This window comes from Diadema antillarum, unplaced genomic scaffold (assembly GCF_040938485.1).
Source record: "Diadema antillarum isolate AM-2024a unplaced genomic scaffold, OU_Dant_1.0 seq00000774_RagTag, whole genome shotgun sequence".
NCBI classification, from domain to species: domain Eukaryota; kingdom Metazoa; phylum Echinodermata; class Echinoidea; order Diadematoida; family Diadematidae; genus Diadema; species Diadema antillarum.
In genome coordinates this window covers 260,441-332,529 of record NW_027271663.1, presented here as the reverse complement: position 1 = coordinate 332,529, position 72,089 = coordinate 260,441, and the positions used below count along the sequence as shown (strand labels likewise).

Here is a 72,089-nt window from a genome sequence, read left to right as displayed (position 1 = left end):
AGTACGGGCAACATCCCAACCTCGTCTCTCAAACCCGCACGTGCTACTTTATCTAATAATACATGTGAATTTCAGTGTCATAGCGAACAGATATCCACGATAAATGTACAGTAGTTTTGTTATATACATGTCATGTGTAGCCTCAGTGCTCGTGCGCAGATGAACAGTGTACAATGTAGAAACACACAAGACTAATGCTAAATAACTTGATTTCGTGAAAGCAATTTCGTTGGCTTTTCCATGTACACAAAGGTACTTCTTCTTAACTCATGTGCACCTTTACTATTGTGAATGTACTTGTGTATAATGCGATGAGTCTTTGCAGTAGTTTGTGCATTGATGTTTACCTTAGCAATTTCTTGTCATTCATTGCATGTATACGTAAACATAACAGTTTGCAGTTGTGAAACTTCTACATGTACAGTACTTCCGCCTGTCAATGGCTAAAGTCTTGTAACATGCCGACAGAAATGTTCTGTATTTTGATGGACTAAACGTTGGGTACTCATGCAAACACAGCTACCCTGGTCAGCCTGATACTGAGTTTCCCGGGCATGAACGTACAGAAATGTAAACAATCCACACATTCATCAATCGCATGCGAAATAAATTGTATCAAAGTTTCATTATGTTTCACTGAAAATTACGTTCATAACAGATTCGAAAGTGCAAAAGCAGCATTGTAAAATTCAACAGACAATTATGCCAAATTTTCGAGGAGTGATGGAAGAATGCTACATAAATGATAACACGTTCATGTACACAGTATACTACATTTTACTCATCGTAAGCTGTATAAAGTCAACAATCCACAATGAACATCTTATTGTACACTATAGTACAGGCTTACACTGCACGTCATACGTCGTAGTTTAGTTTACAACTCAACAAAACGCTTTTCCTGGTCAGTCAACAGGTTCGAAAGCAGAAGTATATCGTAGGCCTACATGTACATTGTAAAGTACACTTGAAATTCATATTGCACTACACGTGTACATGAATTTCCTAATCAGGTTCAAGACATACAGCTACATGTGTATCTGTCTATACATTATGTCTTTCTATCTATCCATCTATGGAGCCACCTCCCTACAACAACAAATATGTTTCATTACACTGTATAACAATATACGTCTACAAACACTGTTGGACGCACCCTTCGTTGCTGGTATCGTACATGTAATGCATACTGCGAATGAAGTTTGAATCACGTCATAAAAGTATATTACAGTTCATTAAAAGTACAGGAGAACAGTAATGAAAACTCGTAAGATACACATCGTCTTTCAATGGCAATAATAAGAATAATAAAGATTAGAATCAAAATTACCATAAACGTGATAAGAATACTAATAATTTGATGATAAAAATTGCATAAAATCACAATGTCATAACTACTGACATCAATTTCAACAATAACAATTATAATAAAGAAAAAAACTAGAAGATTCCTTGCAACTCGACGGAGTTTTCTCACATCAGCCTTTTGACTGCGTACAAAGTTACAATGCGGTAACACGTCATGACAAAGTGTATGCAAAAAATCATACATTCCACAAGAAAAATTCACGAAAAGTATAAATGATTCACGTCAGTTAATGTGTGCAAAGTACAATTGTGTAGATGCGTTTAACTACGCGAATTGTCCCTTAGAATTGAAAATGAGGACACCCCCTCCCCCGTCAATATTCTCAAGGAACAATGAAGGAAAAAACACTCCTAGTAGTGGGTGGAATCCCCACCACATCGTATTACCTCGGGAATTACATGACGTAAATTCCCGATCTGCCGATCGATGAGTTCTTGGGTGAGTACCTGCTGCCAGTACCTCTCCAGGCCAACTTTCAGTTCCTCCTCTGTTGTCGCCTTGACGTGTCTCCGCACAAACCACTTCATGTGGGCCCAAACATGCTCAATTGGATTGAGGTCAGGAGATTCGGGTGGGGTAGGGAACCATGAAATGTGGTTTGTGCGGAGAAATTCGACGGACTTTTTGCTCCGATGTTTCGGATCGTTGTCCTGGACGAGACGGAAATTCCCGTCAGGGAATGTTGCCTCGGTGAATGGCAGCAGGTACTCACTATATAACTTCTCGATGAGAAATTCCTTCCTCATTATCCCTGTGAAGATTGCCAGTCGCGTCGCCCCATGGTACGATATTCCTGCCCATATGTTCACCTTGCCCATGTGCTTTGGACGATCAAATTTCCTTGGGGCCTCTGTACCCCTGCGCCAGTAAAATCCCGACCCGGGGCGATTCCTCTCAATGTACACAGTACATTCGTCTGTAAACACAACGTTGCTGAAAGTTTCCTGCGTCTCCACCATTCTCAGGCAGTATGACAATCTCGCAGCCTTGTTCTTCTGGCGGATCAATTGACCATAACATGGGCGGGTCCTCTTCCAGCCAAGTTTCTTTCTGGCCTCGTTAATTGTCTGTTCAGCGACACGAACCCCGAAATCAACTTCCAACTTACGCTGAATTTCCTTAGCGGAAGTTTCGTGATCTTTTCCCATCATTTCGTCGATGAGCATCCTGTGCACCTCCGTCAACTTTGAGGGTGCACCGGATTTTGGACGGTCACCAGTTGACCCGGTCGCGAGGTACCTCTTGATGGTTCTCCGCACTGTCATTGAGCTCACTTCGACCAGGGATTCTCTTAGTTTTTGAAAAATCTCTTTGGCCGTCAATCCTTCGTGCCACCAGTGTATGACCTTCTCACGGTCGGCATTGTTCAGACGTGGCATGGCGGTGCCACGTATAAAAGTAGAGTATGTTTATAACATAGAAACGACAGAGTACACGTCACTCGCCCTGCGTTTTTCGATGAGCAAGGAAAAATAATCCACGAGGCACGCTGACTTCCAGATAATAAAAAAGAGTCACGCCGGCTTTTTCTTTACAAGTTGAGAAAATTATACACGAGTCGCGTTAGCTTTTACAAGCTGAGAAAATGAAACACGTGTCACGCTGGCTGAAACAAGCTGAGAAAATGATACACGAGTCACGTTGGCTTAAACAAGCTGAGAAAATAATACACGAGTCACGCTGGCTTAAACAAGCTGAGCCAATAATAAAAGAGTCACGATGGTTTTTACAAGCTGAGCAAATGATACACGTGTTACGCTGGCTTAAACAAGATACACGAGTCACTTTGGGCGACAAGCTGAGAAAATGATACACGAGTCACTTTGGGCGACAAGCTGAGAAAATGATACACGAGTCACTCTGGCTTAAGCAAGCTGAGTAAATAATAAACGAGTCACGATGGCTTTTACAAGCTGAGCAAAATCCCGGTAATTATACACTTGTCACGCTGGCTTAAACAAGCTGAGAAAATGACACATATTATAGTCACACTGGCTTTTACAAGCTGGCCAATTAGCGCTGTCCCTCGAATACAGTAAAAGGGCAATTGACTTTGAAAACGCTGTTTATAAGGTGTGCGAGATCACGAGAAAAATCCATTGTTAAAAGGTGGATAAAGCAGAGATGAAGAATCAATAGCGTCTTACGTGTAAGACGGCCAACAATTAGCTGGACAATGAGCGCTTTGAAGCTCCACTTTTTATACTCCGTCATACTAATACACTGAATGGGCCATTGATTTTGAATACGCTCTTAGGTGTCCGACATCACTATAAAAGTTCATTGGTGAGTGGTTGGTGAAACAAAGCAAAAAAAAAAAAAAGTCAAAAGCGTCTTAGTTTAAGTCGGTCCCAAAGCTGGTCAATTAGCGCTGTACTTAAGATGCTGCACCTTTATTTCTCCCTTTAATACACTGAAATGGTAAGTGATTCGGAATACGTTCTTCGGTGTCCGACATCAGTATAAGAGCCTAAGCGAGTAAAACAAAAATAAATCAATTATCGCGTCTTACGTGTACTCGCGAGAAGGTAGCACGCTTTACCGTCCTCACAATGGAGGTGAACGTACACGTGTATCTACAGCGTCCGGCAATTCAACTGCTTATTTATATAATCGGTACTTATGTCCGGACGCCAAAAGCAAAAGAAAAACAAACAAACGAACAAACAAAATAGAACAAAACAAACAAACAAACATAGAGGACTGAATCTTGGGAACATGTACCATTTAATAATTGAATGATTCGAACTACAAATTTTGTTCGCTAATGTACGTTCATACTGCCTAATGAACACTTTTGATATACTATTATAAAGAGAAACAAAATGTTCGTTAACGTTTATCAAAGTCATGAATGGATAAGTGTTAAAGTTACACGTGATGAGAATTTCCACTCGAAATACTAATTCTATTCAGGGGCGGATCCAGGAATTTCATACAGGGGATCACGCCTTTGCAAAATTAAAGGGGCGCGGTCGCATCGGTCCTTCGTGTTTATTTCTTTTGTTTAAACCAAAAATAAGAGGAGTGTCCGCCCGGTGCACCCACAGCACTGAGTTCTGTGTGCGCACTTACTCTAGATCCACCACTGCTATGAGTAATGGAACAATAACACTGGACTACTCAGCCCGTCTGTCTTTTTCTTCTCATTTGTCCTTTTTTTATATTTGTGTATGCCTGTTCTTTGTTCTTCATTTTTTCTCCTTGATGTTCCCAATCTTCTTGTGGGTTGCTTATCCACTTATCCAACTTACCTGCCGGCGATGTATGCACTGCAGTCATGATTAGGGTGACTACAGGCTATCCGCAAAAATAAAATTCTTTCATGATTGAATGATATCAATAGCCACTATAACCCACTCGGCTGGGCTCGCTACACCATACAGCGAGAGGGCCTTGACAAAAGGCTACCGTGCGTGGTGCTGGCTAGCCTTTTGGCAAGGCCTCGTGGCTGTGAAAGAGACTAGTTGCGAGAGAACCGGTGAATGCGAGACTTTTTGGCAAGGCCTTGTGGCTGTGAATAACAGCGAGACAACGGATGAACGTGAGACCAGGGAGGTGGAACCCACCTCCCTGGTGAGACCGAGCGCTACTCTCTCTTGCGTTCATCCGTTTTCTCGCAGTTCTCGGTGTGCCGAATTAGACTCGATCTTCAGCCACGAGACCTTGTCAACACGCTAGGTGCTGGCCAAAGAGGTTCTAGCTGGCACGCTACTGTGCGGGTCGCGATTTTTGTTTTCCCCAGTATGGGAAAAGAATTTATTAGTCTTGGTGACTTGGATAGAGAATAACTATCAAGTCTTTGACTTTATTACTCTCTCTAAGCCTGACGGAATACAGCGTTACAAACTTAGCAAAAACGAAAACAAGATGTTGTGCAAAACCCAAACTGGGGTTCGAACCACCGTCCATCTTTTATTCAGTGGTAACTCCATGATCAGAGCCCTAACACAGGGCTCCACACTAACTTTTTTTTTATTTGGTGGCCCGATGGGGCCACCAAAATCATCAATGTCAAATTTTTGGTGGACAGAGAGAAAATTTGGTAGCCCCCAAAAAACAATGAAAAACATTAAAATTCCTGCCCCCCCCCCCCCTTTTTTTTTTTTTTTTTTGATGTGTAGAATATTGAGTTTTATCATAGTAAGAATTGGAAGCTGGACATATCTACTCATAAATAAACCTTAACAAACTCGCAACACTCACTCTCACCTCCCTGCTCTCAGGCACTCATTCAGTCCTTTTCATCCATCCTTCTGCTGAATGAATCTAGTATACGTAACTTTTTTTTTTTTCCTCGGGCAGGTCATCTTTTCAGGGAAGAATAACTGGAACCTGGTAAGGCAGGTTCCCGAGGGAGCAACTGATACCAGGTTCCCAAAATGAAGACAAGGGTGCCTGCTTTAGTGGCCTAAAGTCATGTTTCTTTGTGTTTTAATGCTCAGAAAAGTGGGTTTAATAAAAAAAATTAGAGTTAATTCTATTAGCATTTGTTCTCTTTCTGTTTGAAAATTGCGTGTTTCACAGTATTATGTGCCTTTTCCTGATTTAGTTTTTTGCTTGTTCTGATGTGAACTCGTACGAACATGCACATAGCGATCAAGGCTGAGATCAGTTAGATATGTGGGTTCGCTTTTAGTTCCCCAGTCACCTCTTTCAGGTACCTGGTTTTGTGTAGAACAAAAGATTCTGTGGGCTCATCAGCGCACGCTCTATTCATACCTCGCACCCGGTCGATATTTCCATCGTTCATTGGCACATGTTATAGTTGACCGTGGATAGGGGGATGCCATGTACCGCTTGACTACCTTCACAGCTGGATTACCAACCTGTCTGCCTCTTATCGACGGGCAAAAAGGTCTCGTTTCATGCAGGGAGGTGAGAGGAAATCGCCTCCCTGTTTCATGTAAGCACCCAGAGAATTGCGGAAGGAATGACGGCCCTCTGCATAACCGCTTCCTAGCTACATTGTTATTGTAATCACCGCTACATAGGATTGCATACTGTATAGTAAATCAAATCATTAATTTTCTTTTATTACCATTGTTTATGCAAGTCAAACGACTCTGTATTAAATTTACTTTGTATAATCATTTATTTCCAATATGTTACTGCTTATGTAAGTTAGGTATGCTGATTTGCAGAAAATAAATAGTATTATATCAAACAATCAAACAAAGATCACCTTACAAGCCTACATCCTTATCCTACAGACGTACGTATGTAGGTTATTAGCACTTTCATCATTATACAGATTGATTCAAACTTGAAGTTTTTAAAATGTCAGCAAAATACTTGCAAATGGGCCCATCAAGGAGCTTAGACACATGATCAACTATAACCTGCAAGGGTCGATGAATTCAATTAAAAATTAGCTTACGCAAGATTTAGATTTCAGTCGTTCTGGAAAATGTGCACTTTTATTCAAAATGTTTAATAGCTCAATGAATCAATAAACATTCATGCCTATTATCATGTTTACCGTGCATTGTATCTTATCTCTTTCTTGTTGGGAGCGGCTGCAGTGCAGTGGAGCGTGTAATAGTCTTGGCGCACACAGACTTTACTACACACAAGGGTTTCTGCCTAGTGCGCCTGTCGTGCCTGTAATACATTGGAAACTTGTACTAGGTGTTTCAGAAAACATCTTCCACTCGTGATTCTTAATAATTCATAAACTATATATCAGATAACACTAGGCGTTTTCACATCAGCCCGATGTTTCGAGATAGCGCGCTATTTTCTGACTTGGGAAATTTTCCCGCTAGCGGTATAGCGCACCAGTTGATACTGTTTAGCGTTCTAAAATCATTGAGAATGATTTTCAAGCTTTAAAAGTATGACGAATAATTGTGTAGGACCTGTATTTCCAGTCGAAAAAACACACATACACACACACACACATACACATACACACACACACACACACACACACACATACACACACACACACACACAAGCACATTCACAAATTTTAAAATGAAAGAGCAAGCTTTATGGCACACTACAAAACGATGTAATCCTGTACAGTGGAACGCGGAACGGCAAACCCAAAAGTGTCAAAATTGGTAAAACAAGAATAAGAAAACACCAACACAACAACAACGCAACACATGCATTTGCCATTATATGCGGAGATGACGCTGTTCACGTCTGTCAGTGTTCCACACTCTTTCATAAGCTCATTCAATAAGGTAATGGCATACAAATATTAACTGCAGTTTTAGTTTTTAGTTTTGGATACATGACACTTCAGCTAGGAACCGAGTTTTTCAGTTTCTTATGCATATCATAATCACACACAGAACAAGCGTTCTCATTTCGGAATTGCGCGTAGACATCCCTATCTGCCTATAGTCTATACGTCACCCACATTGTTCATTGTAATTTGTTAGGGTTTGTTTTGTTTTTGTTTTTCCAAGTATAGGCTCATCTGCTCAAGGATCACATTGATCTGTTCATTTATGTACATACATGATGTGAAATTGAAAAAATTGTCAGGATTGCCCCTCTAAAAAATGAGAGGAAACAAGAATCTCTCTTATACACTCCGTTCCGTCGAGAAGTTACATGTACAGTCCAATGTATACGTGCGCTTTGTCCAAGACAATACTTCCATTTGAACATGAATCCTTCTTGAAATACAATATGCCTAGCCAGCACAAGTATTCATCAATGATTTCGACAGATATGACAATGTTCAGTGTGCACAAATGAAAAAAAGGGGGGCATACATTATATACGCAAATTATTTTTCTTTGAAACCTTCTTTACTTTGTTCGCTTTTCGTGAGACTGGATCTCATCTTATTCTCTTGACTTGACTCTGCCACTAATCTTGATATTTTTATACCTTTTTTGCCAATTACATATACCCAAACTTAATCATGAATATGAATAAAGAAATGTTCTATCACGTGCTGCAAGTAACAATTATTCAATGAGTTACCCATTTGTATTCAAAAAGCCTCCTCATTGCAAACATTTATGAATCGTGTACGCCAACATCAATCTCTCAAGTCTCATTTGATATGAACCCTTTGCACTAGCAAAGTGTATGAACTTTGAATACATCTTTTTCCTCTGCTCGTTTTATGTTCTTTCCTATGTGTTTTATGTTCTTACAAACCGATTGCTATTTAGCCGTATCCCATTTACTATAGTGTGTTCGTTTTGTTAAATTTACCCACGTGTGTGCACATGTAATGTTGCGATGTACAGCGACACAGGACTCCCTTGTAAAGCAGGCCTTTGTGGCACTGAATGGGACTACTTGACCTGCTTTTAAAGAAGACTTAATAAATGAATAAATAAATAAATAAATGACACAATCTTAATGATATTACCTAACCCTCACTAAAAGAACGCCCTGTGCGATACATTGTATGAAGGCGGGTTTACGCCTCTGAAAGCCGTCATTCGCGTCCAGCCTTCTAGAAAGTTTTGTTATTGGAAACTTTTCTGGAACTACAAAATTAATGCCTTACTCGAGATTTCCTCTTCTTATAAAGCTATTCCAAGTCCAACACAATGGACGATGTACACATACATGTATAGTAATACATATGCATATACGAGTACATACACATACATTATTTCAAGTGCTTTATAGTAAGTGTGAGCCAAATCGGCTTTGGGTGAAAACCAGCGTTGATTTTTAATAGTGCATACACTTATTGCTGGTGCGAACACTGCCTATGGCCTTATTCTGATACTTAGCCTCTAGCGAAATAACTAGGCCTACAATCTTCAACTCTCTATACTAATGCCATAATATTATGTTACCCTGATCGATTACATGTCTAAATGACTTCAGTTATTCTTCGAACTTAGGAGACGAACACTGACGACAACAACACACGAACACACAGCTGGGGAATATACATTGTGCGTGTGGTACCACCTCACTGGCGGCATAGTTCAAGGGTCCTTTTCTGCTCTGTTCAATGTACGCGTGGCACGCATAGACAAGAACAAAACGTTTTCTTCTTTTGTGTTATAGCATCGGGGACGATTAGTGAAATTCATCAAGATGAAAAAGCATAAAAGACTTGACCACCAGAAGAAAGCTGACCCTCTCGCTTCGAGGAACAAAAGCAGCTCCCATTATAGCAGGTACAAAAGTTAAAGGACAAGTTCACCTTCATAGGCATGTGGATTGAGTGAACAATGCAGCAATAATAGTAGAACACATCAGTGAGAGTTTGAGCAAAATCAGATAATCCGTTCAAAAGTTATGCATTTTTTAAGTTTCTGCTCAGTCACGGCTGGATGAAAAGACAACTATAGCTTGTGATGTCACATGAGCACAACGATACAAAGATGATCCGTTCAAAAGTTATGAATTTTTGAAGTTTCTGCTCAGTCACAGCTGCATGAAAAGACAACTATAGCTTGTGATGTCACATGAGTACAACGATACAAAGATAATCCGTTCAAAAGTTATGAATTTTTGAAGTTTCTGCTCAGTCACGGCTGGATGAAAAGACAACTATAGCTTGCGATGTCACATGAGTGCAACAATATAAAGAAAGAATAAAGAAAATTCAACATATTTCCATTTTTCTCGCATAACAAAACAACACTCAACTTCTCTCTTTCAGAAGGCAGGGGGAATAAGCCATTTCGGAGTTAGCTTATGGGCACATTGGTCCGAATGACCTTTCTTTTTTCTCAGTCGGTTAAGGGGCTCTTCACTCGTTTTCAGAGCGACATAATGCATAAGCTTTGGCCAGAATGATCCGTCATTTAACACTTGGGAAAGCATCCGTTTCATTATCTTACATTGAATGTAAGAACAACCTCTTTCTATCGATATGTGTGTGATACATTGCCATGAAGATTGATGGATAGACTCTAGTACCGGGTACCTTGAAACTAAACTGCACTGTATTTCTGTCAACACCTACATGTATTAGATAATTGTTGTTATTAATGAAAAAAGAAGGTAACGGTATGGAAGTTACTAATTTATGAGAATATGGCATGTGTAGTAATGTATCTAGAGTTCTTGCCTGTAGTAGAAAAGAGAAAGTGTACAATGGCCTCCCATTGTAAAGGGGTGCTGTTCGTTATTCCGAAGTAGTCTTATAATGCGCAGACCTTTTTTTCGAACAATAAGATCTTGATCTTGTCGCTTCTAAGTGGACTGTAAAATTTCATGAACACCATAATTTGGAATCACATACTGCCTACGGGTGTTCCAGAGGGTCCAACCGACCACCCCATGCAGTCAAACCATTTCTGCGGGTACCGGGTTGGATCGAACGAAGGCATTTTTTCTGTGTCCCGCCTGCTTTTTTTTTTTTTTTTTTTTTCCCCTAGACGGCACAGATTGGGGCATGGCGCATATTAGACCTATGGGAAATACGTTGGGTTATGGTTAGCGTTTAGGGTTAAGGGTTAGGGCCTAAGAGTCTGAGTGTTAGGGTTAGGGTTATGGCCAGGGTTAGGATAAGGGTTAGGGTTAGGGTTTGATGGTTAGGGTTAGGTTTAGAGTTAGGGTCCCCAATCTGTACCGTCTAAAACAAAAGGCGGGTCGACTTTAGGACTGACCGCAAATGCACCGTTAGCAAACCATACGGGACTCTGGATCAGATCTGCCCTTTGCTATGATACATCAATGCCATCCACAGATAAATTCAAAGCCGCTTAAAATAAGTTGTAAGTCAAATCTCCACCTGACCACAGCGTAATGGAACTTTCGTTCTGTTGCTGTGTATTGTAGTTATCCGTGCTGCTGCTGATGATGACGATTTGTGCGGAGGTAGTCCCATACATTGAAATTAGCGTTGCTAATTCGTCAAATGAAACTCCGTGGCCGGCGATGGCCGTGGCCCGTGGTGCCATGCCCGTGATCATTTACCTACTAAACCTTTACCGAAGATACTGGAAGATTGCTGTATAGCAGCAGTCGAGCTTCCAGGTCTATCCTCATCTACACTGTATCGTCAGTTCAAAAAAAAAAAAAAAAAGGCAAGGCAGACAGGCTGGTACGCCTAATTACTGCTCATCCCACATCCAGACATCAGAATTGACTATTGCCAGTATTGGGAATAGGGGGAGAGGATGTGGGAATAGGGGGACAGGGGACATCATGTGTGATATTTGCATACATGTGTAATCTATGTGGCGATGGCATGACCGAACATCTAATTTACAATTACTTTAGCGCTGCTCATTAGCCGTACAGTGTGCAAAGATGTACTAGAATCTAGTACTAGTAGTAGTAGGTTAGATTTCATGCCAACTGCAACTCTCACTCACATTGAGAGTGAGACTCGCTCAACTCTGCTCATTTTGGTCCTTTCTCACAGCTCACTCACCTCATCATCCTCAGACTGACTGCTCAGTTTACACGTCTAAAGCTTCATTTCATTTGCATGCATTTCTATTGATCTCACTCATTTTGACACCCAAATTATAGCATGGGAGTCTAACACTGAACTACAACTAGATCTACTACTAGTTTCCAATGTTGGCGGCCCTGAGATTATGGATTGGATTTTACGGCTCATCGGGATCACCTATACTAAGAAAGAATGATCAGAATTACGCTGCCGCTGTATACTAGTATACAGCTAGGGTGCCAGTTTTCGTAACTGCAACCGGCAGCCCATTCTATCATGCACAGCGTAGATGCGTATGGGGCTGCTTGTCGTAGTTAGTTTTCGACACTTTAGCACATTTCCTTGTTTACCATCAAAACTGCACCGTTTTACCTGAGAATTTCGATATGAAATTGAGCTATTTAAAAGGCCAATAATGATATGCCTTAAACAAATTCCCATTTGAATGCGCTCCTGTTCAATTTTAAGCGATTTTTCGCACAATCATGCAGCACGCATCACACATAAAACACATGGTGCATACAGTACGCATACACTACATTGTAAACGCAAACCAGCAATCACACCAGCGCAAGAACTTGTTGTTTCATTGTCGAAATCTGGTGCCACATTCTCAAAGCCAACGCCTTCTACAAGTTTGCTCATTAATTACGAATTTCAGTCATGCAATTGCTTAAGGCGATTACAGAAATCAAACATCAGGATATGGCAAACAAATTGATACTAAAGTAAAATAATGGTCATGAGTGAATTTCATTTTACGGCGTTGTCATACAAAATGCATCATATTGTTTTGAACCCCTAAAAATGGCTGATATCAGCATTTCTGCTGACACTGTGTTGCTTTTCCCCTAAATATTCCACCATCAGATTAGGATGACAAGTGACAAACAGGGTTTATAAAAACTAGAAATGTGATTGATAACTTTGTTGATTGTTGAAGTCAGACGTTTGTATTGAGTATAAAATTTAATAAGAATTATCTGCTGGGCGTCGAAACCTGGGTCCTACCTGTAGATGTGGCAAGCTGGTGCCCTGACTAACGGTATAGATAATTTTCAGGAAATCATCGAGTGCTGTCCCTGTTGCAATGGACGTATAGTGACTGAGAACTGGGTGGGCTTTTTTAATTTTTCATATTTTAATTTTTAAGTACCCGGTATATTTGCAGTAAATCATAGAGATGTAGAGTCTTCCACACTTGTGACAATTAGGTTTAAGAGAGTGTAGTCTGAATTATTCTGGTAGAGGTTTCAATTACAAGGCGTGTGAGCTGAGTTATCAATTATTACTTTTGTTTGTTTGATTGTTTTTTTGCTGTCAATGACACTGAGATAAAAAAAAAAAAATATGTTATGATTGATAATTCTCAGATCACACTCCTTGTAGGTAAATGTGTGTATAGTACGTGTACATGTTTAGTACATGTACATTGTACAATGTCTGTCTGTAGTTGCCTCTGCTTGAATTGGGGTTTACTCCAACATAATGTTAGGGACATGTTATTATGAATAATGGTTTAGAATATCATCTAATTATGATTAATTTTGAGTAATGGTTGGAAAAATTGTTATGCATTTTCTAATCCTTTCTCTATTTGTGTCGCATTGTACACTTGCATGTAGGTATCCCCAGTACTAACCCCGGCGCGGGGCGTCGTAACCAGTAGCGTTGGGGTCGCTGCTGCGGTTACCACAGTACAGTACCGGTACCTGACCGTGCATATTTATGATGATTCTCCTCTTTATGGCCTCCAGGATAACCTGCAGGACATAAACGAGAAGATCTACTTATCATATTGCACACTGCTATATTTTGTTTCCCTGGATGAACACCATTCAATCTCTGACAGATTTTATCAAGTACCGTAGAGCACTGTTGTTGCAAGCGCTTAATGACTTTCTAACAAGAACAGAAACATTGATTAAGAGACTTTGTCAGTTCATTGAAAAACCTAGAACAGCATGGCCGGCACAGCATTTTCAAAAAAGTGTGGGGGCCCACTTCCGGGTTTCATGAGCTAGCAAGCAGGAAAAAAAAAAAAACAACCAACAACAAGATGACAAAAAAAACACACAATATCTTTTCTTACCATCCACTTCCGGTTTTTTCGGCTGACAAGCGAAAAAAAAAAAAAAGGTCCTCGGCTCACCTCTACCAGTCCATTTCCAGGTGTTTTCGCCTGACAAGCAAGAAAAAGCTATTCAGAGAAAGAACATAACCTTACCACCACCATACTTCAAGGTGTATCTATATTTTTCTTAGTGCCACTTACCGGTACCTATTTCCGGGTTGAAAAAAGTGTGGGGCCCAAAGTGCTGACACCTTCTGTATGGTGCACAAAAACTGAGCCCCCACGGCCCCCATGGCTGCACCGGCCATGAACAGTATGTGATCACGATAATCTACCTCACAAAGGTGCTAAATATGTGGTATGATACAACAAGAAGAATGAAATTGATAAAACATATATGTTCTATCAACTTAATTCTTCATTCATCTTTACAAGAACATTTATTTTACTTTTTTTTTCAAATTTTTAGTAAAGACGATGGTACATTTATGTCCTTTGAAAAGCAAAAGGGTGTTGTAGTAAATGTGAAGTTCGACCATTACAGATATTCAATGCATGGAACTATGATATCCTTGATAAACGTTATGAAAGCGAGTACATTACTGTATATGAAGTAGTAGCTGCACTTCCAGCCAATACTCAACAGGGGGCATGTCTTAATTGCCGCTGAAGGTATGTTTGTACATCACCAATGAAGCACTATAAGAGGTTTAGTGAGTATTCATCTTGTATTGTTGATATCTGGGTTCTGACCCATTTCAGAAGAGGTTTCAAAGATGTAAGAATTCTGTTTTTTAACAGGTAAATACACAAGGTCTGTCACCAAAAGGAATTGAACGGTCAAGAAGGGATAAGGAAAATGAAGATTCTGACACAGCAGTTAGACAGATGATAATACATTACATGTGCAAATGTGTACAAAAAGTTTCCACCAAATCTGCCTGTATGTTCGCATGAACGAACTTGTTCTTATCAGTTATGTAGGCCAATTAATACTCCACAAGTCGAGTGTTGTTACTGGTAACGGGGTCAAATATCATTCACTTATTCATAAGGTCCATGAAAAAATGACACACATTCATTGTGTACATGTATACATGTATTTTAAATGTGTCTGATACTGCTTGTCCACATGTACTGATACTGTAAAAGTGGATATATATTTTTTAGCGACATATTGTTCGCATTTGGCCGGATAAGAAGAGCTTCACGTGTTTTTAAATCTGTGGAATCAGGACATCAGGCACAGAAACATATGGCAAGCAAAAATATTTGCATGCTTTTATTTTCGCGCTAGTTTCTGGTTGCGCGGAAAGCGTGTACATTTCGAACCACAAAATTTTCACTTTAACAGTACATGTGTATTCAGTTAATACAGATGTTTGGACGATTAGATTGCCTATGGACATTTCAGATAAGATTGTGTACAGTATAATGGTAAAGTTGGGATGAAAGATCTCTTCACATAAATATTTTGCCAGGTGCTACACGTATAAGGGTCACTTGTACTGAAATTTTTCTCCTTTGATTTCTAGTAATTATCGATGTTTTGAAGTGTATTCAAAGTTATATCCGTTTTGTTTCCAATAAGCATGCTTCATATTACAGACAACACCTTCAAAAATTCTTTGCTGTTTGGACTGTTGATGAAGTTCATATTTTTTGAACATGTTTTATTTTTTTTACAGTAAATACACTTCATATGTAGTCATGCACATCTTCAAATTTCTTTTGCAGCTGTTGGTTTATGTGACCCTCTATTTGATGTATATGTGTAACCTTGGGGGTGTGAATACACTGTACTAGTAGATACACATACCTGCCTTCAGAGTACTCAAGGGCATTTTTACCCCCTCAAACCTTTATGCAGTTTGGACTGTTATTGAAGTTATCTCTGTCTCAATTAAGTAAAACCTTGCCAAAAGTGCAGATGGCATGTACAATGTTGTAATTTACATGGTATTGCCTCAAAAGCATTTGTGATATTCTAGCTTTATTTTTCACTTACAAATATTCAAGCAATATTCAGAATCCTGTTTGTGTAACATGATATAGTGTAGTTTATTGCCAGTGTGAAAACTTGATGGCAAATTATTTGCATAGATCTGCTTGACACAGTGTAGCTCTGCAATTGTTCAAACTAGCTGGTACATGCCTTTGCCTTTTACATGAGCTGCACCAGACGAATATATACACGGTGTATATATATATATATATATATATATATATATATTTTTTTTTTTTTTTTTTTTTTTTTTTATGTTCACTGTACATCACTGTCGTAGTCGAGACAGACTGTTCCTACTCGCATTCCTACTCACAAGATCGCCGACAGTTGTACCTTAATTGCATAAGGGTCTTACATGTGACTTAGCTGGAGACTGAGACCAAGGCCACCACCAAAAAATTAATCAACAAAAATAAATGAATGAATAAATACATAGATGAGTAAATCAATTAATGAATAAAATAGTATAAACCACATTTGACTATGCTGCTAAAGAGTAAGAAAAACTGCTTATACAGCTCTTACTTTTGGTAACATACTATACATATTTTTGTTATGTGTACTGGTATGATACATTGCCATGAAGATTGATGGATACCTTGAAACTTTACTACAATGTAGTTCTTTCAACACCTACATGTAATAAATATATGGATACACGTGTATGTATATACATTTATAAAGGAAAACAACTCGTCGATTGTGCTCCTTTCTCTGTTATTAATAATAATAATGAAAAAGAATGTACTGGTATTTTACTAAATAATGATAAAGGTATGTGTAATGATGTATCAAAGGTTCTTTGCCTAGTTTCATATGTAGGCCTACTAATGTAGTGAGAATAGATACAATGGCCTCCCATAGTACCAGTCCTTGGGATCAGCAGTTTTCTTTTGCTACGTCAAAATGTTGTTTTCACCGAGAAAAAACAAACAAAACAAAAAACAATAACAGAGTGGATAATGTAAGCGGAATTTCGATATACGGGTAATGTAACTGTGTTCACGGAAGTGAACGGTATAACTAGTAGTTATAGTATACTGGTAATTGAGTGTATGCCTAGGATGCTTTGAATTGAGAGAGGGTGGACTGAATGATTGGTGGCATTATTTTCAGTGGGAATTCAATTGGATTTTCACCGTGGAGAAAGAAACTGAGAATCAGACAGCACTTCCAGTCGAAGAAATCATCAGGATTGACAAAAACAAACCAAATAAACATACAATGTATTATGAATTACAAGATCAAGGGAAGACAAACAATCGAAGAAAGAGAGAGAGAGAGAAAGAGAGAGAGAGAGGCCAAGAAAGAGGCAGTAGGCTACTTGTACATAATGCCCAACCACAGACACAAGTACAGTATATCATAACCGCAGCAGCGACCCCATACGGACAAATACGTACCGTAAAGGGGTCGCACAGCAAGGCCTATCCTGTCACGGAAGCACCTGATATGGCTTAGCATTTACGTGACCAGAGACCAAAATACAGGGTTTTATACTGAAATTAGTAGCCTTACTCTTAGATAAGATACTTACAATCACAGCAGGCGAAGTCGATTTACAATATGATCTGTTTTGAGAGCCCTGTGAAAGAGTTTATCCGAGGGTTTTAAAGTCCTACCGCATTTCGTATTGTGGTACGACTTACACAGCGCATGCGCGAATATGGATAAAACGTAGCACATACTATAATACGCAATGTATGCGTGTGGAAAATAACCCGGACGGCTCGCTGAGATCTGAAATGAATATTCATGAGATGTAACAAAAAAGAACGCATGCTGGGCGCTGATTTACTATCGGGCCTACCGGCACTTATTAATTTCGTTTTTAAAGCACATTTTGAATGTGTGGTTCATTATTTATTTGCAATAAAGGAAGTGCACACATAATGAACATCTGGAGATATGACGGATTAAGAAAATAACAGGTGATTTTCATGATAGAGGGTATGTTTGTTTCTTTGTTTGTTTCTTTATTTGTTTGTTTTTTAACAGTCTGCAGGGGCAATGTCCCAGATGTCTCATCTATAAATCAAGTTTCCTTTCACACTGTAAAATGTTGTACATTCACAATGGGCTCCACTCACAAGCTCTGCTTCTTGGGGACTCATATTCATTTTTGCTTCATGTTTATTATCTGCTGTGATTTGATTTGAATACACTTCTGTTACATACATGTCTTGTCTATTTTCAATGTTTCAGGATTGTTTGATTATTTATTAAAGAGACCTTTCTTTTTTCAAAGAATTCCACCGTATGGGAATCCTTTCCTGTCTTTTTCTTTCGGGCATGTCACTTGCTGTTTGATTGTGTGTGTGTGTCTGCACGCATGTGTGTTTAATGATTATTTGTGTGTAACAAGTTGGATGAACTGGAAGCTAAATTTCTATGTACTGTGATATACAGATCAATAAAGTTGACTCTGAGTAGTCCTTCATTTTCTTCATTCATTCATTCATTCATTCATAGCAATGGGACAAGAAGTGTCTTCCGAAATTTTTATATCAGAATGTCATTATTTCCTTTTTTTTAAAATCTGATTTTATCATTTTTGCAGTGTTCTCCTGGATTTTTTTTTTCATTCTCATGAAATATAGATAAAGTTTTAGACTGGCTTTCATCTTAAAGGTATGATGGATTGGTTAATGAAAAACTAGAAAGTAACCCTTTCAGATCCATCCATATGGTCATGGGGATTGTATTCCACTGCTCCCTATGTCATTTTCAAAACATTTAGTGTCTTTTTTTTTGCACTATTATCGACACTATATCTAATAACACTATACACTCAATTATAGCTTCATATTGATATTGTTATTTATACATACGAGTGTGTGATACACCTTTTATGTATTGGTGATGGTAATGTACAAGCATATTCATACACTTATTCTCTTCCTTCTCATTCGCATTAGGAATAAAATAAGCACTAAATTATTATGTCATGTCCCTAGTACTCATTCTCATGATCGTGATACTATATACCTGGGGAGGGAAGGTGACAATAATGCAAGCCTTTCTATTCGTGTTCAATCAATAATCATTTTTCCTTATCTCATAACCATGCTTGCTTTAATTGATCGATATTTTAATATTATTAATATGTCATCAGAACCTGCCTTGCTTGATAAATTATATAAGATTATGATAGTGATATAATGATTATCATTATCATGATTTGAAATATCTAATCATAACTAGTACCCTGTATGGCTTCAGTTTGCTACTTTCACTGTACTTATTGATGCCATTGCATACTCACTTTATCCAAGATTTGGTGATGGAAACCAAAACAAACGCTCTTGCCAAACCCAGTTGGCAATATCATTAAGGTGTCCTTCTGTTTCACTGTGCTTTCCATTATTTCTACCTGCTCCTCTTTAAACTTAATTCCAGCCTCCTCCTCTAATTCCTTGATAGCATCTTTGAACTCCATGATGATGATACTGATAGCTATGAATGGTCCGAGAACTACGAGCAACATTGTACATATGTACATATATGGCAGATGACGTAAACATGAATATTCATTTGCGCATGCCCAGATCAATTTACTTACGTGATATTTTCAAAATGGCGAGCGGCAGTGTCGATAGTGTCGAGTGGGGTTCCAGCAAAGATGATGGCGATTTCTCTTGTTTTCGGAGGTAATGGTGAGTAATACATAGTCGGCTAAAATATTCAACATTATGGTATTACAACATGTGGCTTTTTGTTGCGAATCCATGTGTCGTTTTGAACGGTGAGTTTGTGACAGAATTGTACGCGTCGCAGTACTTCCTAAAAATCGCATGGGATGCTTCGGGGCGCTGTTACTGTGTTACAGCGCCCCGCGACGGGGTTAAGTATATCACAGCTAGTAGACGCTTATAACTGACCATGTCAGTTACGCTGGGGTCGCTCATAACACACAAACAAGGGCATCCAGAAAACGTCAATTTCTATATGTGGGACAGTACGATATTTTCGCGATTTCGTGCAGAGTAAAGGCATGATATCCCGATATCCCTATGATTTCAGCTGGCTGTTGACCCATCTAATCATCACGCACGTCACACCTTGTAGGTATCATCTTACATAATCTTCCGTTTACATGTTACTATATACGTTCGTTGGTGCCCTACGATGAAAAAGAAGACTTGTGGGAGAATTTTAGACGAGTACGAGAACCCATAATTTCCGGTGCCGTACATCGGTAATGAATACAATGTAATTGCCATGCTCGAAGTTGATGGTCTTTCATGTCGTTCGTGGAAAATTTGAACAGTATTGCATTCAGGTTCTAACCGTAACCTGTCAAATCAAAAAAAAAAAAAAAAAAAAATCATGTGAAAACGTAATTCACTGATCATCTTCTGCGGGGTCAACTCGTGGTCACGCGTGCGAGAACTTGGATATTCTAGACGGGGTTTTCGGCTTGCCAACTGACTGGCAATGCGCAAATAACAACCCTTGTACGCACATATTGTCGGGAATCGTCTCATTTCATAATTATGCCGACCGAGGGGAATGGCGCATGGACTCGCACGCGGTACACGCCTGATAACACACACGTACTGTACATGTACCATGTAAGCACTGCGCGGGAACCAGGGAGGTTGGGATGGGATCATGCGGGAACCAAGCACTGGCGGCACGGGGCCGTGCGAAATCGCACCCCAAAGCCGCACGGGTCCGTGCGGCAGAGCTGCACGGGTCCGTGCGCCACACTCGCACGGGCCCGTGCGAGGGAGTATGGATCCGCACGCGGGCGTACAGATTCGCACGCAGGCGTGCGGATCTGCACGGGGGCGTGCAGATCCGCACGGAGGTGCACGACTACGCACGGGCGCGTACAGGGGCGCACGGAGCCATACGCTCCCGTGCGAGATCGCACGAACCTGCACGCAGCCGCACGAAGCAGCCCCGTGCGCACTGCGTGCGGGAGTAACATAACATAATGGTCTGACTGTATATCTACATGTACATGTATATGACAATTCGTTTCCCATGTGTTATTGTCAGCATTTAGTGAGGAAAAATCAGAACGCCTTACTTTGTGTTAGATGTCTACTTTGGTGTCATTTAAAGTGTTCAAACTCTGAAGTTTCATTTCGATCAGACTGTGACTGGATTTACAATGTTTTTCTGTTTAAAGAGCTACAGTTTTCATGTATTGACAGGGCTGTGGACTCATTACCCAGTAATGAGCAGAGTGACATTGCATGTAAAGAGACAGACTCTGCTTCAAACTCTGACTTGCATCTTACTGATGGGAATGATGATGCTGTAGATATTGATACAGAGATGCAAATAATTTCTGAATGCAAGGGTTTGAAATTCATTCATTTTTATCGCGCATCAATCTTGAAAAATACTGTTGAGTTGAGATATATTCAAGCAAAAAAAAAAGTTGCCCTGATGTAGTTGCCTTAGGTGAAACACATATCGATGATGCAATTACTGACTCTGAATGGAAAATAGAAGGATATAATCTTGTACGCAAAGATAGTGATAGGCATGGAGGATGAGTAGCGGTCTATACCAAATCGGATTTATTTTATTTATTGTTTTAGCCTCATGTCCAGTTCGTCTACTTCATTTCATATTTCATTTTCATTTCATTTCAGTTATTTCATTTTCAACATTGCGAAACATGTACATACACAAAATAACACAATATCAATAAAATGTATTAACGAAGAAAAATACGTGAAATTAACAATACTACGTATCACAAATGAAATTGAATTTAAATTAAAGTTGGAGGAAATGGAGGAGATGTGTTGAAAAGCTAAGCTTGTATTTTGCTGTCTCCTCGTGGACAATATAACTAAATGTCATGTAACACCAAGAAAACAAGTTGCTTAGATACATAAAAAAGTACACACAAATACATACTTATACAAACAAACAGACGGACAAACAAGTACAAGTAAGCTCTCTTGTTATTAAGAGAAAGAGAGAGAGAGAGAAGAAAAACAGAGTAAAGGGAAAGAAGAAATTATCTTGGAAGGCGAAACAGAAAGGCACATGAGAACAGGAAAGGACAGGGAAAAGGCGAGAAGAAAGAGGAGTTGAAGGGTCTATTAACAGCACACGCGAGGCACAACATGCGATGGATCACCGAGATAAATATTAAAAAAAAGAAAATAGGTAAAAAAAAATGAGTATGACTGTGCCTGCTTCTGAATAAACCGTACCGTTTAAATGACGGCAAATGCACAATTTCTCATATACGGGCTCTGTTTGAGTCTTTATTAGTCACATATGCCTCTCACATCATTCATAATATGTTCATGAACTCTGTTGCCACACACATGTTCATAATGGCCTTCACAGCTTGACATACAATGACCTTTCGTGCGCTACATTCTACTCTGTTTGCTATATGACTCTCCGTACGTCACCGATACCAGAGCTGAAGTCAAAGCCGTTCCAAAGCTGACGCCAGTCACGCCACAGTTGTAACCAGCTGAGCCGTAGCAAAAGCCGTAAGAAGCCTCAGCAAAAGCCTTATCTAGAGCCAAAGCCGTAAAAATACTATGCCCGTTCATTAAAACTTTCAAAGGCAGACCAACCATACTTGTAGTTTGGATCTTTACACTTAAATTGCCAAGGGACAATCCAGAATAGCAACTGTCCCCTTTGAAACAGATTGCTCAGATACTTCACTTCCTTCTGGACGAAGAGAGGTCCATATCGGAGACTGTTTTCCCTAACTACCCTGCCATAGCTGTTAACTTTTTCCACTGTCCTGCACGTACATCTATACAGTCAAGCAAGTGCTAAAGTGTGTAACCCTATGGGGACATGAGTACAGAGAAGCGTATCCAAGGAAGTTATGGAATGCTCATTTTTTTTTCAGTGTCTGTATGGAGTACCAACTGTCACACTCCCAACAAAATTACTTCCTCCAATACAATGATAGAAATATCAGCATAACAAACCAACAACTCACATAAGTAATTTTTAAAGGAGAACTCCATACCCGAACCCAGTGGTCCGAATACACTACTTGACATGTACATCAACCTTCAAGAAATAATATTCTCAGAGTTTACCTCTGTGTTTGTATATGCACTTTGACAACATTAATATGAAAATACATCTGTGTGGCACAGCTAACATCTAACTCGCATAAATTTGAAATGATCTGCTTCTATAATGCAACGCATGCATGGTATGCTAACACCAATATTAACGCAACAGATTGATCCAAACACTTTATAATCAAAGTCAGAATATGAGTTGAATGTTAAGAGGAGACCACTCTAATCATCCTTTGGTGAATTCTGCATGAGAAGAATCAGCTTCTGTAAGGGTCTCCTAAATTCCGACAACTTCCCGACTGGACGACCCATTTTGTCGAGATTCTTTGTTCCCACTCGCACCTGCACCTGCCTCACTAGACCGTCATCATCGGGATTTGCCGATGTAACCATCGCAAGTGGTTACTGCATACGAGGCGTTTCGTGGTCTATAACCAGGACGATGTCTCCGACTTGCAAGTTCCGGCGTAGCTTGGTCCAGTGACTGCACTCTTCTCCAAGTCTTCTTGGTGTATATATCAACTGCCGAGAATTTGCCAGGCGGTGGCAGTGGAACCTACCCTTTCATGATAAGCAAGTGGTTCGGCGTCAGTGGTGCATCTGCTCTCGAGTCATTCATGTTGACCGTCGTACGGGGCGGTTATTGACAATGGCCCTTGACTCGTAGAGAAACGTGAGCAGGGCGGAGTCAGTGACTCGTCCGGAGCACATGTCTATTGTGGCTCTCAGAATGCTTCTGATCGTACGAATCTGCCTCTCCCATACCCTGCCTGCATGACTAGATTGGGGAACACTGAAGAGGAAATCGCATTGACGGTCTGCGAGATACATTTTGATTTTCTTGTTGTCCAATTCGTTCAAACCGGCTTGGAATTCGTTTCTCGCTCCAACAAAGTTTGTACCTTGATCGCTGATTTGACGCACTGCTCCCCTGATGGCAATGAAGCAACGTAGAGCATTGATGAATGAGTCAGTGGACATATCATCCAGCATCTCGATGTGGAACCCCTGGTACAGCAGCACGTGAAAATCAAGCCATACCGTTGATTTCTGAACGCCCTCTCTTGACAGTGAATGGGCCAAAGCAATCCATGCCAACGTTAGTGAAAGGGGGGTGTCGGTCTCCGTGCGATCTTCTGGTAAGTTTGCCATTTTCTGCTCTTCTCCAGGTCGGCGTAGTCGTCTGCATGGCACACAGTTTCTCTCCAGATCGATAACCACCTTGGATCCATTTACAATCCAATAACTATTGGACCGGACCTCGTTCTGGGTGATTCCTCTACCTTGATGCTGGACCTTCTGGGGGAAATGCCGTACACTGGCTCGATTGACTGGTCTGTGTTTTGGCAGGATTATGGGATGAGCTGTACCTTCGTCTGCTTTAAGTCTTACGTCTGCCACCTACACGCAGCATTCCTGTTTCATACACACATGGATCAAGGTCATGGATCCGGCTACTACTCTTCAACTGTTTGCCGCGAGTCAGCTGCTGAAACTCGTCACGAACAGCCTTCCTTGGAGTCATTTGTAGTATGAGTATTTCAGCATCCTTTCTTTCTTGCACCAACGACCCTCGGTTACCTTTCATCGCCATCCTCAATCTGGCCAGCACTCTGATTATCATAGACCACGCGGAGATCCTCGCAAACCGCTGCAACAAATCCAACGGTTCAGGAATTGACATTGCTGTCAGGTTGATTGCTTTGACCTCTGGATCTCCAACCTTCAGGTCACAGGTGATGTCCTCCACCTCGAGGTTCGTTTCCCACAGGAAGCTTGGACCTTGAAACCATCGGACATTCCGTATCTGGTCTGCTGCGAGTCCTCCTTGATGCATAGTCAGCAGGGTTCTTTTCCGTACTTATGTAGTGCCACTGGTCTGGAGAGGTTCTTTCCCTGATCTGCTACACTCTTTTTGCAGCTTCATTGTTGATACAGCTGAGCACCATTTGTGAGTCTGTCCAATAAAACTCCTCGACCTCCTGGTACTCCAGGTCCCTCTCTCAGCATTGCACCAACCTTTGCCAATACCATTGCTGCTATTAACTCCAACCTCGGTACAGTGATCACTTTGGTAGGAGCCACTCTCGACTTTGCAAAGATCAGAGTGCAGTGGACCCTTCCTTCTTGATTGACGAGCCGCACATATGAGCACTGGCCATAGCCCAACATGCAGGCGTCTAAGAAGTGGTGAGGTTGCCCAATCACCGGTTCACCAAAGTTCAAGGGATGGTGGCACCTGGGAATCTTGAGTTCCTGCAGGAGTGGGAGTTCTTTGCACCATTGCTTCCATGCTGGTTTCAAATTGTCTGGCAAGGTGTCATCCCAACCAACTCCCCGTCGACACATCTGAAGAATTCTCTTTCCGTTCAGTATTACAGGAGCCACAAGTCCCAAGAGATCATACAGATATTCCATCGTAGAGAGAATTCCACGTCGAGTCGTTGGTTGATCTTTGAGAGTGATCTGGAAGAAGAAGACATCTGCCGTGATGTTCCACATGATTCCTAGGGCGCGCTCTATGGGTTCTGCAAAGTCGAGGTTCGAGTGTTTGACCTCGCTGGCGCGCTCTGACTCTGGCAGACTCTCTGTCACTGCCTTGTCATTAGAGACAAATTTGTGAAGGCAAAGACCACCTTTGAGACAGAGCTTTCTTGACTTCTCTGGCCAAATTGGTCGCTTCCTTAGTAGACAGTACACTTACTACGCCGTCGTCGACGTAGAATTCCTCTCTAGAAATCAGGATGCGTCAGGATGCGTCATTGCGAACACTTTTCCAACAGGTGGTCTATAGCGGAACACAAACTGCAGGACTTTGGAGCTTTCTTCTTCATTGGTTCTTTACTCCCCAACTGGAATGTAGAAGAAACTCCACTCTGCTTGTCCTTTGCTTCCGTGGACGCAGGGATTTTGCTCCTTTCACGACCCTTGGTGGCAAACACTGAACCTTTGTCCCTTTTGACTTCTCCTCTATCCTTGGCTCTTGATCCTCCCTTTGAAGATTCCTTCCTGACTCCTTAATGCGCTCAATGAGGAAATCGGATTGTTCGCTATGCGTGCTTCCTTTGAGACGAATATTGTGAACTCTGCGAAAGTGGGATAATTCTCGTATCCTTCAAGGGCCTCAGTCACAACACGATTCCACTTTGAGATGAGCTAGGCAATCGTTTAGCACTTCAAGTCCTTTGACATATGCCATTGCATCACGGCAACTGGTGAGAAGATCTGCAAATTTTGTAAGAGCTGGCGCATCTTTGGGACTGATCTTTGGCCATTTCGTCAGCTGATCTCTACCTCGACCGCGGTGTTTTCCAGGCCCCATCATGTGCATCGTTGGTAGTGCCGAAGAAAATGCCAGATATCGCTTCCTTAGGAGGCCCGGGGACGTATTGTTTCAAGTAGTATAACTTTTCTTCAGGTGGCATGCCTCGATTTTCGATGAGAGTCGTGAAGCTTCTCTCGAAATCAGGGAACTCCAAAGGGTTTCCGCTGAAGACTATCAGGATTGGCACAGGCAGTCTGCTTCTCTGAAGTCCATCTGCCAGTACTTGAGCGTTCTCCTTGACATCTTCCTTTCGGTGTAGTGCCCCAGATTGTCTGACTGTTGATTCATTCATGCGAGGTTGTTCATTCCTTTGAAAGGGCGACTTTCTCTGTTGCTTGTCATGACCTATCGATGTGTAAGTTTCTTCAATCGAACTTCCTTCAATGGTTTCATCGGACTGGTCTGTTAGGGCTTGACTTGCATTATTTTTATCTTCTTTGCATTACACTTTAAGCTGTGCCCTGTATCACCTCGGCATCTGTTCTTGTTCCATCCGTTTAACTTCCGCATGCTGGGCTTCTATCTCAGAAGTTTGTTCGATTTCTACCATCTTTGCAGCCAAACTTGCTTCCATTCTGAGTTTGTCACTCGCCGTGGTTACACATGTCTCGCCTTCCTTGCTCTTTGAAGCATGGGGACTGTACACAGAGATTGCGTAGTCGTTTCTTAAGAGTTCCTTTGCAATCTGATTTCGATCGTCAGGGTCAAAGGGCCCATCAAGCCAACCTCGCAGTTCCTCTAGTGCGTTTATTGAACTTCTCACTATGGCACTCGCTCTGTCCATTCGTTACTTTACTTTCCTTGGTGGCATTCTAATGCTGTGTATTTCATTGAACAGTTCGACCATCTCACGTTCAGCTGCTTCCAAAGATATGACAATGTCATCCATCGATTCTTCCTTAGTTTTCTTCTTTACTGCTTCTCTGGCCCTCTTTACCTTGAGTTTCAATACGCCATAGCATTTGAAGAACTTTCTTTCCTTCTTTGCTAGTCCCTCATCTTGAAGGTAAGCTATTTTTAAGTAGGTTTGCGATCTCTGGACGACTGACGCGGAACGGGTGGCTTTTCACTTGAGACTGCCAAACTTTCATGTGGTGACCCGTCCATGTCATTTTCCACTGATAGCGCCTTTGGGAGGGGGTTGTCTTGCGCCATTTTGCACTAAGGATGACTTCAGAATTAGTGAATGACAGGAAATATTTCGACTGCAAGTAAATGCACATCACGCTACATATCACATATCAAATAATAGTTTACACTTGCAGTTGAACTCTTGTGTGTTCACCATTTGTGATCTGTGTATATACACATGTACACGCAGCATATGCTATCAGATCGATTCAATAACACTTCATTTGATTATACACGGTTCACATAGTTTCTTTGGCATGAGAAACGGACATAACGATCGACAAATTCGAATTAATCCTTCTCTGTTGAGCAGTACGAAAAATCCATATGCCACTTTCAATCTTCGACAAACTTTGTGCAATTAACCAATCAAAACTCCAGCGTATCAACCATTTTTGATAGCTCATGTCACTCGGAATTGTACTTCCAATTTACATGTACGTTTATCAGCACATTACTACCTTTAAACTAAAACGGGATAAGCAACGATCAAATGATTCTGCACTGACTTGTAAGGCTTTATGATACAAACGTATATACAATGCTTCTTTTCTTACTTGCATGTTAGAGAATTGTAGGATTGCATTGTTTACACTTTACCGGTACAACAGACATGAAGTAATCTGCTGAACATGTTCCATTTTACCACTCTGAATGTAAAAAACACACTACAGTGTATCCAGGTAACTCTGATTGTCTCTTATAAAATGTAGGAGACATTATAATGTATGTATCTCTACATATATATATATATATATATATATATACATATATCTACATATTAAACAAATTATTTCTTCTATTAATCGATATTAACAGAGATTGGGTATCTACGGGAGTCTTGGAGTTCTTTTACAACTACTTTTCCTCGTACAAAAGGGAATGTGTTCATCAATTTTAAAAGTGATAGTTTCCTTGAAATATTCATAAGGCAATTCAAGATCGGTATACTATTGTAGACAAGAGACCAATCAATATCTTTTAAACTATTCTGCAAATTAATAAGATTATTTGTCGTAATCTCACGACGTTTCTGATAATCATTCTGCCTGGGATTTAACTTAATTGGGACTTGTGTAGATATCCGATAATTGTTAGAGACGTCTGAAGGAACAATACCAGACCCGGGTCTTGTAGTTGTTGGCGGGGCATTTCATAATACTGGCAGAATATCAAGGTCTTGCATCAGAAAGCCTAAACATCGATACTGTGTGTATTTTCTTCCGGATTTTCACAAGAGCCAAATTGTTGCATTACATTGGTCCTTTAAGCACTTGAAATTCCACAAGAAGTAGACAATCACATTTTGTTCAAACTGTCATAATTAGCTTATGAGATCAAGTTTGTTTCTTCATCTTTTCTTCTTTCCTTCAACGGAACAATGAGTCTAAGATCATGCCTTAATATGCTTGCAAGCATCAATTTGTTTATGCCTGTATCCATCATGTTCTTATAGATTTCTCTGTTTAAGAATTTTTAAAGATATAAAAATGAATGAAGTCCCTGGAACGAGGATCAAAAAAAAAACAGCAACAAATGTAAGCCTCTACGAGCCAGAGGGTCTAAGCCTAACAAGATACCATACAAGGAAATAGGGATGTACTTAGAAGAAAAACATGCTTACCGATTAGAAATCCATACGGATGAAGGTGGTTGTTGATCACCATACGGAGCAAGGATTCCGTTAAACCCATTTTACACGTTTCCACCTACGCTGCAGTTGGAGAGAAAGAGAAGTAGAATGGAAGAACTTGAGATAATGCCAGCATCAGAACTTGCAACACTAAGGATGTCCATGTGGCGGTCTGTGACAAATTTTGTATGATAACTGACAAGGGTGGTACTCCCTCCTTGCCTTGTCGGGTAAAGTTCATGCGAGAGAACTCTGAGTCATGCGTTCCGAAAACATGTGTATGGCAAAATAAAAGGATCGAACAGCAATAAATTACTCCAGTTTCAAGGTCCAATTTACGTCACATGTCCTTTCACGTAACATTACTTCTTGGAGTTTTGTTGTTGTGTGGTTTATTAGCTCACTCGGGCCCCGTTGCCATTAAAAAAGAAAATCAGACGCAAGTCTCTCACATCACACGCAACTTTGCGTTGCTGAAATACTCCATTTGATTTCGTACGTAAACATCAAACGCAACTTTGATGAATTAAAGCAAAGTTGTGTTTGATTCGTAATAGTCAATATAACTGCCGACATTCATACATTCATAGCAAAAAGGCAAATACCGACATTTATTCCGGGAGATCTTTATCGTGCATTCATGTACAAAACACACACACACACACACACACACACACACACAGAAAACATGTCAACGTATACATCTCATCATTCTTTTAACCAACCTAATTATGTTTCGTAATTCCAATCGACTGTATATTCTTTTTTAATGTCTGTTATGACAACTTCATTTATACCTATGAAATGTTATACAAATAATACACAGGTGAGATTGCGTTAGTCGAGATGTAGCGCACTCGAGGGTATTTACAATTATTACCTATACAAGGTAGTTTTGCAAGGCAATTCCAGTTGTTATTTTGCAGGGTTAAAGATCAGCAGTTGTTATTTTCATGGAGCTACTATATATTATTACCTATACGAGGGAGTTTTGCGAGGCAATTCCGGTTGTTATTTTGCAGGGTTAAAGGTCAGGAGTTGTTATTTTGCAGGGTTAAAGGTCAGCAGTCAATATGCTTTTCGCCACATCGCGACGCGTCGCTGCGTAACAGTAACAGTATGTGCAAACAGTGCAATCTTCCGGTTTGGGGAGGTGGGAAGAGAAAGAGTTTATGTTGTTTACCTGTTGGTTTACATCCAATAAAAAGGAAAAAATGTATCCGGTGACCCGACAGGAAAAAAGAAAAGAAAAAAGAGTGGAATCTCTCTCCGACCACGAAAAGAAAACATTCCAGGACGTCCAGGGTGTCAGTTACACGCACCGCAGAAGAACGCTGATAAATCAACTCATACAAGGGCGACCACTTACAGCAGCACTAGGCAATGACTAGTCCATTTGTGATCAGTAATTGCACAGTGACCATCAGTTTTACAACTCTCAAACTTTTAACAGAGAAGTAAAAATAAAGTGTAAGAACGTTCAGAAGTTTGAAGTTTGCCTGTTATAACTATATGTATCTTTGAAGTTGGAGTTGAATGATATACATTGGTGAACAATTTTGCAATTATTCAACATGTTGATGGTCTACAGGTAGTCAAATGTGGCTTAATCTGTATCATGTATAGTGTATAGCCGTATTTAAATTTTTTTTTCTTAATTTACCTAGGGGGATAGGTAATAATTATGATATTGACTGGCCTTTCTTTCGGGAGGTACCAGATAAATATTGCTCGCACTGAAAACATATTGCCCTCGTCTTCGACTCGGGCAATATGCTTTCAGTTTGGGCAATATTTTCTGGTACCTCCCTCAGGGCCAGTCAATATTATATAAGTAGCTCGATGTTATTTTGCAGGGTTAGAGGTCAGCAGTTAATATTCGTTTCGCCACGTCGCTGCGTGTCGGTTACACCATGGAGCTACCTCCATACTTTCCACCTCCCTGGTTACACACACCGTACCGTACACAAAACAATATGAGCAAACAGTGCAATCTTCCGGTTTGGGGAGGTGGGAAGAGAAAGAGTGGAATCTCTCTCCCCACCTCCCTGCTTTACAAACGTAGACATTCCGATCGACCACTAAAAGAAACCATTCCAGGACGTCCACGGTGTCAGTTACACGCACCGCAGAAGAACGCTGATAAATCAACTCATACAAGTTCGACCACTTACAGCAGCACTATAGGCGTCAAACAGGCACAAACCCTTGTTGGTCGTATTAGGAGTCTGCATGTGCCAAGACTAATGCACGCACCACTGCACTGCAGCCTCTTGGGAGAAGCTACAACACAGGGCCTATGGGACAGTGCCGAAGTGGTGCATATAGTAGTCTTGGCGCAGACTCCTCTACTACCAACAAGGTTTTGTGCCTGCAAACTAACAATGACTAGTCCATTTGTGCTCAGTAATTGCACAGTGACCATCAGTTTTACAAGTGAAAATAACGTGTAAGAGCGTTCAGATGTTTGAAGTTTGCCTGTTACAACTACATATCTTTGAAGTTGGAGTTGAATGATATACACTGATGAACAATTTTGCAATTATTCAACATGTTGATGGTCTACAGGTAGTCAAATGTGGCTTGATCTGTATCATAGTGTATATTGTAAAACGAGAAATGTTCGCGTGCATTTTAATTTCGCGAATTTCGCGAGCGCCAAGATTCGCGAAATTAAAATGCACGCGAAATTTCTTATCTACACTATATGCATTGAACGCAAGAGGCAAGACGCAATTTCTTGCCACGAAAAAGGCCGTCGGCTCCAATTCGCGAAAATTTCGTGCCGCGAATATATCATGTTTTACAGTAGCCGTATTCACATATTTTCTTAATATATCTAGAGGATAGGTAATAATAATGATATTGACTGGCCTTTCTTTCGGGAGGTACCAGATAAATATTGCCCGCACTGAAAACATATTGCCCTCGTCTTCGACTCGGGCAATGCTTTCAGTGTGGACAATATTTTCTGGTACCTTCCCCAGGGCCAGTCAATATTATACAGTATAATTGTGAAACATGCACTACATTGTAAATACCCGAGAGTGAGCTGCATCTCCACTAACGTCACGAGCTTAAACCTGTGTATTATTTGATTTATAAAGTGGGTCGAAAACTAACAGAATTTTTCATGTACCTTTGTGGGTCAATACCAGTCAGCTACATGTAGCACTCGCTCAAAAGTCAAGATGTCCGAAGATGTTCGTCCCAAACATTTACGCACGTCGCACTCGGAAATCCCGCACACATAAGTACGTATAAGAGTAGGAACTCCTATACGTACGCCATCGCCACATGCTATGCACAAGAAAGGCCGGCTGGCAGCCCGAACTAGAAGTTGTTTACAAGATTGACAGCGCGTATAGTAGCGCGCGACGCACTTATAACAACTGTGCATGTTAGTAAGAAAATCATGAGCGCACACGTGACTCATTTCAGCGCTTCCAATTGGCTACATTCTTGAACCCATTTTATAAAAACCTTCAATGAACATGTTGTAAAATGATGCCAGAAACGCATGGTTAAAGGTCGTATTTACCTTTGGGAACAGTGATTAAAAAAAAATCAAGATACGACATTCAATGCATATGTCTTGTACCAAAAACATCCTATCATATAACATTTTCGCGATAAAGCCTAGAATATAAGGAGATATCTGTATTTTTCTCAATAAACCGTAACTGTAGACGGTTTAGTCTGGAAACATTTTTATTCTAACTATTGTTCACATTTTGTATATTTGACAATGCTTTACATCAATTTTACCGATACAAATTTTTACTGTAGTTGTTTCCATCCCTAACTCACATTCTAGAATTATTTTGAAGCACTATTGCTGGGGTTTTTTTTTCATCTGCAAATGGTAAATTATGCCTTTAAAGACCGAAAATTAAAAACTGGTAACTTTTTCCTCATATTGAATGATATTTTACCTTCTCACTTCGGTAAACTCATGAGAAAGCATGATGATGGTGAAAATCCTTCAAAGCATGATGGAGCCGAAAAGTGAAATTACTTTCCTGAGATTTTTAATTAATTTTCTTTTGTATATATATGGAAGTACATGTATAATTTGTTAACACCTACGATTCATATTCAGATTTATTATATCAGCTAATTCCTCCCCGTATGGAAAATGTATTTAAAAAACCTCTCTCTTTTGGGCAAAGTAATGCCTTCATATACATGATTTTGGACTCTCTTAAACAACGCCATACGCATAAATATAGAAATAACGGTAACTTCGATCAGATTGATAACAGGCGCAAAAACATATAATCGTAACATATAGTGTAAAGGTAATGATAACGGCGTACGTCTACTGTAGATATTGTGCAAATGTTTCGATGTTATCTGCACATTTACCATACAAAGTAAACAACCAAATCTTTGTTTTGTAGGTCTCAGCTATTGCCCTTTAAGCAGTGTCATTAAATCAAAAGGAGATACAGAGCTTCAGATCTCTACTACAGTTTGTACGATAGATCTGTCAGCCACACAAATAGAGACTTGGATGTCGGGCTTGAGTGTCTTATCTATTTGCTATGGGGCTAACTATTAGAAAGAATACTTAATCAACTTTATTTCTTTTAATGAGCATCAATCTGAAGTACGATCATTTTGTTATCACTGAACTCGCGTAAGTTTTCTTCATGAAATTCCTACGCTCTTGTTGACTCGCCGCTGAAGTCGCAGACGGGTTACGTGACGTAAGCGATTTCCATAGATCATTCGAAGGCTTGCTTAAATGTCTTTTTTAAAGCAATTATTACACGATTATCTGGTGTCTTATAATTATTTCGGTTCAGCAATCTGTGCTAAGTGATAAAAGTCAGAATGATATAAGACTATTGGATAATGTCACTATGATAAGGTATAATTAGTGTCGGGTAAAGTTCATAATAGAGCTATTAAAAGAGCTATCTCGTTTCTGAAACACAATCATGTGGATCGAAGACCAAATGATTACCCCAGTTCTAAGGCTCAATTTATATGATGATATTTCCTAGCACATGGAATTTCCAATCAATATGTGTGCGTGTGTATTTGTGTGTGTGTGCATCTTACATAAAAATATTTAGAATATACTTTATGAGAACACTGTGATTTGCCCATGCGAACAACCGTAAGAGATTTCATAGTCATGCTGTTTTTTAATTCCTCAAATAAGCGCATATTGTTGGTTTATATTTTAGCATTATACGTAAGCTTTCTCAAATTTGAGGGTATGATAATGTGCATATACAGTATGTCCCCCCCAAAATACAACGGGGCCCTCCGCAATGATATTTTTTAAAAACAGTGAATCAATCTAAATACAAATTCAGGGTATGAAACTATAACTCATTGCCCACATCTTACAGAAAACCCCATTCGATTTGCTTCAGTAGTAAAAGAGAAATGCGGAATTTTGTAGAGGATGTCGGGAATCTCTTCTGTCCAAGTTCTATTATTCACACACAAGATCATCGAAGTGCTAAACTCGGAAGAATCCGATTCATGACATGCTTTACAACAATCCACATTTCTCTGTGACCACTCAACCAAATCGAATGGGGATTTCTGCAAAATAGAGCTAAAATGTTATATTTTAAGACCCTGAAGTAGCATCAAAAAAATTTGATCATATTTGACATTATCAATGCGGAACTCTGATTGTAATTTTTGGGGGGACATACTGCAGCAAGTCGCCCCAAAAATTACAAGCATATTTTCGAATTGATAACACCTAATATGATCAACCTGTCTAAGTGCTACTTCAGGGTTTTAAAATATATCATCTTAGCTCTATTTTGCAGAAAACCCCATTCAATTTGGTTAAGCGGTCAGAGAGAAATGTGGATTGTTGTAAAGCATGTAATGAGTCTAATACTTCCAATTTTAGCAATTCAATGCTCTTGTGTGTGAATAATAGACAGAATTTGGACAGAAGAGATTCCCGACATCCCCTACAAAATTCCGTATTTCTCTTTTACCACTGAAGCAAATCGAATGGGGTTTTCTGTAAGATGTGGGCAATGAGTTATAGTTTCATACCCTAAATTTGTATTTAGATTAATTCACTATTTTTAAAGATATCATTGCGGAGGGCCCCGTTGTAATTTTTTTTTGGGACATACTGTACTGTGCCTTGATTGCCATTCCTTCATTTTTTCATTCATTCATGGATTTTCGATGAAATTCATTTTATATGTTTTCCCAGCCAATTTCATCGGTTTGTCATTCAATTTCATATGAGAAGCTTTCATTTTCGTCAAATTTGCTGAGCAGGCACGAAGAAGGTTATTCAAATTTAGATTCGATTTCACATTTGCGCATTCCAAATCATTGAATTCTCACATAGACATTTTCGGCAGTGGTTATTCAACTTCTTTTCCTCCTGTCGCCAGCTCTCTCCAAGTATTCAAATTCGCAAATGGGCAAACAAGTTCATAAGGATTAATTAAACCTTTCATTGCCTGGACGATACCCATTAAAAAGTACATAGATTTGTTTTGCGTTTTAAATTTAATGTTCATAATGTCTACAACGGTCTACATGTGGATCACACACGATGACGCAGATGAGTATGTAAATTTTAATGAAGATCACTAGTCAGTATTATGATCATGATTAAAATAAAGATGCCAAATGAAGGTTATAAACACGATATGATGATCTTAATGAAATAAAAAAAATGATAAAGATGTAAATTGGAGACGAAGAAAGATATGTGATGACATGACGACACGAGGATTTTATATTGAAAGTTTACATAACATGTTTTAGCAAGAGAAGAATAAAAAATATGGATATTCATAGAGAGCGTATAAAAAAAGGTAATCCAACTTTGGAGGGCTACCATTTCTTAATTTCCAGCTCACCTGAGCATTGCAAGTTCACCTTTCATGCATTCTTGCAAACAACTACCTCAGAACATGGCAAACTTGGGGGTAGGGGTGGGTAGCTTTGACGGCTTCACTGAGGACATGCTGTCCATATGCAAATTCAATCAAACTGGCACAAATTTGTTGCATTTTAATAGAATATTTGACTATGCAGTTAACTAAAATATACAATTTGAATACAAATATTGCCTCCTATTGATCCCTGCGCAACTATAAGATGTACTATTAAAAACTTGAAAGTGCACTCATTAGCACATTTACGCAGTGTATTTCCATGTTGAAAGCATTTATTTCTGGAAATGGGAATAGGGGTTACTGGAGTCCTTGTATAACATGCACTGCCATCCTTGTGGTAATGCACTTGGTTTGGTGAAAAACCAAGGTGGGATATGGTGTCCGGTATCTTTACAAATGTATGTCTATATAAATTATGTTATAACCTGATAACACCAAAGGATGACACTGCCCAGTTTGGTGAAAGTCTGTCATGGGGTTGAATTTTCAAGAAGAAGATGAAAATATAAAGTGGTCAGTTTTGATTTGCTTTGTTTCAGGATAAAAGGGTAGTTATGTTAAGAGCCAGGGACATGTTTGAATTTAGTCCTTCTGTAGATATGATTATCGCCAGCCTGTTGTAAAATCTCATTTTGTATATAAAACAAACATACTTGAACATGTCGAAGCATCGGAAATATGATAAACACAGAGAAGAAAAACGCAGGTTTAAACATTAATTCACAGTGATTAACACGGCAGACACGACAGAATCCGAGGAAACACGGAGCAATTGCTACAGACGGAATAAACGTCAACTTGAACTTAATGGCGTGATAATGTGATACAATCCCGAGGGATCTGAAACTCCATGAAAGACCCGAGGACCCGCACGCATTAAACGCATACATTTTCCCACTGACTCCGATAACCCCATTCATTCACTTCCCCGAAGGAAATAAAGAAAAAAAAAACACACACACCCAAACAATAAGGGGGGGGGGGGGTTGGTGGGGAACAAGTACACACTTCATAAGTAGATACAGTTTATGGATCACTGTTCTCTAGATAGCTGGAAATCTAGAGAGAGCTATATCATCAATAATGTAGTGAGTGAAATCAGTCCACGTCTGTTCTGCACTATTCCATTTGTGTACCAAATTAAATCAAACGGAAATTTAAAAGTGAAATCTGGTGAAGTTATATTAAGTATGAACAACATAACGTTTGACTTCATCATTTGATTCGTAGTGTATATGTTGTAAAATTTAACAAGGGCGGATCTTTTTTGAAAAAAAAAAGGCACAAAGAAAAATGACCCATGGCTGATTAGAGTCTTCCATCCATGAATGAGTCGGAGTATACAGAGGAAACAGTAGCGATATAAAGATAGTGAAATGAAAAGAGAAATGTTCTTTAAAGATAAGGACTCTTGGTTTTGAAGGGTGGTCAACCGTGTGCAAACGTAAAATGATGTCAGTATTTTCGGATGCATTTTTGTTAAAGTCATCTTACCTAATCCAAACGACCAGCCAAAAGGTGTTCGAGGACGGTATTGACGCAGAAAGAGGATTAACATAAATGTATATCACAACAATAGTGCTATTATATCGGATCAGTATCAAAGGTGGCCAGGCTTAGCGTTTCCACGTATGCGTTCATTGCTGTCTATTATCATTACCCCAAACGTTGCTAGGTAACTAATTTCTATACCTGGGCTTTAGGGAGAACATCGTGCGTAGTGTCCAGTGCAACATCAATATCCAGCAGCTTGACCTTTATTTGAAGTTCCTTGACCAATATGTATGTCCTGTGCAGCAAGCAAACCCAGAATCCCTTTAAAGGGATCGAAATTATTATCTACAATTGTCTGGTACTTGCAATTCACTGTCTGAATAACCCATTCGCACAAAGTATCTTTTCCCTTTGTACTTGCTAGCAGTCACAAATTCACCTCAAGTTATCTCCGGACTGTGTATTAAAATAGTGCGTTGTATCTTATCAAATACCGGTAGGATGCGTACTTCTCGGCTAGCACTATAGTGTAATGAATTTGTTCGAAGAAATGTCAATCTATTAAGTTGATGCGGTTGATTCTCCTTGCAGAAAATAGTTTCGCTTCAATCTTTTTTGTGTGTGATAATAACAATAATTATGATATCAATAATAACAACAACAATGATATTATAACCAAATGAATGCATATATATATATATATATATATATACACATTAATATATAGAATTTATTTGACTACCAATATGAAGAAAAATAGAAACCACAGCAATACTAAACGTACAGTCATGCAATATTTACACAACGAAATACAAAAATTACAAACTTTAAAATCAAGAAGTGAGAACTCAAACTTTCTCATGGATGCGCAATGAATTTCGGAATTTTCAGTTGCCAAATTACATCCTTCGAGGAATTTGTAAAACGATATGCTGTCCCATGAAATCTGTGTTTGGTTTGGTTTCGTTTTATTTCTGCCTTTTTTTCAAATCACGCATAACAAAAGAGTACGTACATTTAGAAAAAACATTACACGACGCATAAGCTTAGCGTACTGTCTTAAATATAAATTTAAAGTACATACGTTGATGCATTAAGAACATGACGGTATTCGATGTATAAGACGTATAGCATAATATTTTTAAAAGAGGTTCAGAAGGAAATCGTGAAAATAACAGTTGTAAATTATCTAAATGATTATTGTTCATTCAGAATGTGTTACGTCGTTATACGATGAACGAAATTTAGAAAAAAAATTAAAAAGGGGGATTTCAATGAATTGATGTTAGAATTATGCATTTCTAGACATTGTTATAACAGAAAGGCAGGAGACCGCGATCACAAGCAGCAGCTTGACTTGGATCGAGGCATCCGGGTAAAATTCGAAACTTAAATTCGACTTAGATAGCACAGGCAGTTGACCCGCTTGAAGTAAGTAGGCTGCCCGTGGATCTACGTCTATGCGCCGGAAGCGCATGTCATCTGCAGGCATTCTACGAGAATAATACGGATATTTTACTGGCAAGGAATGGTGTCGATACTGCCAATAGCGTGTTCTGCGGGCGTGAAGCGAGCTATACGAGCAAATTGAGTGCATGCTGAGGGTCAGATACTGCCTTCCTGCTGGGTAGTTGAGAGTCGGCTGCGGCCAAGATAATGACATTCTGTGGGACTTCTGCCATTAATCAAATTTCTTCAGAGGGATTCCTTCTATTCACCGAGTTGTCAGCCCTTACTCGCCACACATACTCCTGACACGCAGGTCACACGGAATACGAGTATTAAAGTAGAAGGTGTATAAGTAGCACGGGTCCAGCAGGTAAGACACATTCGAAACTCGCCCAAATCCTTGTCCGCCCGCAATAAAAAAAGGGAAAAATTGTCTTGAGGGAAAATCCCCACACGCAACAAGCCCGCGTAGCTTGCCCGGGAAGGTGTGGCCCAAACCTGGCTGCGGGTAAACAGGACTTGCGTGCGCAACTCCGGACAACTACGGGCGAAATACTAGTACGTGCTGCTTACTGTCATGTGTGTGTCATCTGTGGGGACCTCCGGGTTGCAAAAATTGTTGTTTGAAAGTCGCACGCAAGGCTTCCCCGGAAAGGTGGTGACAGGGCCTTTATAAAATTTTTGATATGTTGGGAAGAAGGGAATATTGGGCCATTCTTTATTTGTGTTTCATCGTCGTTTTTATGGATGGGAATCACTTTTGCGATTTTCTTTTGCGAGTTTTGGCAGCTGCCTGAAATGAGAAAAATGTTGAATATATGTACTAGGAGAGGTGCGATGAAATGAATAATCTGTTTAAGAAGATAAACACTTAAACCGCCTCGTAGCCCGAAGACTTACTGGATTTGAGATCTTTTTACGATGGCAACTATTTCATGGTATGAAATTGGCGAGAAAAAAAGAGAAATACCAAGTGATTCAGAAAAATGCTACATAGAATTACTATCGGTTACTTTTATGGAAGATGCTAAATTTTATCCTACATCAATAAAGTACTCATTAAAAGAATTAGCAATAACATTTGGGCTCGTAATTTCACATCCATTTTCAATATCATAGAACAGGTGTTTTTTTTTTTTGTTTCCCAAAAGATCCTTAATTACCTTCCAAATTGAGGTTGTATTGGATCCACTACATTCAATATTTTTTGAATGATAAAATTTGCGTGACAGTCGTATAATAGTCGTTCATGTATTTCTATACTTTTTATACCTATTAAAATCAACATCTGAACGCGTGCCTGACGCTTTCCTGCATACATTTTTTTTAGATAGCAAAATGCCCTTGGTAATCCATGGTCTATAAGGCTTTCTCCTGTTTTTTTTTTCATTCGTTCAAGGGGTGTATTCTTGTTATATACATATATATGTATATATATATAAGATAAGCTTATTGATAAATAGTTCGTACGAACTGTTGACATCAGATTCACCGAAAACATCATCCCAAGACTCAACTGCCAAATCAGCGATTAATCCATCAATATTTTGTTGTGTTTCTCTTCTGATATATTCACGTTTGTGCTTGTTTTTAATACTATCAAGCTTCTGAGAAATAAAAAAAAAATAGGGAGATTGTCAGGTACGCCAAAATATAAAATACCATCAAAATTTTCTGACTCACTGACATTGGAAAATGCATTATCCATAAGAGTTTCAGAGTTGTTAACTATTCTGGTTGCTTTATTGATGCGAGGATAAACATGGACAGTGTATTCAATATCTTAAAACTGTTATCTGATTTGGAGGGTACTAGTAAAATGTCAATACTGTAATCACTCATAAGATAAACATATTTATTTTCATGAGCCAATTCATTGAGAATATATTCTATTTTTTCTAAAACATATTTATTGAGCTGTTAGGGGGTCTATAAGCCACTCTAATAAAAATATTTTTTTTTTGAGGTATTACTTATAAGCTCTATGCAAAGATATTTTCGGTTCCTTCAATGTATCCGTCATTTCTGTTTGTTAAAAGTGAGAGAATCATTAAAATATAGGGCGACACCTCCTCCTCGTCTGAATCTGTGATCACTTCTTAAGATTACATAATGAACAATATCAAATACGGGGGCAGAGTTTCTTTTTTCTTGAGTAGTGAGTTAGGGTCTGTAATTAAAGGCTGCACGAGTTCGTTGTTTAAAAAACGTGAGTGCCTGTACCATGTGTTTGGGTGCAGTGAACGAAAATAATATGAGCTCAAATAGATGCTGAGCTACAAAGGAATTGAATAAACAAATACATTTCATGCATACATGTTGCATGTGTGGGCGGATCTGGTATCCGACCATCGGCCGATTGGTGGGAAGGGGGGGGGGGGGTAGGACAAGGAACAGAAAATTAAAATGGGAGTTATGAGCAGTAGAAAAAAACCGGCAAACAAACAAAGTAAGTGAACACTGTCCATAATCGTTTTGTCGTCAATTAAAACATTCCACTGTGGCGTTAAGGATACAAGGAGAGAAAAAAGAAAAAAACCACCAAGATGTTGACTGACAAAGTTCAAAGAAAGTTGACTGAGATAAGGCAAAACGTTTATCGTAATAGTAGAGTAGACTGAAGCCGCAAACAGAAATTCTTTGAATTCTGACGTCACTGACATGGGCAAGAGCTCGTCGGAAGGGCTTTTTACACTTGTAATTTTTTGCTTAGTCCCGTACCAACGGTGGGGCTAAGGGGGGGGGGGGGGGGGGGGGGGGCTTAGCCCCACCGTTGGTACGGGACTATCCTTAACCCACTTTCTGTTTACACTCGTTTTTGCCAAAATGGGCTAGCCCCACCGATAGTCCGGTACTATCTGGCCCTGCAAAATAGCAGGGTTAGCACCGCAATTGCGGTGCCAAGTAAGTGAGTGTAAACAGATCGAAAAAATAATCCTAAGCGACGGAGACGAAGTCCGACCCCCACTGACCAATCAGAAACGAGATAATCAAGTGCTGCCGGTGCGTGCGTGTACGTGTACAGTGCACAGCGTAATCATGAATATTCATGTGGTTTGGAAAGTCCGGGGCTAAGAAATACGAGTGTAAAAAGGTCAGTTTTCTCCTTAGCCCCGGGCAAGAGATAGTACGGGACTAATTGGCCAGTGTAAAAAGCTGAAAAAATTGGTACGGGACTAACGATAGTCCTGGGTCAGAGAAAGTCCGGGGTTAAGAAACACAAGTGTAAAAAGGGCTGGAGAGAACTAAAACGAAACTCCAAACTGCATCATTTTGTAACATTCAAACTAGTATACACTTTTTGTAGGGGAAGGGGTGAAAATCAGGGAGCCAACTCTAACCAATTAGAGATAACGTAAAGTGATAAAAAACCGTATTGTATTATGCTTAAAATTATCAAAGGTCTTTAAATCACAATTCGTCGGCTAAGAAGAACTACAAAGACGCTGAGGCAACACCACGGCCACCGGGTCGCGGCACCTCAACGCTCCCATGCCCCTTAGTCGATGAGATGGTCTTGAGGAATCCATTGATTATTCATGAATTAACATATTATATATTGTTACTATAAAACATTTTACATATGAAAAGAGAACACTACCTCCAGAACACTACCTCTTGCTTGGTTAGTGCTATTCACGAGTCAGTCAGCGGTTTATATAAAATCCTTTGAAGAACTCTGGATTGAAACAAAATCTCTTTATCATAATTGCACTTCTAAATATGTTGCACTCAAGGCCCATTGCGTCATATCTCTATGTGATCCGTTTCCTCACCTGCCATCTGGTTCATCTCCTTATCGACACTCTTAAAGGCTTAAGTTCTTTGGGGGTATATAAAGACGTCGTCCCGTCGAGAATTCTGTTCGATATCTATTTAATGTGACAGCCTGAGAAGGTGGAGCAGCAGATAAATTGCTCTAAAATTTGGTTTTTGAATGGAGAACCTACGCTGTCTGATGTTTTGGACGCTTTGGTACCTCGCAGCCCTAGCGCTGCAGGCAAGGCCAAATAGCGCCGAACCTGTTGGTAAGTCGTCATTGCCTCTTTGTTTCGTTTTTCGTTTGTTTTCATATTCCATCCGACAAAATGGTTGCTATTGATAGCCATTTTCAGCTGTACTATCTAGTCTTTCTGCAATGGGGTCCAGTTGTACTTGGGGCGGACCACTTTACTGGGTTATGCACCATGCTATTTAGATGAATGAATGGAGCACAATCTTTTACGTGCTTGGTTTCTCACACAAGGGACTTTCACTTTATATCCTATCCGAGGGACAGAGTATTTTTCCTCTACTGTTGTACAGAGAGGACGGCATGATAGCACGCAGCATTACACGGTAAGACTTCATGAGATTCGAACCCGAATCATTCAGTCGCAAGGTAGATACGCTACCGACTGAACCACCTCGCCTTTATATTCTGTAACATCATAATGGCTGTCAGCGTCAAGACGGTCCTAACGCAAGTACAATACTGGGGAAGACAACGATGAATGTATCTTCTTCCAAACACCGCTACCGACCACGTGACAGCGATCGAGCTGCAGAAAGATATGGCATGATCTACAACCCATTTTGATTATCGAGAGGGTGCAATATACATCCATCTTAAATCTCCACTCTAGCAACTTGCGAATAAACCAACATCAGCTTTAGCCAGAAACCAATAAACCGGTTAGAACTAACAAAAACAGAAATCTCTTGAAGTTGACATCAATAGATAAATAGATCAATAAAAAAAAACATACAAAGGAAATGGTAGAAATTTTCCTAGAAAGGAAGTCAGGAAATTGGAGTTTAAAAGCTTTCTCACGATTTCATCAAAGCATGTTATTGCTCGAAACCACATTATACACATTTATTAGTTCAGGTGATGTGCAGTCATTTGGTAAATGTTGTTGCAGCTGCAACACTTTTCCCCTATAAAAATATTTATGGCTAAGTCATTACAATACTATGTAAGATCTGATGCAAAATGAAAAATAGATTTTTTTTTTTTTAAATTCCATGTCAAAAGGGGAAAATGTAATGAAGATAGTTGGGCAAGCAAATGCGAGACTTGCGCAGTTCCCGCGCGTTCCCGATTTTTCGGGAAAAGGAGTGTATTTCAAGGGCTCAATTTCGGATAAAATCGTCGGAATAAGGGTCTATTTTTTTAAAATCGAAATATTTTCAATTAAGGGTGGCTTTCAAATCTTTCCCGAACAATCCTGAAATAGGGTCCCGATCAGGATTGGTTTCAACCCCACTTTGAAAAATTCCGAAATAGGGGAAGTGTGGCTTCTTCGTGTTTGCACCGACTTCCCCAAATATGTTTCCTGTACATGTCTTGCTGCTAACCATACCTGACTGGCCTTCTTTTCGCAAGACATTTCGCCAAATGCGCTATACTAATGTCTGCAAGCTGTGATAAGGTGTATAGGTAAAGAGTTCTCTAAACACATCCAAAAGTTGTATTTACCTGTGACAGTTTCGACGACGGGCTGTCATCTTTCTCAAACGATGGCTACTTTTGGATGTGTTTAGAGAACTCTTATCAACCATCCTTATGGACTTATTTCGCAATTGTGATAAGGTGTAATTTTATTGGCTTCCCTTCTAACATCTCATGATAGGGGGTAATTCTAATGGCGTCTCTTCCAAAAGCCCGTGACAAGGGGTCAAATTTATAACCTATCTCCATCTTTAAAGGGGGTGTCTCTGGAACAAGCATAGTCTTGTGTATGGTTGACTTACTGAGTGTGTATGTGTGTGTGTGTGGGGGGGGGGGGGGGGGGCTGTCCTTTAGCTGGATTTCGGGACATCGATTTTGTTGGTTTTATTACACGTACTGTATAAATTCTATATTGCCTCTGGAACCTGTTATATCTAATCTGGGATTTCCATGCCGGGTTATTTGCAGACCACGAACGGATAATGAGGAAACATGATTCGCGGCTTGTGGCAGCCAGCCAATGTTTTCTTCCTTTGATTGTTCTTCACTAGTGATAATAATTATCAGTGTTTTTGATTTTTCTGTTTCCTCACCCATTTGACCAGATCCATAGATTTCTATCAGATTCAAAACTATTATTTCCTTGCTTCTTGAAAATTATTGTCATAATAAATAATGTCAATGTTTTCATGCAACCATTGTGAATAATCAGAATAGTATCAAAATATTTGATTTTGTTGATGGTTGATTTTCTCATACGATTTGAAAAATTAATGATGATGCAATGGGGAAATGATGTTTAAAGGCATTATTTATCATTTGCAGATGAAGTTAAAATCTAGCTTCAGTGCTTCAAAATGGTTTTAAAACGTGCGTTTAGAGATAGAAACAACAGATGTGAAAATGTTTATCAGCATAATCAATGCTAATATTGTTGAATATACATTGCAAAAAGTCCGGTGTTAAATAGTGAACACCGAGCTGGTGTTAAAATTTCGGTGCTCATTTATGGTGTTAAATTAACACCTCCAGGTGTCATTTCCAAATATAAAACTGTTTTTTGAAGAGTTTCTTAGTACCTGCACTTCTTGTTGATTTTCAATTTAAACAAGACGATCAAGAATTTTACATTAAAATACTAGATTTTTGAAAAAAAAAAAGTGAAAATAGATTTACACCACAGTAACACCAGCTGGTGTGGTCTCTTATTGAAGCTGGACGGGTGTTAAACTATTGATATTAACACCGACAAATATCAAATCAACACCATGTGGTGTCATTTGTGAATTAACACCAGTACAGTGTCAAAATAACACCAGGTACAGTGTCAAATTAACACCACGAAGTGGCAGGTGAACTCTTTTCAACACCATCACAGTGCATTTTCTACACCTGTGGGTGTGGTCCTCTACTGAAGTTTGATCGGTGTTAGATTTAACACCCGTGGTGTTAAATCTAACACCGATGTTTTTACAGTGTACAAAATGTGAACAATAGTTAGTGTAAAATTGTCTCTAAAATAAACCGTCTATGTACGGTTATAGTTTATTGAGAAAGATAGTGATATCTCTTATTTCTAGGCTTTATCACGAAATTTTTAAATGGTAGGATATCCAGTGATACAACTGCCCTGCACATATGCATCAAACGTGATAACTCGAACATTTTTCAAATCACTGTTCCCAATCTTAAACAGTACATTTACTGTTGTGGGAAGTAAGAAGGCGTGAAAAGTTTTCTTTTTTTATCCTAAAGAAATGTTTGGAAAGGGATTACTGTATACACCAGCTGATTGAGTGAATAATGAAAAGTGACCACACGGTGTTTTCCCTCAATCAAGATATCTTCAACGACTACTACTATGACGACGCCATCATGACGGTGTGCTACGATGAGATTGGATGCTTCTCGTCCGGCTACCCGTTCTTCGACCCGCCCTACCGACCGGTCAGCTGGCTCCCTGAGAGTCGTGAGGAGGTGGGGACTCACTTCTACCTCAACACCAGACGGAACCCGCACGCCGTCACGGAGCTGTTCACGTCCGATATGTCGACGATCAGGTTCGCTTCGTGTTTCGTTATGTTTGTTTTGTCTTCTTTTGGTTAGTTTCATTACATCCCCCCCCCCCCCTTGTCGTTAAAGAACAACAAGAAAGTGAGCCCAGCAACGGTAGCACATTAACTGAATACGATTTGTGGCACCAACGTTGTACTATGTGCATTGTCTCAGACGTTCAGATATATGTTATTTCGTCAGTGTGAGACGCAGTAGTACTTTTTGTAAAATTTGAGACATATAATCGTGTATAGTTTTAAAACTATTACTTAATCTCCTTTTCACTTGCTTTAAACATATTTTTGGGATTTCTCGATCAGGATAAACAGTTTCTATAACGCACATAACGCACGCAATTAAACGCACGATAACTGAACACATCAACAAAACAACAATAATGATAATGATAATAATAATAATAATAAAAATAAAAATAAAAATAACTATTATTATTACCATTATTATTATCATAATGATGATGATGATGATAATGATAATAATAATAATAATGATAATAATAATAATAATAATTATAATAATAATAATAATAATCCCTCTACAGTCTTTATCTATAGATGTAGTACATCGCCGTTCACTAAGCCTGCAGACCTCCTGATGATTTCCAGACTTTTATATTGTTTAAACAACCATGAATTCATTAAACTGGGTATAGTGTTTCAGAATAGTGATCGGGATGAGGAATAAGAATGTTTTCAAGATATGAAACAAATCAAAATGAACAAGGATGATGACATGGTAGCCTCACCATTGGGGCACAAGGAAGCAGAACAAAAGAAAGCATGTGTGAATTCTACACAGATAAAGTTGTAAGCAAGCTGTTTTGTAATGGAATTACATTGCAACATTTCTGAAACATGTGAGCCTCCTATGTTATCATCTTTGTCGAGTGTAATTTGTTTTAGGTTTTTTTTTGAAAGCATTGGTTTTTCCGACCAAAATAAATTCCGCTAATCTGCACTGGGAGCTATCGGTTTATATACTACATTATGTGAAATTATAAAAATCGTCTGGAATTCCCCTTTAAGATTTCCAAACTATCCAACACAGAGATTCCTACTTCGACCCTACCCACGAGACGAAGATAATCGTGCACGGTTTCACCCAGAACGGCGACGTCCAATGGATGTACACCATGCAGGAAGCCTTCCTCAACAGCGGCGACTACAACGTCATTCGTGTCGACTGGCGGAAGGGTGCCGTCGACCTCTACGGCAAGTCAACGGCCAATACCCGTATCGTGGGAGCCGAGATCGCGCTCCTTATCGACAGAATCAAGGTCAGGAATTCCTCCCCCCCCCCCCCCCTCCCAAAAAAAAAAAAGGAAAAAAGTCCCCTGATTGCGTTGCAGAGGTTCAAATTAGGTCTCAAGATGTTAATGTTGTAAGAGTTAAACCTGACGTCCATAAGATGGTCTTTTCGGGGGCTTCACATGACCGTTGCTATGGATTGTGTGTGAGGGAGGTGGATCATTGAAAAAAAAAATACTGAGGAATTTCTCGTACAAAAAAGGAAAGAAGAATGAAGCCACCTTTGGACTCTATCTCGTAGATTAAAGAACAAAATTAAACAAAAGCAAATCGCGTGCAAGTTTGGCTGCATAAAAAACAACAACAACCTAATCTCTCTAATGCTTAGACAAGTTTGCTTTAATTAGAGAGCCACTTCCAATTGCCTATACCTACTTAGATCATCGTACAATTGTCAAAATATGAACTTTCTTGAATCAAAACATCCACACAAATAATACGGATTTGCTTCCTGTCCTTAACTGATGCAGTATCGGTAGTTTCATATGAATCCTCTGTGTTTGTTTTTGTATTCTTTAAGGAAGTGTTTGGGATGACGTCATCAGAATCCTTTCATCTCATTGGGCACAGTCTTGGTGCACACGCTAGCGGTTACGCGGGAGAGAGACACACGGATCTAGGTCGAATTACAGGTACATAACATGATTACCGAGATAGCACAAGAAAATTGATCTAGAAGATGATGTGGAGGGGAGGGGAGTGTAGTTGCTGATTGAATCTCAGAACTAATGTATCCATGTACATTTCGCAAGCTGAAGATGATAAGAAAGACAACAAACAGATTATCTTCAAATCCATGATATCCATGTCATCAGCATAAAAGATACTGTTATGTAATTGGAAGATATAGCGATACTAGCAAAGTGTGACTGTATTGTTTACATTCCTACTCCTTCACAGGCATGGATCCGGCTGGTCCATACTTCGAAGACACCGAAGCCATAGTTCGCCTCGACCCGACAGACGCCCTCTTTGTCGACGTCCTGCATACAGACACAGATCCAATATACACATTGGGTAATACCCCCATTCCACAGAGATTTTCTCTCATTGGTCACTCATAGGAAGATAAGTTTATTGCTTCCAGCCACCCATCGAAATGTATCAATTCGCAGTCCAATGGATCCATCTTGCGTTGGTCGACTATCAGGTGAGTGTCAGACATGTCGGGCGGTGATCTGATAAGGCAAGATCGTCCGATGAGGATCACGCGCGACATGTCTGACACTCACCTGACGGTGTGTGCCTGATAGTCGACCAACCTAGTCGGATTCATCAGACAGCGATCCGATATACTTCGGTGGGTGGCTGGAACCAACAAACTTTGCTTCTGATGATTGACCGATGAGAAAAATCTCTGTGGAATGGGGGGGGGGGGGGGGCATAGTGAACGATTATGAACCGTATCTACCAAAGATACTAAATTAATTGTCAATGAATTGAAAATGTTTCCATTACAGAATTGATGTGTGCATACCTGATTACAACTAGTTACGCTTGGTTAATGCTTGTGAATTCTTTAACAAAATACAAGCCGTCAGAAAACTGGGCAGCCACACTTTTTTTTTATCAACATAGATTCATTCATGTATTTTTGTCATCTTTTTCTTTAAGCAGTACCATTATTAGCTATGTCATTCCATTTCTTCGTTCATTTTTTACTTTTTTTGCGACGGTTCAGCTTATATCGTACGCTAATGGTTTGATTGCATTATGTACAATACCATTTTTAATCGCTATCAATACAACTTTGTTTTTACTACATTGTTTTGTCATTTTGCTACACTCGGTTTTCATTGATTTCAAGTGGGCGTCTTGCTCCTTCAAACTTTGTCTTTTTTCTATTTACGAAATATTGATTGATTTATATTTATATATATACTTGGATTATACAGGACCTTAATGAAAACAGCATTCACCTGCTGATCTTGTTATCCCGTCAAAATAATTATGTTGAAATAAATGAATGAATGAATGAATGAAAGAATGAATGAATGAATGAGTAGATGAATAGAGGAATAAATAAATATATATATATATATTAATTAATAAAAAATAAACCTCCATTGTTTGATGTCTACGGAATATCAAAGTTTTCCCTTGTCCAAGTAGCATGGTATAATCACGTCGTAGTACCCGCAACAATTACAGATTATGATTTTAAAGGGTGACATACAACACCCTGCAGTGTGAAAAGAGAAAGACAAGGGGAAAAATATAAAGCAGATAGTGTCATATAAACCATGTGGTGATGTTTATATTTCTTTTTGTTAATTCTTTCTCCACCAATGCGCGTTATTAAAGGTATGGGAATCTACACGAAATGTGGTCACGTGGATACCTACGTCAACGGTGGGAAGGAGCAACCCGGATGTGATCAGGGGATTGTCGAGCACATCATCACAGAGGGCAGCCTCCTCATCGGTCAGTTTATTCATTAATCACTTATTACTTTGTGAATCGATTAAACCCACTTAGGACAATATTCATTAAACAAAATCTATGCTATTTTATATCACATACAAATATGTTACCGGCAGTACAGTAACAGGAGTTGCCTACTCGCTGTACTATCCGTGAACCCGGGGCTGTTAGTGCTTCCCTTGTGCCATTATATTTCATTCCTTTACAAACTCATCAGTTGACATGCCTTCATATACTTTATGACTCTCCTTATGGCTAATCGACTCAATGCAGCATTTGATTCCCTTGATGATGATGAACTCTTTGATTTGTTTAGACGCTTCCCTTCGGAATTAAGTCGTACTCAGTTACATTCGTCTGCTTTTCTTGATAATTTTATTGCCAACAATGTTAACGCATCTTCAAAAGATTTATATAATGCTTTTGATTTTGAACATGACTTAACTCCAACTCCTTCTAAGTATGTCACTGTTGATCAATTCAAAGATTTTACAAAGAGTTTTTCACAATGCACTTTTTCTATGTTACATCTGAATATAAGGAGTATTAATAAACATTTTGATGAATTACAGATATTATTAGATAACCAAAATAAACATCAAATTTCAGTGATAGGCTTATCTGAAACATGGTTATCATCTGATGGTAATTTGCCGTATGCATTAAATGGTTATGATTTTATTGTTAATAACAGAGGGAACAGGACGGGTGGTGGAGTTGCGTTATATTTATCTCAAAAATTTGAATATGGTGTTTGTGATGAATTCAATATCATGAATGATATTTTAGAGTCCCTGTTTGTGGAAATAATCATTCCGCAAAGTAAAAACATTATGATTGGTATTGTTTATAGACCCCCAAGTTCAAGTCCTAAAGATTTTTTGGATTGTATATCAAACTTATTAAAAAAACCCCATTTTATTAATAAAAATATTTTCATAATGGGTGATTTTAACATTGATTTGGTTAAGAATGATGATAATACATCTCAAGAATTTCTTGAAATGTTTTTGTCAGCTTCTTTTTTGCCATTAATTTCGAAGCCAACTCGTGTTACAAATCATTCCGCCACCCTCCTTGATAATATTTTTACTAATTCCGTGCAGATTTTAAATTCTTCCATAATTTTATCTGATATTACTGATCATTTCCCCATTATAGCATGTTTTGACCTTAAACATTGTGTTGATAAGTTTCATTCTTTTTCATCCAGACGTAGAGCTACACCAGAAAATTTGGCTAGTCTTGGTGCTAACCTAGACAGGGCTGATTGGTCTAGTGTTTATGATAATGATGATATAAATGTATCGTTTGAGAATTTTTCAGGGATAATTAATAGACATTTAGATGAATATATTCCCAGATTAAAAGAAAAGTCAGTTAATTATAAAACGTCCCCCAAATTACCATGGATTACAAAATCTCTTCTTCGTTCAATAAATAGGAAAAATAGGTTATATTATAAATTCAAAATGAAAAAAACTGAGAAGTTAAGATATAAATACACTTCGTATAAAAATATTTTAACGAAGATTATACGGTTGGAAAAGAGAAAATATTATATGATTCAGTTAGAAAAATATAAACATGATATGAAAAATACATGGAAGGTGTTGAAGCAGGCTATGAATATATCAAAAAAGAAATCAGAAATTATAAAAATAAGACATGATAATAAAGTTTTTGAAGATCCTCATGATATAGTCAATATTTTTAACTCTTATTTTTCAATGATTGGAGAGAATTTGGCAGAAAAAATACCGCAGTCAAATATACATTTTTCTGAATTTTTAGGTCAATCCAATTCCAGTTCTATTTTTTTTTGTTCCAACAACAAAATATGAAATAATAGATATTGTTACCGCAATGAATAACAAGCGAAGTGCCGGTTATGACGACATCAGTAATTTTATTTTAAAGGGGATTATATCTTCAATTGCTGACCCACTTTCATATATTTTCAATAAATCCTTATCAAGTGGTGTTTTTCCTGATTTTATGAAAATAGCCAAGGTTTTCCCTTTATTTAAAAAAGGAGATGATTCTGATATATGTAATTATAGACCTATTTCTTTGCTTTCATCTTTATCTAAAATATTGGAAAAATTGATATTTACGAGAACAATTAATTTTTTGAATTTGCATAATGTTTTTACAAATTCTCAATTTGGGTTCCGTCAGAAACATAGCACCATTCATGCTCTTTTAAAGTTTATTGACCACGCTGCGCACACTATTGATAATCATTCTCATCTTATTGGTATCTTCCTGGACTTCTCCAAGGCCTTCGATACAATTAATCATGAAATATTACTTTATAAACTGTTTCATTATGGAATACGCGGGAAGGCCTTGGAGTGGTTCAGGAGTTACCTACAAAACCGAAAACAATATGTATATCTGAACGAGTACAGCTCGAGTTTAGAATTCATTAAATGTGGCGTCCCACAGGGTAGTTTATTAGGACCTTTACTTTTTATCATTTATATTAATGACTTTTGTAGATCATCTGACATACTCTCATTTATACTTTTTGCTGACGATTCAAATATTTTCTTTTCTCACCAAAATCCAGATACTCTTGTACGCATAGTTCATTCCGAATTGAAAAAAGTAACTCAGTGGATAAGAGCTAATAAATTATCTCTTAATCTTCAGAAAACTAAGTATATGTTTTTTAGTAATTCTTTTGAAGATTTAGACACAGGTATTGTTCTTGATAACACTTTGTTAGAACGAGTTCCTCATATAAAATTCCTTGGTATCACAGTGGATGATAAACTTTCGTGGAGGCCGCATATTACTAATATTAGTACAATAATTTCACGCAATATTGGTATTATTAATAGACTCAAGTTTCATATTCCATTGTCCTCTTTGTTGACGTTGTATTTTTCTCTAATTTTACCTTATCTTAATTACGGACTCCTAGCGTGGGGTAGTGCCCATCAAAACTTACTAGATAAATTACTTTTGTTACAAAAAAAGGTTATTCGTATTATTTGTGGCGTCTCGCCACGTTCCCATACAGAGCCATTATTTATTAAACATGAGATTTTGAAAATTAAAGATTTGTATTTTTTTCAACTTGGTCAGTTTATGTTTAACTACAATGTAAATGCACTTCCCAGTATTTTCAATTCAATGTTCCCACGGAACCAGTCTTTTCATGATTATCCCACTAGACAATCTAATGAGTTTCATTTACCCCTCCTGAGAACTTTATTGGCTCAGAATACATTTATATACACTGGTCCTAGATTTTGGAACTCACTGAGCTGTGAAATAAAAAATTCCCCATCTTTGTATTCTTTTAAGCGCAAGTTGAAACTTTTTTTATTAAATCCTCCCTGACATGTTTTTTTTTCATTAACAGCTATAGTTTTTGTTAACCTCAGAGTTCATCATCCACCCACCAATCATTCAAACACTGAATTTATTATTACGTAAAGAAGTAGCCATTACAATCCTTGCTCAGCTGCATGCAGCACCAACTCTATGAAGCACATTCTCTACCATCCTCTGTTCCATTTCCCTTATTCAGCGTGTAGGTATTCTCTCATTCTCTCTTTTCTTCTTTCTTTCCTTCCATATTTTTCATCTATTCTGGCAAGTTGTGTCATGTTGTTGCGTTTCTTCTGTTTTGTCCCGTCCTGTCGTATATTATATTCGTCACAAGTGTTTGTAAATAAGTAATTTATAGGTTTTATGAGTGGTTCACAATCTACAAGCTTTGCTTTTTAGTGGACCTCTCTATTCTTTCTTCCTTTTTTTTTTCAACTGAAGCATGACTTTGTATTATTTTTTTTTTGCCAGTATGCGCTCCTATGTTTATTGATACCATTTATTAATTAAGACAAATGTTCTTTGTTTATGATGTAAAACCTGATTTATCTTGTTATGTTTTTGTTGAAAAAGAAAAAAGAAGAAGAATGAAAATAAATGAATTGAATTGAATTGAATTGAATTGAAAGCAGTGTCAAAGTATGGTGAATCGTCGACCCGGAAGACTGGTCTATTCGTACGCACATCACTCCGTAGCACAAGTACATACACGACTCACAAATAGTGCCCCGCGAGCGCCTTACTGCGTAATGATGTAATGCGTATTCGTAATGACGAATGATTATCCACAGACCAATCGTGACGATTGGGCTCTACTTGCCCGCATCAGATTATTGTAACTTGCTAGAACGACCCAGGTGGCCCAGTACTCCATCACATCGACGCAATTTCCTATCATAATTATTATCATAACAGATTAAGCGCTATATAAATGTTATTCATCATCATCATTATCATTATCAAACTCGGTGGCCCTGTTTAATAATAGAGTTAAGATAGTAAAGTATAGTAAAGATTTTGACTAGACTTTCTAGTCATCAAAATTCAAGTAGAAAATCAGTCTCTATTCAGTGATATCGGTGTCTTTAATTGCCTTAAAAGTTCCTTGTCAGAACGGGAATCACGAGATGGCATAATCATTTAATGGGATTTTACAACCGCCTTTGTAACGCATCTGCTTTGTTTTGAGGCATGGATAATAACAATCAGACTGAAATGAAGGAACTCATGAAAACACTTTGTAGAGTTTCAATAGACTGCAGAGTCTATGTGCACTAGAAAGAAGTTCTTTTTAACCTTCCTTGTATACTTAACTGTGAAAGCAACGTTCTTGGAATGTACAAATGCCTTTTCAAACAAATTGCTGGAAGACTTTACGTCTTAAATGTTGATCGATGAAACGCAGGTGGAGTCCAGTTTGTAGTCTGCAATCATCTTCGCAGCTACGAGCTCTTCATCGAGTCCATCGACAGCCAGTCGTGCTCGATGACGGCCATGAGGTGCGACGACGCAACCTATGACGACTTCTTGGCGGGAAGGTGCTACGACCAGACGCAGACTATCATCATGGGCAATCCCACCGACCCTTCGCTCGCCTCCAGTGGGGAAGTTAACGTTCAGTACTACGTGCAGACCCGCCACGAGTCACCATTTTGCGGTGAGATGGTAACTATTGGAGATTTCCGGTAAAGGATGAGAGGCAGACAGAAAAAGATAGATAAAGAATAATATGATACACTGTAGAATGAATCAATTGAGAAAGAAATACCTCGCTTACTTTTGAAGCACTGCTTCATCACTTTTATCACAAAATGCTGTGAAGCAGTGAATACATAAAAACCCAAAACAAAAGAAATATAACAGGGTTATATAAAGTTATTATTTTGTTTAAGTTTAAAGATGTCCAGCTCTTGAATCCATAAACAATGATTGTGTGAGTTTCCCGAGTTACGTAATTAATTGTCAAACTTTCACTTATTTCTTGTATATTCACCAATTTTCCTGACTTTAATTTTGAAACTTGGAGTTTTATCCGCGATTGTGTAATAACTTTAACCTTTCACATAGTAGAAAAGTTCACGTTCACATATTTTTCTCTTTTTTTTGGTTATTTGTTTTCTTTCAAAAATATCTTAAGCAAACAATTTCCACGTCCATCACCATTTTCTTTCTTCATTTATTGACATGCTGATTACCCTAATAGGCACATCTTACTGGGTGAAGATCTACTTAGCTGACAAATTCCGGGCTGATGACGTAAAGGGAACCTTCTATGTCACTTTGTTCGGATCTCTCGGGCAGTCCACCAGGCTCCAGCTCAATCAGTGAGTATATACAGTATTATACAACACCTCAGAATGATGTCGAATTGTGATTGGCCAAGAACATGTCACATGACATTCAATAGAAAATACCTATCAAACTCATTGAGAGTGACAGCCATTCAATAGGCCCCTGGCATGGGCCTATTGCATGGCTCGAAGGTACTATAGCATGGCTTCGCGGGGGGCTACTAATGCATGGCCGCTCACAGAGTTCTGTGGCTCACACCCACCCGTAGCAAAGCGCCAGCAAACTACATGTACATTGTACGTGCTGGCCGGCTGCGCTGCGCTGCCGGTACCGTAAGTCTCACATACCAGGCGCGGCGGAGTACTGCAACGTTAACGTGTACGCGCAGCTACTTTACCTAGCTAGTTGCATGTATCGCGGCCTAATACACCTACTGCTGTGTTTTTACTTTTGACTCTGATCTGCTACGTAGACCACAGTGATCCCAAAATCAAGACTTCATTTCAAGTTGAGAAACCGTAATTTCATTATTTTTCTGTGTTTTTATACAAAATCATTTTCGGAAATAGACAAAGTCTAACTGCTAGACCTACTACTAGATCTACCGACATCTCAGATCGGCCTAACAGTCAGGCCTAACTCGATCTAACGTAAGCGCATAATGGGTATAGACCCTGCGGAGTTTGTGATTCCTGTGTGTGGTCGAATCATGACGAGTGTTTGAAAGCAGTACACAGAGTGGTTTACAATTCTCTGCCTGATTGTTACATTTATTTTTGGGCCTTCCTGAGTTGGCGGTCACTAATTTAGTCCTGTGATTGTGGACAAGGTGTTGTATAAAACGAATAATTTATGATTTTGTTCGTGCATTGGGGCACGTAATACCGCACTCGGCGCGAGATTCGCCACTGGTCTATTCAACGCGGCGCTACGCGCCTAACCTTGTTGAATAGACCAGTGGCTTATCTCGCGCCTCGTGCGATATTCGTGCCCTATGCACTCACAACTCATAAATTATTCGTATAATATTTTACAGGGGAACACGTCATTCGGTTAGGGGAGGATTAATTTTTCGATATCAACAGCGCCCCCATACTCCTCTCTCGTAAGGGGTCACTCGAAATCCGGATTAGCACATACTTTGTAAAAATCTTGTCTATTAGCAGTGATTAGCATATACTTTGTGTAAAAATCTTGTCTATAATCACGCTGTGTAGGGTATAACATGCAACCCACAGATGCTACACTCTTATATCATTCACATGTTTGCTATTTGTTCATCTGTTCTGGCCGTTTAGAAGACATTATTTTAAACTTTCATGCTGCAAGCAATGTGAAAATTCTAAGGATATTAAATCACTCAATGAAATGATATTATCATGATAAATATGATCAAGCTGTCAGGTTTACAAATTAACTCCTCTTGTACTCTTTCTCCCCCTCTCTCAATATCTCCCTCTGTCTGTCTGTCTGTCTGTCTGTCTCTCTCTCTCTCTCTCTCTCTCCCTCTCCCCTCTTCCTACCCCCCCCCCCCCCCCCCCCCACACACACACACACAACTATAGGGAATCGGATTGGTTCGAGCACGGCAAAAATTACAAGTTCGTCGTGCTGGCCGACGGGAGCGTCGGGACTGTAACAGGGCTGTACTTCGAATGGAGCTACGATCGGGACTGGTACCGACCGTGGGACTGGGACGTGTTCCGCCCTCCCTCGGTCTACATAAGCCAAATCGAACTCGAGCAAGCCGACGATACATTCAGGTAAAGCATTTCGAGCATCCACAAACCTCGACGTCCCTCTATTTTCTAAGCACCCAAATGGCAATGATTAAGATCACACGATTGTCAATAGCCTCGGTCAAACTGGCAAAAGATCGCGAAGTTTGGCGGGCGTGTGCGAAATATTTCTAGATTGAGTGGGAAATTTCTCGCGAGAAGTTTCGCGGGAAGTTCCGCACACATTTAAGCCATTTCGTAGATTGACTTTACGCGTGAGCAAAACAAAAGGTGATTTGCCACAACAGCCATATTGGTGTAAATTCATTGAGATAGGCATGATATTTGATGTCATGACTGTTCATGAAATACGTAATAGAGCTATCCAGTACATTCAATTGACAGCGTCAAAGTGTTAATTAAAGTCTATAGTATTTGGCAGTAATAATAGAAATACAAAATGTAAGCTATTACTGCATGCAATGCACATGAAATGATGCTTAATTCCCAATTGTTGATCTAGAGGTTTTCTGGTCATCTGGCCTATGTAAATTCATTCATTGTTTGAACATGAATTATTAGGTCGGGCAACCCAATGCGCTATATTTTTTGTATGTCTCTTCCAAACGTCGAGTGAAGTGCATAACCAACTAAGAAAAAAAAAAAGAAAGGTCATTTTCCGAAATTTGCACATAATCAGTATGCTAATTACGGAATGGTCTATAGGTACGCCAGTACAAAAATAGGTATGCGTGCGTGTGCACGTGTGTATGCGAAATAAGCAGTGAAATAAAAGTGAATGTCCTCACGGTACACTGTAGTGCTCTATTCAGGGCTCACACCTGTAAATATAATGGAATATCCCTGACCGCATCACAAAATCGTACCAAAGATACTAAAATAAATGAAGGAAAAAAAAAAGGAATGCAGTTTGGCAAAAAAAAAAATGAATTGCTGCAGATATTGAGTATGAATTCTTCTACAAACTGCATTTTGGTTGGAAGATGAAAGTTTTTCTCATAGAATATGAAGGGACTATATTTAATTGGGTGTATGTACAGAAAATATGTGATTTTTGAGTAAAAAGAACTCGTAGTCTGACTTTGCGAATCCTTGGACAGAGTTTGATCTGAAGACCCCCCCCCCCCCCCTTGGAAATTTGATGGATGAAAGGGTATATCTCACTTTTTCAGGTTAGTGAAGATGAAACTCTTCATTTCTCCCAGCTAATTTACAGAATTCTTTGAATTTTGCATTTTAACACACGTCTCTATGGGGAAATACTCGTTGGAGCCCTTCACGGCTCTGTGCTAAATCAAAGTAGGGCGCCCTTTTCGACGGAAACCTTACAATGATAATGTATCTGAGCTACATGATAGGGTTGTCAATTTTGCGCACAGTGTAACGTAACACACTTCTTGAGGCACTTTCATGGAATTATGGTCATAATTATTGTGTGTAGCGTGTATGAGATGCACGAAGGCAATGTTTCTACGATAGAACTTAGAGAAATTGATATCTTCATTCGAACAATAAGCAGAGAAGATGATACCAATTATGACATTCACCCATTGGTGAAAAAAACAACAACAAACCACAACATATTCTCTTAATACACTTCTTAAGATGAAATTGCTATTTACACTTCGTGATAGAGCAAGTCGAGAGACACTGATTCAATATTTCCTGCAATTATGATATTCTTAATTGCCTTTTTTAAATAAAGGAAATCGTCATTAAAACATTATTACCTACGCCGAAAGAGTTCACATACAATAAATTAATGATATCCTAATGTGTGTACACATGCAGGACGTAATAAGAGTTAGTGTCTCGAGTAAACACCACCGTCGACTGCCGAATTAGTTTACTTTATCTTATACCTCGTTCTGATTAGATATGATATTTCTACGAAGGTTAAACAAACTTGGCTCGAGACAGCACGCAAGGTTGTTACAAATATAGAAATAATTCTTGTATTGCATACTACAACATATGGTCGTTCCCAAGATTTCGTAACAGTCGTGCCCTTTGCAAACAAATTTGTGGGAACTTGACAGCAGTTGACTGTGATATAAAACTCATTAGTTTTCCGGTTACGAAACGCACTAACACCGTGACAGTATACAGACCTCGCATTATACTGAATATTTATTATCATTCATGAATGTGTATGATGGGAAGCCTGTGTACCAGTGAACCGCGCGTCAAAGGCAGAATAAATAGATGTATAAAAATCTGTCACGCTAAAATTGTTTTAACGAGTTTTAAGTTTCAAGATGTTCTATCAGAGTGAGGATGGCTATTGATAGCAGAGTACAATTTGTTTGCTCGTTACTGATAGCTTTTGTTCCTTTATAGAAATCCTGTATAACGGTGTAAAGACTTCAAGATTTCAAGATATTTTATTAGGAGCTACACTTTGATTGATTTTTGTCGTTATGTTGTCGAAAATTCTATGAAATATTACAGAAACACTTATCATGAACTACATTGGTTAGACAGATGAATTTAGTTTTTTTTTTTAATGGTATCATGTTGAGCTGATTGCAATGATTTCTACATGAAACTTTCAAGTATCGCTAGTTTGTAAGAACATGTAAGGCAGAAAATCCACAACTTTTAGATTCATAACGGGTTTTTTTTCTCCCTTTTTGTGTTTAGATCTGACTTTAGCTATCATATTCAACTTGAACTTAACTATAGAGAGTAAGTTGAATCTGTAAATGAGGTGGCCTGGCTCTTCAATAAGGGTAACACAACAACTGTCTCCCTTCTCGTACTATACCGCAATATAGGTATCTGCTGTGTAACGGATCTGGCGCCGAGGAGGACGGTGTGGAGGCCGATTCAGAGCAGGCCGCGTTTCTGGTGTCGTCTCAATGCACCTAGACTCCTATCCAAGTTCGGGCCTCTACCTTTTCGGTCTCCAGTCTGTGAGAAATCGACCAATCATTAACTCGGAGGACTTTCCAACACAGATGATAATGGACAAGTTTACCTTGCATAAAGGCAACATGACTCAGAGTCTGTTTTTTTTTTTTTTTTGTTTTTTAATCCTGAGTGTGGAATATCAAATTACATTCTTACCTGTGCCTAATAACTTAAGGGTTGTGATATATTACCTTCTATTCCGGTTACTTCCGGTCTTCCATTGCATCCTCAAATTCTTTGCCACCATAAAATGCAATGGTTTAACTGTCGAGGTTTTGTACTATTCCTTGAAGGGAGCCCCGCCCCCATGGCAGCTCGCCAAACAAAACAGAACACTACGCCTGTGGCCATCCATTCTAAACTTAATACATGTAATGTTCATTGGGCATTACATACCCAATAGTTGAGTACATTATAGACCTGCGATTATTGCAGAGGGCACATGATTTCAATAAATTCTCATCTATATGACGCTAAACTGAGGCAAATCTTTGTGTGTGTTTTTTTCCTATCATGCAGTTCGAACCTTTCCCTGAATAAAGAGGCAAAGTACCGCTTCTTGCATCACACACACACACACACACACACACACACACACACACAAACTCCCTTTGACGAACTTTTGACTGGGCATTTATGATTTTTCTGCCTTATTTTTCTGGTTTCTTGTTACATCTTTTGTCATTACATATGTATAATCATATATATGTATATATATATATATATATATATATATATATAGAGAGAGAGAGAGAGAGAGAGAGAGAGAGAGATACATATATAATGATACTTGTAGCCCGCGTGTTGGTACCAGTACAGAAAAGATGACGAAATAGGATGGTGAAGTAGGATGGTAATGCATTTCAGTCCAACAGTGCTATTTATTCAGACCAAATTTTCGACGAATACATATATCTTCCTCATGGTCGACAATGACAATTATGAAAGTAAACAAGATGACTCTATTCTCTATATAATAATACATAAGTGGATATATATATATATATATATATATATATATACATATAAATGATGATGATAATGATAATAATGATCATTATCATTATTATTATTATTATTATTATTATTATTATTATTATTATCATGATGATGATGATATTGATTATTATTATCATCATCATCATAATCATCATCATTATTTCTTACTACTACTATTGTTATCTTCCTTGTATATTTTGTGACACATTTAATGTGAGTGCTCATTTACAGATTTATAACCTATACAACCCTTCCAGGCTCCTTGAACATTTAGGTACTTTTTGAATCTTACCTCACTTTTTAACAGCAGAAAAACTTAACTAATCGCTCGCCAGACGCGGGTGTTCCATGCATTGAAGGTACGACAGTTAACATATCTGGGACGCAGGTGGTTAATTACGATGACGCTGGTGCAATGCTTTGTCGGAGATGATCGTACACATTACATGCGTACCTGGCCAGCTGTTCACAGTCATTAGCAAGGCACTGTTTACATTAACAGCACTTCGACGCTTTCAAGTCCTTATCGAATTCTCGAGTGTTTGTAAGGTGTGATTAAACTTGACTCTCTTGACGAAGGTTTTTGACAACCGCGTTTGGCGACAGACAGTTTTCTCGACGAGAAAAACGAAGTCTTGCTGGTACTTGCAGTCATTTTCTTCGAAGTTGTTCAGGAGCACGGTTGTAGAAACCATGGCGACGTCTTGGCTCCGTTCGGCTACAATACTTGCAGCCTGGCTGGGCCTAGGTAAGACTCGTGAGCACGGCACGTCTCTATACTCCTCCTTTTGTCGGTGTAGGTTTAAAGAGAAAATCCTTTATTTCCCAGATTATTCAATTGAAATGTTCTCTTTTATATTGATTGATAGTGAATAAGCATTACTGTTGTAATCATTGTATCATCAATCAAAGGGATAAGTTTGTTTGCCGAAGTAATTATCTTCTTCTGGCAATGGCAAAAGGACTCGAATTATACGATGACGTGATGGACTCCGCTTCAGCGACTTTTTCAGGCGACACTATTATGAACAGATATATATATATATATATATATATATATATATATATATATATATATATGGATATCATCACAAGATAATTCCCTATGCATGACAAAAGTCGCAATTTTTATTGGAATTGTATACATTCTTTTTTATCAAGTGAGGTTTAATTATTACAAGTAAAGGAACTGTTGTTGGGTGCTGGTTGATGGATAGTCTGGAAATTTTCTCCCCTGTGATATGATCGGGAAGCTTTTGCATTACAGAAGTGCTACGAAGATATCGGGTGCTTCGACAACGGCTCCCCGTTCTACGATCCCCCCAACCGCCCCGTTAGCTGGCTACCCGAGAGCCGCGACGAAGTCGGCACCCAATTCCGCCTGAACACCCGCGAAAACTCTAACATGAAAAACTGGGAGGAGCTGAGCACATACGACGTCAGTACCCTGTCGGGTTCGACCTTCAAAGGATACAGGGATACCAAAATAATCCTCCACGGATTCACCCAGGGGGCCAACGTCGACTGGATGGAGGAGATGGCCACGGCTTTCCTGACCGTGGGCGACTACAACGTCATCCGTGTGGACTGGCGGGACGGTGCGCTGGATCTTTACGGGATCTCCACCGCAAACACTCGCATTGTGGGTGCCGAAATCTCACTCCTCATCGATCTCCTGAAGGTAAGAGGAGCAGTGAATTTCAATTATTCATTTTATTTCTACATGAAGTAACATTTGAATGGTTGAAATATGCTTTAAAAAGGGAAAATAGACGAAAACATGATAATGTCAATAATTTCCATCATAACCCGCCTCAGGTTGAATTTGGCGTCGATGCCAGCTCGTTTCACATCATCGGTCACAGTCTTGGAGCCCACGCTTCTGGGTACGCAGGAGAACGGCAAACCGACCCGCAGGTTGCGAGAATCACGGGTAAGAAAAATGGGTCAGCTTTAACCTTAAAGGTATTGAGGCATTCAAACAGCCGGCTGGTTAGCGCAATAGCTCAACCGTCTCCTCTCTGCAGGCGTGCATGTTTGACTAGCAAACTACTTTTGTGCTGCACTATAAGAGAAACTTGTTTCGCTAATAGCACTGCAGTCTCTGAGCTCCCATGATATTATAGTTTTCTATACATATAATTTTAGAATATATATCATAATATATATTTCAATGCACAAAGTAGGGCCAACAAACAAATATCCTTTAGGTGGAAATTTTTGTTGTCTTTTTGCCGGTTAAGTTCTCGAGTGGTCTTGATTTAATTCAGTATCATTTGCAGTCGTGCATAAAAAAGATGCATAATACGAAAATAATAAGCAGGCATTTCATTAAAGTAAAAAAGAAAAGGGCCTACAAGACGAATACGCTACAGAGAATATACCATGCGAAATGATAGGTTAAAGGCACACCTTTTGCCATTTCCTCATACATGGACCTGCTGCAATTTTCGGATTAAAGAACCTTTGGAACAATGAACATAGAAATGATAAAGGTAGATTTTGAAAGGCATATTTGTTTGTAACTTTCAGGAATGAAACGTTTGAGACAACGTATTCTTCGTCTACTTCTTCTTCTTCTTCTTCTTCTTCTTCTTATCATTATTATTATTATTATTGTTATTATGGTTATTATAGATAATAGAAATGCAAGAGACACTCAATGTAAGCTGTGAAAGAATACAGGCGAAAAACTTGTCCAAAAATGTCCTTAATTTGGCATAATTTTGATCTTGTCTAAACTTTCTTATCTGCTCTTTCTTTTACAAACACTGGTTGTTCGGAGCTCTCAGCCAAACAAGCTAGCTGAGAAGATCTCATCAGTTGAAGAAACACCTACAGCATTATTTGAAATATTCTCGGACACTAAGTGTTTCGCGACACTCTTCTGAATAAAACGGTTTCACGTTTTAAAAGTTCCTTTAAATAGTGTTCTTTCTCGGAAAACTGCTTCAATGAAACGGCTTGGATCAAAAATTTTCAGCTGAAACTTTGAAATGCCTGCCTTCGCAGGTCTCGATCCGGCCGGGCCGTACTTCGAGGGCACGGACACGATAGTTCGCCTTGACCCGACAGACGCCACGTTCGTTGACATCATTCACTCGGACACTGATCCAGTCTATACACTCGGTAAGGACACCTGCTAAATCAGGCGGTGAATATGCCTACTATTCCTGTAAAGGATAAGTTCATCCAAATATATCATATGCGGATTGAGTGAATGCAACGATATCAAAGAACACACTAGTGAAAATTTGAAGAAAATCGGACAAAATCCGCGTTCAAGATTTATGCATTTTAGAGTTTTGGCGCCGTCGTCGCTGGATGAGTAGACTACAGCTGTTTTTGCAGGATAACAATAAAAAGAAAATACAAACAAACTTAACAATGTTTTCATGTTTCTGGCAAAATAAAAGAGCGCATGACTTATCTTTCCCCAAAAGCAAGGTGAACAATGTTATCTTTAGAATGTAACAACTGGAGGGAATGTCTGTTTTTTTTTCTCATATAGAAAAATAAAATGTTGTAAATTTCCTTTTGAATGTATTTTTTTCGATATCATTGGAGAAAGGGGTCTACGAGACATGACAAACTGTAGTAGTCTTCACGATCCACTGAACACAGAAACTTTGAAAATGTATAACCTTTTAACGGATTGTCAGATATTTTCTGTAACTTTCGCTGATGTTTTCTACTAATATTGCTGCATTCACTCCATCCACACATAATATTTGAATGAACTTGTGCTTTTAATCCTCATGCGCTGCACCTTTAGAAATTAGTATCTTACAATATTATGGAGGCGTGTTCTCAAAGTACAGAAATGAAAACAACTTCAATAAATCGCATTGAGGATTCGATGTGATCCAAGTGTAATATCTAAGCAATGAGCATTGGTCATCTTTGTTGGTTTTTTTTTTTTAAATCGCCAGTGCCACTTTAAAGCAAAAGAGGAGTAAAAGAACGACACTTTTTTGAGGTCGTGTACTGGTGGTCCAGGCTACATAGCGACATTGTGTCCAATCTTTACGTGACTAATGTCGAAACAAATTATTCAGGCAGACCCATAAAATCTATTCTACGAAGATACAGTAAGCTTCCCCTTGTCCACATAATGTCCCGCCTCGCAACTTTTTTTCCCCCGTTGTATACTGTTTGTTTAGAGTCTTGTCTATGGTGGATTATACTCTTCATCTTGTTGTATTAACCCCTCAATAGATGTATTTAATAAGTTAAACTTAATAAGTTCAACTTGGTCAAAAGACCCTGTAATATCTTGTTACCCATGTACTGCACTTGGTGCCTACGCGTTTATCTTCTTTTTTTTCTTAAACGACTTACTCTAGTATATTTCACTCCGTGAATTCTCACCAAAGGTCCAGTGTACCCTATTATGTCGATTATAGGTTGGAGGTCGCCCCCCCCCCCCTAAAAAAGGGGAAAACTAACTCATTTTGCATGATTTTCAGCCACTTCTTCCTAATCTTTAAGTACGTGGGCCAACATACAATTCACTGATCCATGCTGATTGCAATTGCATTTTCTATCCAGCTCTCCCTCAACCCTTCCTGCATCCTGCCCCTTTTGCTCTCCAACCGTTGTAGTTATTATTCCCTCTTTCGTTCAAAAAGGATATGGCATGTACGCGGCGTGCGGCCACATGGATTTCTACCCGAACGAAGGCAGGGCGCAGCCCGGTTGTGACCAGAGCTTTTTCGAATTCGTTGGCAGCGAAGGTGGGCTGTGGGATGGTAAGTCACGGTCAAAAACCACAGGCCCACTCTGTTCCCACTGAGACGATTCGCAGATCAATCCCTTCACCTGAGACGAAGACATCATAAGTATGCATGACACTAACTCCATTATTTACATCATTTTGCCACGAAACTGGATGTCTTTTGTTTGTTTTTTGTTCATTTTTTAAGGCAAAGAGTGTGATCCTCTCAGCACCCCGTCCCAAATTATTTCAATATTCATCGGTAGATCATCTTTTCATTTATTCTTGAAACTCTTGTGGATGTTTCCTAGTAATACCCTTGCCCTGTTGTGTTTCAGAGTCACTGAATATGATTTTTTAAAAAATGCGAATAAAATGTTGTATCAGTTGAATGCACTAAAAATGTTGAGATGAGGCATTGTCATACAACCCTCATATGACTTTAAAAATAAAGTTATCATGGCAATTATCCTTAATGGAAGGTTTATCCCCCCTCCCCCTCTCATATAAACGTCATTTACTTTCTTACTTTCATAAACACGCGCGTTCGCAAACGAATACTGTTTGCAGGAACGACTCAGTTCGTAGCATGTAATCATCTGCGTGCCATTGAGTACTTCATTGAGTCGATTTACGCGAGTGCGACCTGCGAGTTCGTTGCTACAAAGTGCGGTTACGGCGAGAGCAACGAGTATGGACTCTGCTTCGGGGACAGAAATACGGCGAGGATGGGTTTCTATTCAGTCCAGGATCGGGCGGACGGAAACACATACCAGATAACCACCCGGAGTTCGTCCGATTTCTGCGGTGAGACGTGATTTGATTGACTATAGGTTGGATTGATTGGACATCTTGTGTCTTGTTTCGTGCTAAAGTTTGTAAAGTATATTTAGAAAATTGATAGCAAACTTGGCGAAGCGCCATTTTTATACATTTTAACGACAGTCCATACAACAAAACAAAACCTCCCCAGTCATGGCTCACTCGTAACATAACAAGCAATATTCTTGAAATTGTGATTAAAAGATCCCAAATTTTCTCATATACTTTTTTTTAAATAGTTTTTATCTCAAATATCTAAACTGCTGAGAGAGAATGGACTTAACTTGTTTTGACATTAAACTGTTCATATGATAACATTTCAGTTAACTGTATTTTTTTTCATGTAAGTCGTGTAAGTCCATTCTCTCTCAGCAGTTTAGATATTTGAGATAAAAACTGAAAAAAAAAGTATATGAGAGAATGCGGGATCTTTTAATCACAATTTCAAGAATATTGCTTTTGATGTTTCGAGTGAGCCATTACTGGAAAGGTTTGTTTTGTTTTAAGGACTATCGTTAAAATGTTTAAAATGTTTAATTCTTTTCAGTTTTTATCTCAAATATCTAAACTGCTTAGAGAGAATGGACCTAACTTGTTTTGACATTAAACTGTTCATATGATAAGATTTTGGTTAACTGTATTTTTTTTTTCGTGTAGGATCTCAAACCGCCATTGTGCCAGATCATGTTTGACTTCACTCATACAGCAAATGGGGTCCTGTACAAGGATCTATAACACCATTTAAAGAAAAAGAAGCAAATTAAACGGGACACCCCCGATACAATGCCTCAGACATGACATAGAAGAAAAGAACAATTTTGATTTGTAGAAAGCATTATTTGTTTCTCAAAAAAAAAAATCATTTTTTCTACCTTAAAAAGTTGGCTACAGTTTCCCCCTTTTTTCTATACAACTCTACTTGTCTTAATCTCACGCAATGACGGAATGAATGAACGTGAACTTTGTGGGTTATTAATGAAGCTGATTATAAAGATTAATGCATTTGATTATAAAGATACATATATTATATATCTTCATTCTTACACAGATACCCTTTATACTCAAATGAGTGGTATACCATCCTGCGTTTATACGAGTTTCTCATCATCTATTTTTCAGTATCCACCTGGCACGGGGCTTTGGTCTTTGAACAATTCCAAAAATATTTGTAGATGATTTAGGTTGGTCTCTGGGAATCGAATATGATGAATAACACAAATTGCTCCTAAAAAAACTCGAACATAAGGAGATGCTCCTTTGTGTAATTTCCTCCAAAGTAATAACTTGTACTGGAAATCTACGAGTTTTCTGCTGAATGTAGCAGTGCTAGGTCTTACAAAAATATCATACCAAAACTGTTCTGTCCTTTGCACTAAAATCGACATTCTCCTGTTTGTCCGAAATTCTAAAGAGAGTACTTCAAGAATTTGTAACCTTAATACAAAATTTGACTACAAGTATGTTTTCCTTGATCATTGTCTGTCCTAAAAACTTTAAAATGTTGGACACTAAGTTGTATTCATTTCCATCCGATGTGGGCCAATTCGATTCTGTCCCATCATATTTTCTGCATTTCAATGCTATATCCAGATCCTAACAATTCCTCGTGTTCGTTTAGTTTGTGTTTGTTTGATGTGATTGTTTCACAAAATGCATACACGTGCTTGATACAAACACAGGAAAAGTTTGAGCATGTAATATATCATGTAGTATACATCTTTTGCGTAGAGTGTCTAAAATGATATTCCAACCTCCACCTTCTCATTCATTCATAAGGGCAGCAGTATCTTTTTTCGATCAAAACGGATGATCCTCGGAGGGCGGAAGAGGCCTGCGGTCAGATCTACGTCCAACTCTTCGGCTACTCCGGTCAGTCTTCAAGATTCGCTCTAACTTCGTAAGTGAAACAATGGTTCTTCCATCTTAGCTAAGGCGGGAAATATGTATTTTCACGTTTCTGATTAATTAACTGTATACGCAGACATCGTAATTTCATATAGAATAACCTTACACATGCAAATCTGTACATATACAAACAATATGAGTTTATTGTACACAGGCAGACAAAAGAGTGCAATAAGTAGTTGAAAACAACAACAACAATAACTGAATTTGCTTAATTCTTAACGGAGTAATAACATCAAGAATAACAACAAACGAGAACACAATCCATGAATCTCAGAAATAAAAGAGGAGGGGCGGGATTTTATTTCTATTCTTACGTAAATTATTTGGATACTTCATCTTTCGCTCTCCTAGAAAGAATTTTTTCTAGATAACATTTACAAAGGTTTTTTTTTATTACTCTTTTGCTCGCTTTTGCAGTAGATTCAAGAATCTTCATTTACGATGCCATTGCGCATTTGCACAATGCTCATGAAAAATGTTCTAAGAACCCGGAGGTCTTGATCCCAATTACATGCCTTTTTTAAAGTACTCTTTTCCTGGCTTAGGTAACTAAAAGAGTACCTTCAAAATACTATTTTTAGAAGACTCATAAATACCCGTGCTCTTCTGCTATCTTCTTAAAACACGGGAGTGTACGTCACCAGGGAGGCTTCTGGTAGAATATACTTTCCCTTCATACGTTGCACTGCAATGGTCTTTTACTATTATAGCTTTGTGAAAATCCGTATCCGGGCAATTACCCCCAGAGGGCAATTACCCCCGGCTAAATACTGGTTAGTGGTAAGGTAAGAGTTAAGATTAGGGTTAGGGTTAGGTTTAGTGTTAGGAGTTTGGGTTAGGCATAGGATTAGGTTCAGGACTAGGATTAGGATTAGGGCCAGGGGAACGGTCCGGGGTAATTGCCCAGGGGGTAATTGCCCTAGACCCGTGAAAATCAGGTGTTGTCACGCTTCATATTCTACATAAAAAAAATCATTGCTCGTTTGGCCAACCCAAAATAAAAGCGCAATTCCTGTAGAATATACAGCATCTTCTGTGTAATTTCCAGACATCAAAGGAAGACTAAGAAGTACTTTCAACCAGCGTTAAAAATTAATTATCTTTTGATGATCTTTCGCTTCAATGTCGAATTCATGTGGAATAGGTTTCCAGCTGAGAAGAAGTCGCTATGCTTCTGTGACTATGATTTCACTTATTATCTTATTGTAAAGAGACAAATTCATTTCTTTCCATGTTTACAGTTTAAAGAGTGTTTATCACTTATATTTTGTTCACTTGGGGAATCTGAAGAGCGAATGTTCCTGATTCTGTATCAATGCATCTTTTGATTATCTTTCTGCTATCCTAGCGAAACTGAGGAGTACTCTCCAGACACCATATACATGCATGTTGGCGCGTCTGATGTTCATGTAGGCTTGCTGTCTGGTCTGTACTTGGACTGGGACTATGATGTCGCTTGGTACGAGTTCTGGGATTGGGAGTTATGGGAACGACCCAGGCTCTACATCACTCAGATTCAGATTACTGACTTCTACGGTACCACGTGAGTTTTTTTTGATGACAGGTTACTTGAGTGAGTCTGTATTCAAGTTGATGTCTCAGCTCCTTTCTCTCTCTTTATCTCTCAATATCTCTCTCCTTTTTTTGGGGGGGGGGGGGGAGGAGGCGTATTATCATTGTTAATCACATGATAAAAATCAAAGAAAGGACATTCAAGGAGTGCAATCTCAATTTTGATGGGAGGTGACGTTGTGGAACCTAAGTAGTGTTGTTGTTGTTATTTTTTTTTTTGGGGGGGGGGAGGGGAGTTACAGATCACATAAAAAGACTTATAGGGCAAACATGTGTTTAATGAATACTGTATGACAAATTACTAAATATGGTAGATTTGACAGGCAAAAGTAACATTAATTTGTTTTAAGTTTCCTTAATCTGTTCAAAATAACGTCATTATCGTAAATCAAAGCACTGTATTGCATGGCTTCGCGACCTAATTTTTCGGGGGTGTTATCCACGGATGCAGGCTCGGTGATGGCTGATGACGCCGATCATTGAAAGGCTTTTCCCCCTATTTGGTGCGCTTGTGCTCGTACTGCGATAACCAACACATTAAAACCGCTCGCCTATCACGTGATCAATTTGGTCACATTAAGATTAAGCATTTTATTTTGACACACACACGCACACACAACACGCACAGACCCCCCTCTCCCCCCCCCCCCCCCCCATATAAAAAGAGGCCATTTTGGTGATACACACTTGTTAGGAGTAGATTGACAGTAGAATGCCTGAAGGTTCGGTAGTATGAGGGATGTAGTCTTTCTCAATCTTGTGTAATGACCCACTGCACTGCATTTTCTTTTGTCTTTCCTCCTGTTTTCTTGGTGGTATCGCACATTTGGATCGTCGATGGACTCGTCTATATGCTGTCAATTTCTCTCCCACATTTATTTATATCTTCCATCGAAAAATCATGGAACACTTAAAACATTTTTCATGCAATTCATCGTTATTTATCGTTATCTATCGTTATCTATCTATCTATCTATCTATCTATCTATCTATCTATCTATCTATCTATCATCGTTATCTATTCTGACGCGGGGATGGGGATTTGTTTTGGCAACCACACCATCCCATTGTCAAACGCATCAAATGATATTTTCAATGTCTTTCCTCTTCTATTGCATGATTTTTCCTCCTCGCTATGCACGTGACATCCTTGTTTCATCTTTTTCTCTATTGACATGGTGCTCATCACCTATCGTTACGCTGTCGCAGAACCTACATGTGCGGAGGAGATGACGGTATTCCGCCCGACGAAGCTACCGCATTCTATGCGCAAGACAGTCCCTGTTAGTCTTGTGCATCCAGCCACGACTATACAGACCACGTTTCCATGATCTATTCTAGTGATCCACAGCTTCCATGAATTCAAAAAATTCCTAACGATTAAACATGTTTTTAGATTGTTTATGTTAATTTAACATGCGTATTGATCGAGCTTGAAAGTCATTTTATCATAGCGGAAGTAGACTCAACTTCATTTTATTATTAACTTAATTGAAGATTCCATTGGTACGCTGTACAACTTCAGCCAAAATTTCAGTCCTTTTGTTCATAATGTCTTTCATGAAAGAAGATGTTCTTTTTTTCTCCTGAAAATTTTTGTCTTCAATTTTTCATTTTTCATCTTGAAATCTTATGTGCATTTTTTCTTTCATGGACGCTAGAAATAAGCATCGAATGTGGAGTAGTGCTTGTGAGAAGCAATCATCATACTAAATAAATTACTTATGTCCATTGGCTCCTATAAAAGCCATCATGACCTAACGTCGAGCGT

General features: G+C 39.0%; 3 protein-coding genes across 3 annotated transcripts; 2 read left to right on the top strand and 1 right to left on the bottom strand.

Moving 5' to 3' along the window:
- Positions 1-23,448: 23,448 nt before the first annotated feature.
- LOC139738921 (uncharacterized) lies at positions 23,449-24,670 on the bottom strand. Its single transcript, XM_071649545.1, has 2 exons — positions 24,501-24,670; positions 23,449-24,169 (listed from the first exon to the last, which is right to left on the bottom strand). Exons 1-2 carry the CDS (start codon positions 24,668-24,670, stop codon positions 23,449-23,451), a joined length of 891 nt encoding a protein of 296 aa, XP_071505646.1.
- Positions 24,671-46,007: 21,337 nt separating this feature from the next.
- LOC139738919 (pancreatic triacylglycerol lipase-like) lies at positions 46,008-60,258 on the top strand. The gene is made up of 9 exons (XM_071649544.1): positions 46,008-46,264; positions 47,328-47,556; positions 48,108-48,219; positions 48,488-48,604; positions 49,892-50,011; positions 54,762-55,013; positions 55,560-55,680; positions 57,214-57,411; positions 60,165-60,258. The coding sequence occupies exons 1-9, from the start codon at positions 46,008-46,010 to the stop codon at positions 60,256-60,258; spliced, it is 1,500 nt and encodes a 499-aa protein (XP_071505645.1).
- Positions 60,259-61,992: 1,734 nt separating this feature from the next.
- On the top strand, positions 61,993-71,606 carry LOC139738918 (pancreatic triacylglycerol lipase-like). Its single transcript, XM_071649543.1, has 9 exons — positions 61,993-62,047; positions 62,553-62,980; positions 63,118-63,232; positions 64,312-64,428; positions 65,931-66,050; positions 66,587-66,823; positions 68,615-68,735; positions 70,095-70,289; positions 71,528-71,606. Exons 1-9 carry the CDS (start codon positions 61,993-61,995, stop codon positions 71,604-71,606), a joined length of 1,467 nt encoding a protein of 488 aa, XP_071505644.1.
- Positions 71,607-72,089: the final 483 nt, after the last annotated feature.

Coding starts and splice junctions, on each gene's coding strand:
- LOC139738918 (XM_071649543.1), top strand. CDS start 61,993: ATGGCGACGTCTTGGCTCCGTTCGGCTACAATACTTGCAGCCTGGCTG. Junction 62,981..63,117: donor TCCTCATCGATCTCCTGAAG/GTAAGAGGAGCA, acceptor AACCCGCCTCAG/GTTGAATTTGGCGTCGATGC. Junction 66,051..66,586: donor CGAAGGTGGGCTGTGGGATG/GTAAGTCACGGT, acceptor TACTGTTTGCAG/GAACGACTCAGTTCGTAGCA.
- LOC139738921 (XM_071649545.1), bottom strand. CDS start 24,670: ATGCATCAAGGAGGACTCGCAGCAGACCAGATACGGAATGTCCGATGG. Junction 24,170..24,500: donor GCAATGTCAATTCCTGAACC/GTTGGATTTGTT, acceptor GCCAAAACACAG/ACCAGTCAATCGAGCCAGTG.
- LOC139738919 (XM_071649544.1), top strand. CDS start 46,008: ATGAAAAGTGACCACACGGTGTTTTCCCTCAATCAAGATATCTTCAAC. Junction 46,265..47,327: donor TCCGATATGTCGACGATCAG/GTTCGCTTCGTG, acceptor TATCCAACACAG/AGATTCCTACTTCGACCCTA. Junction 50,012..54,761: donor AGAGGGCAGCCTCCTCATCG/GTCAGTTTATTC, acceptor GATGAAACGCAG/GTGGAGTCCAGTTTGTAGTC.